General features: G+C 51.3%; 4 protein-coding genes and 1 long non-coding RNA gene across 10 annotated transcripts; 3 read left to right on the top strand and 2 right to left on the bottom strand.

The window, feature by feature from the left end:
- The first annotated feature begins 4055 nt into the window (after window positions 1-4055).
- On the top strand, window positions 4056-9427 carry NEIL2 (nei like DNA glycosylase 2). The gene is made up of 4 exons (XM_005443558.3): window positions 4056-4983; window positions 6011-6342; window positions 7571-7767; window positions 8239-9427. The coding sequence occupies exons 1-4, from the start codon at window positions 4846-4848 to the stop codon at window positions 8553-8555; spliced, it is 984 nt and encodes a 327-aa protein (XP_005443615.2). The 5' UTR covers window positions 4056-4845; the 3' UTR covers window positions 8556-9427.
- Window positions 9428-10394: 967 nt separating this feature from the next.
- FDFT1 (farnesyl-diphosphate farnesyltransferase 1) lies at window positions 10395-23948 on the top strand. Of its 2 annotated transcripts, XM_055714546.1 has the most exons (8): window positions 10395-10569; window positions 12003-12100; window positions 16979-17162; window positions 19674-19802; window positions 20277-20468; window positions 21515-21691; window positions 21962-22114; window positions 23362-23948. In XM_055714546.1, exons 1-8 carry the CDS (start codon window positions 10453-10455, stop codon window positions 23581-23583), a joined length of 1272 nt encoding a protein of 423 aa, XP_055570521.1. In that variant the 5' UTR covers window positions 10395-10452; the 3' UTR covers window positions 23584-23948. The 2 variants fall into 2 exon arrangements, with proteins under 2 accessions (XP_055570521.1, XP_014138970.1); XM_014283495.3 differs by lacking the exons at window positions 10395-10569; window positions 12003-12100 and adding an exon at window positions 12332-12678.
- A 1860-nt stretch (window positions 23949-25808) lies between these two features.
- Window positions 25809-37806, bottom strand: CTSB (cathepsin B). Of its 4 annotated transcripts, none has more exons than XM_055714554.1 (10): window positions 37708-37806; window positions 31919-32070; window positions 31283-31368; window positions 30756-30870; window positions 30385-30503; window positions 29585-29670; window positions 28735-28881; window positions 27924-28040; window positions 27249-27377; window positions 25809-27155 (listed from the first exon to the last, which is right to left on the bottom strand). In XM_055714554.1, exons 2-10 carry the CDS (start codon window positions 32042-32044, stop codon window positions 27058-27060), a joined length of 1023 nt encoding a protein of 340 aa, XP_055570529.1. In that variant the 5' UTR covers window positions 32045-32070; window positions 37708-37806; the 3' UTR covers window positions 25809-27057. The 4 variants fall into 4 exon arrangements, with proteins under 4 accessions (XP_055570529.1, XP_055570530.1, XP_055570531.1 ...); XM_055714555.1 differs by lacking the exon at window positions 37708-37806 and adding an exon at window positions 37571-37590; XM_055714556.1 differs by lacking the exon at window positions 37708-37806 and adding an exon at window positions 37336-37357.
- Window positions 37807-37857: 51 nt separating this feature from the next.
- LOC129736384 (uncharacterized) lies at window positions 37858-57525 on the top strand. 2 transcript variants are annotated; one of them, XR_008732888.1, is made up of 4 exons: window positions 37858-41418; window positions 41911-44440; window positions 45404-45788; window positions 46050-57525. It is a non-coding gene; the product is annotated as an uncharacterized LOC129736384 (long non-coding RNA). The 2 variants fall into 2 exon arrangements; XR_008732889.1 differs by having other exon boundaries at window positions 45404-57525.
- A 3053-nt stretch (window positions 57526-60578) lies between these two features.
- LOC129736383 (gallinacin-13-like) lies at window positions 60579-62143 on the bottom strand. The gene is made up of 2 exons (XM_055714560.1): window positions 61989-62143; window positions 60579-60855 (listed from the first exon to the last, which is right to left on the bottom strand). The coding sequence occupies exons 1-2, from the start codon at window positions 62047-62049 to the stop codon at window positions 60734-60736; spliced, it is 183 nt and encodes a 60-aa protein (XP_055570535.1). The 5' UTR covers window positions 62050-62143; the 3' UTR covers window positions 60579-60733.
- Window positions 62144-63116: the final 973 nt, after the last annotated feature.

Here is a 63116-nt window from a genome sequence, read left to right as displayed (position 1 = left end):
GGTCGGTCTAGGAGCATTTGCCACATTCTGGCTAACACTGATACCGAGATGGTGGGAGGCTGACCTCTGATGGAGCACCACCCTGCTAGGTGCTGTACAAACACACCGTAATAGGTGGGTCCTGTTCTACAGAGCTTGTAACAAGGGAATTACAGAGTAATTTAAATCAGAAGGGGCTAGATCAGGTTTCTCAAGGTCCAGTTCAGTCAAGTTTTGAACAACCCCAAGGGTGGAAATTCTACAGTCTGTTCTGGTGTTTAACCACCTTCATGGTGGAAATGTTTTTCCAAATAAACATTAGATTCTAATGAGTAAGAGGGAAGGGCCCAGTCCTGCAAAACACTTAAACACGTATATAAATGCCTTTGCAGGACTTGCTCCCTTAGAGGTCATCACTAATCACACACGCAAATTTTGGTGTTGAAAGGTTTGCAGCACAAGGTTTGGTTGTGCCAAACCAAACCTTCACAATGGCTCAGCGGTCAGCAGAGTGAGATGGGCGGATGAGAACTGGGGCAGGGTGCCAGAGGGGTAGAAAGGTCAGTTAACCATTTTTAAGTGTCTTTCCCCTTTGTGGAAGTGCAATATATTGAATCACTTCAGTTATTGTTTTGTAAATTGATCAGAAGAGATCCATATTTCCCTTGCAATCTTATGGGCTGGCTGGAGAGGGTGCAATCAGGAGGAGCTCATGAATATTGTAAGGGAGCTTTAAAACCAATCCACAACTGTTAAAGTAACATTGAAACTGTGACTATGTCAGGGTGGTGGTTTGTTTTGCTTCTGTTCTCCCCACCTATAAAGTTTGAAGCTTCCCAGGTTAGCTGGGAAGGTCACATGGACACAGACACTTACTTGTAAGGGGGAGAGGGAAACCAACTAACTGAACAAGCTGTAATTATTTAAAGATGTAAAAAAATATATATTATGAAGTAGTATGGCTACCAATCCACATAACTTTACACCTTTAGAAATAATGGAAATAAAACAATGATAATAAAACCAGAAGGCTGCTGCTTGACTCTTAACTACGCTCGTGGGCTTCTTGGCAGGAGCTGGGATGATCACATATGAAGTGCACCTGGAGAAGCAATGCTGCAATGGGTCCTGTCCTAGGGAGCTCATGACAACAGAATTACAGAGTAATTTAAGTCAAATGGGACTATATCAGGTTTCTTAGGGTGCTGTTCAGTCAAGTTTTGAATATCTCCAAGGATGGAAAACCTACAGCCTCTCTGGGTTCTAGTTCCAGTGTCTGACCACCTTTACAGTAGAAATGTTTTTCCAAATAAACATTAGATTTTGATGAGACAAAATCATTGGCAAATTGACTCAAAAACTGAGTCATTGCAAGAGACTGAACATTCTCAGCTCTGGAGTCACACAGAGCCCCCTCGTAGGTAGGAACTGGATGACCAACACAGGATGACAAACACCAGAAGTGACAGACCCAGCAACAGAGCAGCAATTCAAGGCCAGGCTGGATGGGGCTTGAAGCAAACTGATCTGGTGGAAGGTGTCCCTGCCCATGGCAGAGAGGGTGAAACTAAATGATGTTTAAGGTCCCTTCTAACCCAAATTGTTCTATGATTTTAATACAAAGGGGTGAAAGCACCCAATATTTTTTCTATATAGCAGGTAATCCCCCTAGTACAGAGGGGCAAGGGAAAAACTCTTTAGGACACTTAAATACCATCATGACTTACCTTTTTAGTCTGCTCACTAACATGGTTGTGTGTAATAGGCTATTGCTCAGCCTAAATTCTTTCAGCTGAACTCAGAGGCACCACCCTCAAGCCCAAATCATGTTACCAGCAAGTGCTGTACTTCTGCAGAGGGTGGAGGTGGCTGAGCACAGCTCTCCTACAAGCAGGCACCCAATCTTCCTCCTAGGGTGCTCCATTTCCCTCCCAAACCAACCAGGCCCTGGACACCAGTGCAACTGGTAGGACAAGTACAAACAAAACCCACCCCACCATCATCAGCTGAGGCGCTCCCCTGCTATTTGAGGGGGAGGGATGGGGGTGGGATAGGTCCTCCTCCCCTATAAAAGTGGGTGGGTGGTTTTGGGTGTATAAGGTTATGTTGAGGTTAGGTAGGTATGTTAGGGGGTAGGTTAAGATGCTGTGGGAGGTGGTTGGGGGCAGAGGAATGCATATGGGGGAACAGAAGGGGGGGCAACAAAGTAGGGGAGAAAGGCTGTGTGGTCTGCTCCCCTGATGCATGTACAGGGTGGGCCTGAGAAGGGCAGTGGTTTGGGGGCTGGATGCAGGAATGTGGGGCTTGGGGGGGAGTGCAGTGGGTACCCCCACTGCCCTGGGGAGACATGGGTGAGAATAGAATGAGAGCTCTGGGCTCAGTTGTCTTGGAGAGCTGCAAATTGATGCTTGGCTGAATGTGAGAAGACGGGGAGTTCTGCCCCCCACCTAATTACACATGGAGGGTCTGGGCTTTGCCTTGAAATCCCTGCAGGAGCCTTGGACAGGTGTGTGAAGCTGTGGTGGGACATCCTCCACAGCAGATGTGTGGCTGCCATCCCTGTGTGCAGGTGAGCTGGCAGCACGGGTGTGTAGGTAAAGTTGTGCTGAGGTACATGAACCTGGCAGCTTCATCCTTGTTATGCTCCAGTGTGGGTGTTTGGCTTCTGTCTGAGCACAAGGACTGGAAATGAGCCCATATGTGGGGATGACTTCTCCTGCAGTGGTACCAGCTCAGGTGGTTTGCTGGGACAGGCTCTGGGGTGTGGTGGTCGTGCTCTTTGAGAGATGGGTGTTGTGCTCTGCAAGAGAGGGCTGGGGCTTGTTCTCCTCCTTGCAGGGGGACCATTTTGGAAGAGACTGTAGTAGGTCCAGAGTAAAAAGGTGAAGTAGGGAGAACCAGAGACAGCAGATGCTGGTTCTTCTGATGCCCTGGGGTAAAGGTTAGGCTCTCCTCTAGAACAGGAGCATTACTCTGCTGTCCGGAGTGGTTACAGCAGGGGGAGTATGTGCGTTAAAACCTCACAAAGTACTCGGCACTTGTAGTCTCTCTTGACAAGCTTGTTGTGACCTGAATGAGCAGCAATCAGAGCTGTGCAGCTCTGCAGGTGACGAGCTTCCTTGGGGCCTGGGCTCTGAGCTGTGTGAGAGGTCCTGGGGCTCATTCCATGCTGCTTGACATGAAGCCAGTGCCTGGATAGTCAGGAGGAAGACCCAAAGGGCATGGACAGACCCCTTGGGTGACCTGTGTCCAGCAGCCAATGCTGCTCCCAGGGATCCAGATTGCTGCTGGTGCCTTTGGCAGCAGGAGCATCTTTAGCTGATGACCTGCAACAGGCTTTTCTGTAAAGTCTGTACAAACTAGATTTTTTTGGGTGAAACTGGAGCAGGTCTGTGACTAATTATCCTGTGTCCTAGGTGATGCAGGAATGAAGCTCAGACTTTTGCTCCTGGTAAAGCTAGTTTGTACGACCAATTGATATCTTTAGTTTCATGTCTTGGATCCAGGTAATGTTCCCTGATGTGTTTTCCTCCTGAGTCCTTCCAAAAAGGATTTGATTTGTGCTGGAGCACATGAGGGCTTTACAGCCATGCTGCCTTGTCTGCTCCTGTTGAGGGCATGTCCATACATCAATGCTGTTCACAGCCCTGTGGAGGTAGCTGCTGGCTTAGATGCCTCTTCTGGGCTAAGATCTTCAGTGCACAAGGATTTCTCCTGGATGTGGCAGGAGCATGTGGCACTGAAGGCTTTGGTTTCACAGTCTCTCTGAGCTGATGCAAGTGTGGGCTGCTGTATCTGAGCTAGGTCAGACAGTGGAGAAGCTGAGATGCTAGCATGAGGTGGGAATGCCTCTTCTGATGGGGTGTCCATGCACAAGATTGCTGTTGATTTTCACATCAAGCACTCTGAACCTTGTACTGTGTGCTGTGGAGTTTGAAGCCGAGCCTCTGGTCAGTGCTGGTCTCTGGGATTAGTCTGCAGGGAGAATTGGCACTGTGGGATGAAAGCCAAACTGTGCTTTCCTTGTCCCAGAGCCTGTTTTCTTGTACACCCAGTCCTCAGAACCGCAAGTGACATGCGGCTGGGATTTCATGCTAGAAACAACTCCTTATGTACTGGTGTGACTTCCTGGAGGGAGCTACAGGGTGCTGTAGGGATGGCGCTGCTTCATCTCCCCTTCATCCAGAGTCTTCTGATGCTAGGAGACTTCAAGGTGCTGCTAGTAGAGTGTATGAATGCTCCCGAACTGGCCCCATGCTGTTGCAGTCAGTGGGGCAAGCAGCTGGTAAAGCAAGGGGAGGGGATGAACTAACTCCAGTGCTGATCAGGGAGCAGCGCTTGTCATGGTAGCTGTATTGGGAAAAGGATGGCTCGCTGGCCTGTTGTGGTTCATTAATGTCTATGTAAGGTTGCATTTCTCCTTTGTACTGGGACGTCAAGGCTGTAACTGAGGGAATGGTTGGAGTCAGCTAAGCTTTTGTTGTCGGTGGGGACAGAGATGCTAAACAGTCTGATTTTAGGTCCTCTATGACTCCTAGTGAACCTGCAGTAAGAAAGGATTTCAGGAGATCCCCAGGCCAAATTCCTGCTTGTGGGGCAAAAACTGCCATTAGAGCAGGTTGCTCAGGGCCTTCTTTGATTGTCCTTGGGGATACCCTTAATTCAGAAATCCCCTCACCTCCCTGGGCCTGAAAGGAATCTGTATCTCTTTGTGGACTTTGCCACAGGGACTGGAGTGAGGACAGGGGTGAGGAGATTGTGATGAGCTCAGCCTCTGATTTTGTGTATTTCTGAGTTGCAACTTTCCTTCAAGTTCAAGGCACCAAGTGTGAGAAGGACCTGCTATTCCCTCAACAGTTGCAGGAGATGCCAGAGGGCCCATCAGTGAGGAAGTTCCAGCTGCTGACCTCCCCTTTTGTGGGACAAGTGGTGGCCAAGGTGGGGGGAAGCAGCCAGAAGATCAGTGTGAATGACCTGAATGCTCTGAGGCTCCAGGACTCTCAGGTGAGCTGTACTTGACAGGAAATTATTGGTCCATGACAAGTCTGAGGCAAACCACCGTTGTCCTGGATCTGGGTCACGGAAGGTGCACAACCTGCAAATGACACCAAGTTTGTGTTTGAGATGGACCATTGGCTTTGTTTATAGCTGCTAAATGGGTGCAGTGCCTGTTTTGGAGTACCATTCTGTGTTATGAAGTCTGGGATCAAGGTTACTGCAAGGAGAGGCTGTTGCAGTGATGTGGCTAGATATGGAGATACCCAAAATTATTTGCAGTTTTGAGTCAGTCATGCTAATTCTGTGCCTCTCAAGGGATGAGGAGTTGGTATTGGTGAGGGCTGTTTGTAGATGAGAGTTGATTTCTTCAGTATGCAGATGTCAGAAGCAGCAGCCTTGTTTCCCTCAGCTGTGAACCTGCATGATTACTTCCCTTATACCAGAGCAGGGTTTCACCTGGCTAGGTTGACATGTCTGTGCTGTGGGCACTTGTGAGATAGTCACACTGGGTCAGTCCTGCTGGGGGCTTCACTTGCTTGACTCCCCTCAGGTAATGACTTAAACTTGACTGACCAAGTGCTGGTGCAGCCTCAGCTCTGATTACATGATAGTCTCAGCTGGGGGCATAGATGTGAGCTGCTCAGCAGTCATTTCTGGCCAGGCTGTGACTTCAGAGCCACCCTTGAGTTAGGTCACCCTAGCCTGAGACACTTGAGGCCAGCACAAAGTGGGGAGGCAAACAGAAAGCAGTGATGACAGACTTCAGAACCCTGTGTGTCTCTCCTGGTGTGTCTCTGGCCTGACAGAAGCCTCTGGTAGAGCTTCACATTGGAGTGGCATTTGAACGCTTTGTGCTTCATGTAGACAAGGAAGGGATGCTGCAGCTCTGATGGGAATGGCTCAGATGCTAATAAATCCTGTGTTTGGGGTGGGGTGATTTGCCTTCTATCAAAAGGATGTTGTAGAAAAGTCACTTGTATGGAAACAACCAGAGGTTATATGGATCCTCAGTACATCCCACCTTTTTTCTCAGGTTCATGGGAAGAACTTGTACTTGGCATTTGTGGCAGCTGAAGGTCCCTTAGGACCAACTGCAGAAGAGACAGTGCTGCAAAGAGAGGCTGCTAGTGGGGCAAGTTGTCCTGCTCAGGAAGGGCAAGAACAGGTTTGTGCTCCGCAGACACATCCCCAGGATGAGGAGCTGCAGGAACTCCAGCCCTCAAGACCTGAAGTGCCAGATGCAGCAGAGGGTCCAGGCAACTGGCTGCGCTTCCACTTTGGCTTGTTTGGCAGCGTTCGGGCAAATGAGTTCTCAAGAGCAAAGAAAGCCAATAAGAGGGGAGACTGGAAGGACCCTGTACCCAGGTATTTAGTGGATTCCTCACAAACTATGCTTTCTCCTTGCCTCTCATTAAGGAGAGACACTCTTCTGTCTCTAAATTTTTGTAGGGATGCTTTTAGCCTTGTCTTTTCTCTCTTAATTAAGATAAGTAGGTGTGAGAGATGGCATGAGTGGGTGTGTTCAGCCAGGGAATCCACAGTGCACTTGCAGGATGCATGTTGCCTGCCAGCCTGGGGATCATAGAGATAAACTTTTAGGATGCCAGACTGAATCATGCCCACAAAATGCCAGTTTATCCCAATTACATGTCTTTTAAAAAAAGCCTTGGATAAATAGCATGCATCTAAGGCAGCTGAAGTGATGCTGTTAAAGGCAGCAGTGCATTGAAAACATGGACTACAGTCTGTATCCTAAGTCCCACTGGAAGTGTACTGAACAAGGTATAAATATTGGAAGATTGTATGGACTCTGCTTTTGTAAGCCATTTAGTCTGAGTGGTTAATAATGCACAAGGTGGGTCTGGCCCCTGTGTATGTGCTGTACTCCTTGGGGACAAACTCCATGCCCCCCCATCCTGCAATCTTTTGAAGAATTGCTTTATTTCTATACAAGTAATTTGAGATAGTTTTGTGTGCTACTTTCAGCATCTGTTTCCCTGACATATGGACCCTACCACTTGCTGGAGCCCTTGGTCATCTGGCTTGCCTGCTGAGGAGAGCCAAGGTGTTGATACCTGTCCCTGCCTGCTGCTTTCTCTCTGCTAGGGACCACAGGGCAGCAGCATGAACAATTGTCCACAAGCTGTGTGGGTTCACACCAAATTTTTTGGCTGAGATCATTACAGATGTTACTTTGAATTAAGGTGGTGGCCTGGTGTGTTGGAGTGCCTGCTGTCACCCTGTGCACACAAGTAAGTGCAGTGATAAGCTGCAGGGAAGCAGCAGCTGGACTAGGGTATGACCTTTGATTCCCACTTGAACTGTGGCAGTCCTCCTGCCTGAGGAGGCCTGGGGGACTAGTACGTCAAGATGTCTCCCTGGGTCTCATGAGAATGAGTAGCCATGTGTGAGGGCTGATGCCTCACTGCATTCTTCTCAAGTTTGTCCTGTACAGGCTTTTTTCTCACCTCCCAGTAGCTTTTCACTCCATTGCTATGCTGCGCTCTTTCTGTGCAAGTTTCTTCAGCCAAAGCAAGATTCAAATGGTTCAGGGATGTTTCTGATGAGACTTCAACTTCTCTGTTTCTCCCAGGCTGGTTCTGCACTTTGAGAGTGGAGGCTTCCTTGTTTTCTACAATTGCCGAATGCACTGGTGCTCCTCTCCGAGGGCGAATCCTGCTTCTGACATCCTGTCTGTGGAGTTCCACCGTGGCCAGGCACTGGATGCCCTCCGTGCACCCAATCCCATCTGCTACACCCTCTTAGACCAAAGATATTTTTCAGGGCTGGGTGAGTTCCAGGGCATAATGGAAGAGCAAGAAATAGAGGAAGGCGGGTGGGATGCCTCCAGACGCAGACCTGCATGTCTGAGCCTTTTTCTCCTTAGCCTTATGGCTTCTGGTTGATCCAGCTGAGGGTATGTGGTAATCTCGCTGAGTTCCAAGACTTGCAGTCTGTAGCCACTTCAGATACTTGGGTGCACCCTGTAAGCCCAATGGTGCAGTGCCCACTGAACTGTCTTAGTGTGGGTGGATCGGCTTGTACTTGTGGAAGAAAGGAAGGTCTGCTTAAGGGTAGTGGGAAGAGAACATCATCCAGTCCAGTCGCAGCTGTAAGTCTACTCTTGTATGCCACCTCTGACAGGGGCAGTGGCATTGCTAGCTGTGGTCCTTGAGGCAGAAGTCACAGACTGGAGCCATAGGTCTACATCATCTTGATAACAAATACCCTTATTGTCTCCTTATTTCTGACCGTTTCCAGGGAACATCATTAAGAATGAGATCTTGTACCTGGCCAAGATCCATCCGTTAACACAAGGCTCTCTCTTGGCGCACTCAGATCTGGAGCATCTGCTTGACTATGCCATTCAGTTTAGCTTTGACTGGCTGCACAGCAAGCTGCATGACAAAAGGCTGCATCTTCAGATCTACCAGAAGGAGCAGTGTCCCCTCGGGCATACAGTGATGAAAGGAACCCTTGGACCCTCAAATAGCTTTAAGAGACTCACATGGTGGTGTCCTCGGTGCCAGCCTGCAGTGCTGTCAGGGGACAGGGATCTTTCCCCAGTCACTGAGTGACCTGGCTTAGTGTTCCTCTTTTCCTGGAGAGTGTCTAGGTGGTCTCTGAACTATGCTCTTAGTTGTCCTGAGAAGGTTTTCATGGTTTCTTTTGAGGCTGTTGAGTTTGCTCCTTAGGGACAGTGAGTTGGCAGAGTTAAGTGCTTAGTGGAAGTCACAAGAATCACTGCAGTACTGTGCCCCTGGGTGCAAAAAGGGAAGCAGTGGTACATGTCTACTCTTTTTGTCACAATGATGCAACAGTGCAAATGGTTTGACCAGTTCTGAGGAGTCCTGGTCAGCCTGTTCAGACTACAGTAAATGGAAAGCATAGGGTGTTGAGGAGACAATTACTGTGGTCTGAAGTGAGCTTATCCCTTGACCCTGGTGTGGTAGAGTTTGTAGAAAGGAGTATATCCCTCTGCCTAAATAACTTGGTATTAGATAACCCTGCCTCTGCTTGTAGCTGAATACCTGTGTGCTGGGCTGCAATTAGGTGTGGTTAAAAGTAAGAGCTGTTCCTTCTGTCAGCTCTTACAGGAACAGCTGCTTCCTCTTGAGGGGAGAAAATAAACCTCAGTAGTGCTTGATGGAGCTCATCTCTGCCCCCACAGGTTTCAGTTCTGTGACAAACTTCCAATTCCAGATTTTGCTGTTGAACACAGTATTTTTACTTTTTTTTATGATGGAGATTGCATAAAACTCATGATCTCCAAGGTAACTTGAAAGCAGAAAGGCTTGGAAACAGAGATGATGTGGTCCCTCCTTTGTTGAGCTGTGTGTGTCTATGCAGTAGGCAGGATCTGTTGTTGTCCTCTCTCCCAGGATCTGGATTTATTTGAACAGACTGTTGACTTCTGTGAAAAATAAAAGCTGGAGTTAGAACTGCTGGTGATGTTTGTCTTTAGTTCAGTGTGTCTTTTCTGGATTTAAAAAGTGAGGTGTACAGGGGAAACTAGTGTTTGGCGCTGCCCTGTAGCGGATGGTACCTGCAGCTTTCCAAGGCCATGTAAGGGTGGCTCAGCAGGAAAACTCTGTGCAAGAGAACTGGATCTAAAGGTGATTGTAAATCAACTGGGGATGCTGGAGTTAAACACCTCGGCGGTAGGCTGCCTCCCAGGCAAGATTTGGACAGACTCTCCCCTGTGAACTGTGAGGCCCTTGAGTAGTCCCAGGTTATGAAACTGCAGAATAATCCAATTAATGGGGTTATGGTGCCAAGGAAGATGGTTAATGTCACTTCTGAGCATGTCCTGCAGAGTGTTAGCAAAGGCCTGGGAATGAAGCATGGTCTTTCCAGTGCCTTTCAAAAACAACCCACAGAGCAGCCCAAAAGCTAAACCTCACAGCTTGAGGGAATGAGATGGCAGCTGGGTGTCTGAAGGGGGGTGTGGGTGCAGGGAGCTGCTTGGAGGCCTCAGGTCCTGGCTCGAAGCAGTGGAGGGTGACCCCAGAGAAGTACCACGGGGGAGAACGATGAGACGTGACGTAAATCAAAGGAATAAATAAAAGCCCTGCCTCAGGTGGGGGGTGGCAGTGCGGGGCCGCCTCAGCGGGGCGGGGCAGGTGTTGTGTCTCCCCGCGCCGGGCCTCAGTGAGAGAGTGGGCCGGGCTCCGTGGCGGCCGGGCCGCGCGTGGGCCGCCCGGATCCTCCCGCCGCCGCCGCGTGTGGAGCCGCTGCCCAATCACCGCCGGCCGGCCGGCGTCACACCAGCTCCGCCGCCTTTCTATTGGCTGGCGCTTCCCTGGTGCGAGCGCGTCTCGGCCAATGGATGCCCCGCCGGCCCACCGAGCGATGGGACGAGCGGGTTGATTGGCGGAGGGGCGGGGCGGAGGCGGCACCACCCGGCTCTCGTTAAGCACCGGGCGGGTGGAGTGGGGGGGGCGGCGGGCGCAGGGCGGCGGCGGCGGGGGGGGGATGAACGCGGCCCCCATGGAGCTGCTGAGGAAATGGCTGGGCCACCCGGAGGACATCTACAACCTCCTGCGGTTCAAGATGGGCGGCTACCGTGCCATCATGCCGCGGATCGACCCGGTGAGCAGGATGGGATACGGGGCCGGGGGGGATGCGCTTCGCTATCTCCGCCGATGCCCAGAGCGGGGGAGGAGGGGGTTGGCATCTCGCTGCGCGGCTGCGGCGTTGCCATAGGTGAGCGTTGCAGGGCCGCGCACCGGCTGGGCTGTGTGCGCCTTGCACGGGCTCGGTGCATCCCATGCGTTGCACCGACCCGGCGGGCATTGCACCGGCTTCGAGTTTCCCGGGTGTTGCGCGGGGCCGGTACCCTGCGTGCATTGCACGGGCTTGGTGCTTTGCACTGGCCCCAGGTTTCCCACGCGTTGCACAGGACCAGTGCTTTACGCTGATGCAGTTCGCAGCGTGCATTGCACCGGCTCCGGGCGTTGCAGGATCCCGCTGTCACCGGCTCCGAGCGGTGCATCATCGTGATGCTTCCCGTGCATGGCACTGACGCAGGGTATTGCACGGCCCGGGCGTTTTGCACCGGTGTCGCGCATCCCACGTATTGCACGGCCCGGGCGCTTCGCCTGCATTGCACTCGGTTGCACGGCCTGGGTGCTTCGCACCGGCTTTATGCTTACGTCTTCATTGCACGGCCTCAAGTATCACACCAACCCGGTGCCTCGCACCGGCTTCAGGTTGTCGGTGCATCGCTTGGGGCCGGTACCCTGCGTGCATCGCACCAGCCTCGAGTGATGCAGCGGTCCGGTGCTTTGCATGCATTGCACGGCCCGGGTGCTTTGGACCGGCTTCAGGCTTTCCATGCATCGCTCAGAGCCGGTACCCTACGTGCATCGCACCGGCCCCGAGTAACTCGGGGGCCCGGTGCTTTGCTTGCATCGCAGCGGTCCCGTGCATTGCACGGCCGGGGTGCTTCGCAGCGGCTTGATGCTTCCAGTGCCTTGCACGACTCCGGACACCGCACCAGCTTCATTCAGTGCTTTGCTCTTTCCATGCATTGCTCGGGGCTGGTACCATGTGTGCATGGCAGCGGCCCCGAGCCCTGCAGGGGCGCGGTGTTTTGCATGCATCGCACCGGCTCCGTGCATTGCACGGCCCGGGTGCTTTGCACCGGCTTCAGACTGTCGGTGCATTGTTCGGAGCCGGTGCCCTGCGTGCATCGCACCGGCTCCGTGCCCGGCAGGGCCGCGGCGCTCGGCCGGGACGGGCGCCGAGTGGGTTAAGGGGGCGGGCAGGCTGGGGGGGGGGGGGGCGGAGCGGCCGCAGCCCCCCGCCGCCGCGCCCCCATGGCGGCTAGCTCCAAAGCCGTGGCCCTCCTCAAGCGGACTCTGGCCCTGTCACCGCCGCGGGGTCCCCCCCGGGCGCTGGGGCGGCTGCGGGGCGGCGGCCGGCGGGCGCAGCAGCAGCGCGGTGCCCCCGCGCCCCCCCCGGCCCCGCCGCTGCCCGCCGCCCGCCTCCAGCCGCCCCCCGGCGCCCCGCTCTGCCCGCAGGACTCGCTGGGATGTGGCCTCCGCACCTGCTACCGCTACCTCAACCAGACCAGCCGCAGCTTCGCCGCCGTCATCCAGGCCCTGGACGGAGAGTTGCGGTGAGCGGAAGGTGGGGGGTGGCTGGGAGGGGGCGGGTGCAGTGTCCCCCCCCCCCCGCTGGGGTTCCCCGGGAGGTGGTGGCTGCAAGGCCCCCCCTGACACCATGGCTCCCCGGGAGGTGGTGGGTGCAAAGCCCCCCCCGGCGCTGGGGCTCCCCGGGAAGTGGTGGGTGCAAGGCCCCCCTTGCACAGGGTCTCCCCGGCAGAGCCGTGCAGTTTCCCCCTATGCCATGTTCCTTCAGCTGAGCTGCTGGAAACGCTTCCCCTTCCACCCCTGTGCAAGCAGATCATGGGGGTCCAGGGCTGGGCTGGCCGGGAGAGCCGCCATCCAGCCCCACCCCCTGCAGCTGGACGTGGGGTTTCCCACGTCCCAGCTGGCTGTCACGCATGACTCCCCCCCCACCCCCCAGCTGGGTTCCTGGGCCCAGCAGGCCTGGGGACGGGCACCAGCAGACGGTTTAAACTCGTTGCTTGGCCGTGTGCTGTTTATGACACCCTGGGAATGTGTCCCAGCGGTGCCAAGGCTGGCGCCGGCCTTCAGGCTGACTGGAGGGACGTGGCTGTGCCAGTGGGAGGAGGTGAGCAAAAACCCTGGGGCTAACCGAGGGTCTGCACGCTGCCTGGAAGCAGCTGCCTCAAAATCTATGTGGGCACGGGGAGGGGGGGGGGTGACGGACTTGCTGCACAACTCATTTTTTTGCCATACAAATTTTGCTGACCCATGCAGGAAAGTTTCAGCTGGTCATAATTATTGCTGTTGTACCAGAGGACGCAAAGCTCAGCTGGCCTGTGGCCTCATGCATACGTGTGTATATATATATATATATATATAATGTGATTTATATAAATGCCTTATATTCACACAGTAGTAACTGATTTCAGTGTGTAGATCTCTCAAGTTAATCCCAGAATGGGTTAATCATCAAAATTATGGGTTTGTATAAATTGTACTGAATGTGTCTAATGCTGCGGTTGCAACTCCGCTGAGCAGTTGCAGGCGCCAGCCTGAACACTGGGTTATTTTTTGGGTTTCTGAGCCCTAATTTGGCATTTCGGATGGTGCCCCAGAGTTGTCCATTGATTATGAAATGGTGTCTGCAGCCTGTTTTGACAGGAAAGGCAAAGGAATTCAGGATTTTGGCTGGGGCTGAGTGGAAAGGTACAAGTGGGGCCAAGAATTAAACTTTTTTTTCCCCATGCTCGGTGTATATTACATAATGTAGAAATTAAGAAAAAAAAAAAAAAGAGCCAACCAATAAAACACCTTGAAACCTGTTAGCAGTGTCGGTATGTGGTGTGCTTGCCTTGATCATCCTGCAGTTATCTTTCTCGTCTGTCTTTTCTGTTCTTTAATTCTTGAATTGCGGCTTGCTGGGATCAGGAAGGCTCCCTCCCCTCAGGGCACAGAAGCTTCTGCGTGGCATCCTGAAAAAGCTGTTGCCAGATCTTTGCAACGTATGGCTGTGTGAGGGCTGCTGCTGAACTGCAGCTGGCTCTGTAGTGGAGCAGAAGGAACTAATTTTCAAAGTGTAGTAGCTCTGCTGAAGAGTTCAGGGACAAAAGAGGGAAATGCAAAACAGGCAGAATATAGAAACAGGCAGAGCAGCAAGCTTAACGAAGGAATTGATTTTGCTGGATTGTGTCAAAGAAGTGCTTTTGTTGATGTTATCTCCTTTAGGGGGTTAAACTGAACCTCTCTGGTTATGGACTACTTAATATTTGCCTCTGTGCTTGCTGGTTGAAGGAGCTGGTGGTAGGATTCAACACTGAAACAACCGTGTCATGCTGAGAAATGCAGCACTGCCTGGGGTCTGCTTCCAAGCATGCTGTCCTTTGCCACAGCCCAGTCCCCTGCCCTGCTGCAGCTTTGTTTGCAACTTCTGTAGAGTGAAATCTCCTTGTTTGAAGGCTGGGGAAGCGTGAAGCTCTTGCTCCGTGGTTCACATCCCTACCCTGGGGAGAGTTTCCATGCATCCCCCAAGGACTGTAGGAAAACGGAGAACTTCTGGATGAGCGCTTGGAGTAGTGCTTCCTGCACCAGGATATTTATTGGTAGTTGAGCTAAAATGTTTCATTCCTTCTTGCTTATGTTTTTTGGCCCCATAAACCGTGTGTTTTGCTGGCGAGGGCCCTGCCCAGCCCATTGCTCCATGATTAGGGTGTTTTCTTAGACGGTGGGAGGCTCAAAACTGCAGCTTCATCAGCAGCTGAGCCAACATCCTAGCTGGTGGTGGTGGAGAGGAGTGGTGAGCCAACATCCTAGCTCAGGGTGGTGGAGTGATGAGCCAACATCGTTGCTCGTGGTGGTGGAGAGGAGGAAGGGGATGCTCCTGCCTTCCCCTGCTGCCAGCCCCAGGGTCCTGCCTGTCCCTGGGACCCTTTGGGATCCATTCCTGTAGGTTCCGCTGCTTTGTGGGGCTGGCAGAGGGTGAATGGTGGCAAGGAGAAGGGAGACCTCCTCCCCTGGGAAGGGGGAGCTGTGCCTGGGACAGGGCTGGAGCTTGAGCCCTGAGATGAAACCAGGCTCGCCCTTCGGAAGTGAGTGCTTCCGTTGTATAAAGTGGAGGTACTGCCAGAGTGTCCTCTTGCCAGCTTTGCTGCATGGGTTTTCTGGTGAAGACTGGCTTTGGTTGGCCCCTGCCATCCCCATGGATCTCAAGTTGGAGCCCCGCTGGGAGCATGGTGCCTGGGAACCCTGCAGAGAAATGGGGAGCTGCAGGCAGACCACGTTCACTATGTAATTGTTTTTATTTTATGTTTCATAGAATCATAGAATGGTTTGGGTTGCAAGGGACCCTTAAAGGCCAGGCCCCCTGCAATAAGCAGGGACATCTTCAACTAGATCAGGTTTCTCAGAGCCCTGTCTAGCCTGACCATGAATGTTTCTGGGGATGGGGCATCTACCACCTCTTCGGGCAACCTGTGCCACCGTCTCGCCACCCTCACTGTAAAAAATTTCTTCCTTTGATTTGCCCGAAGCACCACAGAGCTAAGCTCAGTGTATGATGCAAACTAGGGATGCAGTTAAGGTTTGGATGCAGAAGTGGGGTTAAATAAGTATTTTAATTATGCTGGGCTCTGGACTTGTTGCTAGCTCTTCCCTTGGGACAGTGTCAATGTGAGACATGCTTCTGAGATGGCATTTCAGGTTCTGCTCCACCTTTCTTGGTTGCTGCGGGTGGAAGTTGCTGCTGAGAAGGGAGCAGGGAGTCCTGGGCACTTGCATCGTGTCAGATAAACCTTTGCAACCCAGTTGAAATGGAAAAAACTCAGTCTTGTGAAGGAACAGGAGGGCATGAAGAGAGCTGCTCATGAGCACTCAGATGTGTGGTTTGGTGGATGTGTTAAATACCCTTCAGTTAAGCTAAAAATGCAAAATTTAACAGTATTGGCCCTAAGAACCAGTCAGTTTTCCCTGGCAACTTAATCAGCGCTTGCACATTGTCATCTTGGGAGAGCAACACTTTTGCCTAGTGATTAGCATTTAAGCAGTCCAAGCTGTTCTTCATTTGTTAAACAATTAATAAATGCATCATCCTGTTGACGCATCACTGCTTATCATTGCATTATAACTGCATTATCAATGCTAATCATTTAGCACTTGGGGATTGTTTTATGTAAATCCTGGAGCTGGAGCCAGTATTTCTTGCCATCAGGGCTGTTATTGCTCCACATGCAGAAATACGGAGCCTGGGTGGCGAAGGCAGGGGCGGTAGGGCCAGGGAGTGGCTCTCCAGCAGCTTCCCACTGGGGTGCTGGGACACCTGGGCTGGCTCCAGTGTCTTGTGCACGGAGATAGAAAATACGGGGTGGTTTTGGCTCTAAGCTGTGAGTCTTAATGTTCCTGTTGCACAGTGAGGCACCCCCTTACACCCCCCTCCCACCAAATAGGATGAAAGTGTGCTGGGTGCAGAGTATGGGAAACGCTAGGAAAAGTACACCTGCGTTTTTTCCCCTTCCCTGTTTTGTATTTGCTTTTTCCGATGAACTGACCTCAGGCTCTGTCCTCTGGGTCCTGGCGAGCGCTGGCTTTGCTTGCATGGTTGAATCTTGCTTGCGGGGTTGGACCTGGCAGGGACCTGTCCTACCCGGGGAGACCTTACAGGCCTGTCCCTTCCCCAGTACGCATCTTAGCCAAAAGCCATGCCATAGTTCTCCACATGAAGGAAAAAACCTGGGTTTTCTAACCCAGCTCAGGCATGCCACAGCTTTTGCAGCAGTCAGCCCGTAGGGACTGTGTGCCAAGGCACCTCTGTTGCTCAGAGTGGAGGTTCAAGGAGATGATGAGCAATGTAGGTAGGTGGGAAGTGCTGCTCTTGGTGCTTTCCATCCCTAACCTGCTCCTGTGACCCTGGGATTCTGAGCAGCATGTTTCTAATTCATTTATGTTCCTGCACTGTGGGGGACAGCCACAGTCCCCAGGTGAGGGCTGGGGAAGCTGGCACCCTGAATCTAGTTGAAGATGTCCCAGCTCATTGCAGGGGACTTGGACAAGATGACCTTTAATGATCCCTTCCCATGCAAACCATTCTGTGATTTGATGGAGGAGGGATTATTGCATGTGGGCATCCCTTGACCAAAGCTGGTTTCCAAACTAGGAGATGCTAGGGTACAACAGTGGGAGCCGGGAAGGTGTCCACATCACTGCGTTCTTCTGCTCAATGACTGAAGTATTTTATTAGTTGAAATGTGAAAGTGAGTTGTGCTGGAAGTGCTCACATCCTCCAAAGGCACCAATGACCTGGCAGTGCCAGTGTGTGCCATGTTGAGCATGCAGTGCGTCTGCCAAAGGCTGTGCGGTTCATCTTGGCTGTTTGTCCTGCCTAATAGGCAATCCTGAGTAAGGGATTTTTGTTTTTTCTTCCTCCCCACTCCCAGACATGCCGTCTGTATATTCTACCTAGTTCTCCGTGCCCTGGACACTATAGAGGATGATATGAGCATCAGCTTAGATATAAAGGTCCCGATGCTGCATGAGTTTCACTCCTATCTTTATCAACCAGAGTGGAAATACATGGAGAGCAAGGAGAAGGACCGGCAGGTGCTGGAAGACTTCCCAACGGTAAGGCATCCATCTTCTTGCTTCAGCTGCCTTGTGTCACCTTTGTGTGCATGGTTGTCTTTCCATGTACACCTGCCTGTGCCTGCTGAGCTCGCTGAGTCCCTGGTGTGCCCATAGCTCTTTCAAAGAGCTCCATCACCTGCACGTGGGGCTGATGCAGAGCTGGGGGGAGAAACCCAGACATTGTGCAACTCTCTGTATGAGCCAGAGATGATCTGTCTGTGGAAAAGTTCCAGCTCTAAAAAGTGGCTTTTTGCCTCCGCTGTTGGAAGAGTAGGTGACAGTTGCCTTGCAGACAGCGGTTTTGGATTTGTTGTCGAACACTGTGCATTGCCTGGCTTGAGTGTCCTGTGATCCCTAACAGGGTAGGGAGAGGAGGAAAGCTTGTCTGGCCATCCGGCTTGTGGATAGGCTAGCATTTGCAGTGGTCCTGCAGGATGTGCCCTAGAGCTACAGGAGTCTCTGTGCAGATCTTTAACATGCTTATGAGATATAAAGCTCCCCTGGGTGTTGGTAACAATATTGCCCAAAGTCTTATTGCTCTAAGGATCCATCTAAAAGGAAGCCACAGAGAGTCTGCATCTCCACTAGCAAGCTGAAGCAGTATCAGAGCCTGTTCTTTGACCTGGAGGCAGATTGAGAAAGTCTGGCCATGTCCAAGCCATTACACTCTCTCAGCGTGCTGAACAGCATGGTTGCATCGGAGACTGTCCTTGGGAAGTGTTTTCTGACCCACGCGACTTCCCAAGCACTGCCTGGGGATTGCTTGGGGTCAGAAGCACATCAGGGACCATGCTGCTTGGAGGTAGCTGCAGGGGACTGAGTCCGTACTTGATATTTAAGCTACTGGTGCAGATGTAGCTGTAGGGCCTTGACTTTGTGCTGAAGGTGCTCAGGATGGCAGGCAGCAGAGCTGAAACGACGATGCTCATCCTCAGCTCCTGCCAGGTTTCAGCCCCAGCAGAAGCAGTGGGGTGGTGGAGCTTTGCTGCGCCGAGATGCAGCATCTCCCAGTGCCATGTGAACCCACAGAGTAGAAAGAGGAATCTGTCTGGCCAGTCACCCTAGAGGGGATGGACCATTAAGCCTCCAGCCCAGGGAGATGCTGTGGCTGGAAGGCAAGGCTGGGCTCTGCTGGGTGGGATACAGATGTCTGGTTTCGGTGAGGGCCAAGGACCGGCCCTCGGTGAATGCTGGAGTTTTGCTGATGCTTGTGTTGATCAGTAATAACTGGGTTTATTATAAGTTCTGTTTAAGAGAAAGTATAATAATTAGTGAGGAGCATTTCATTTCTGAGGAAGTTCTATTTTGTTCAGCTTCTTAACATTTTAAATTTTTTGTACCCTTACCAGGCTTTCCCCAGCAGCAGGAATAGGGTGATTCTTTGGAAAACTGAGATGTATTGTAAATTTTGATGCTCAGCATTGGGATAACAGTGGCTGTGCCCTACCTAGGAGGGAGATGCACTATAGGGCGTGACTGTGTCAGAGGATTTTTGATGTATAATGATAGAGAGATAGCAGGTGTGTGAATGACTTGGTACTTTAGAAGAGCTTTTGAGAAGGTGTTTATGGCACTTAGTTGTTCTCTCTTGGTTATTCACTGGGGCAATCTGAGCTCATGTTCAGGTATGGTTTTAATAATATTTGGCAGAGGTGTACTTGCAAGTCGTGCTTCTCTGGGTAGTGGATTGAAGCCATTGAGACAGAAGCAGAGTCGATATGCTTATGTTATAGACAGAGTGAGGCACAGGGCAAGGACGTGCCACCAGCCGTGGATAGAGTCAGGAGGAGAGCCTGGGTCTGCAGTGGTGCCTGAGCAGCAGTTGTTCAGACCGCTGTCCTTATCAGACGCACACCCTGGGCTGGCTGCAGTTACCCACTGGTGGAGAATAAAGCTTAGTGCAATAAAATGTGGTGCTCCACAGTTCTGGGAAGGGGAGGGATGCACTTTTAAATTTCTTTTCACTGTGACAAGGGATTGAGTCACTGCATCATGTTATTGGACATGCAGAAGAAAGATTTCACACTTTCTCTGTTGCTTGATGCCTTTCCAGTTGTGCAAAGAGTGTCCTGCAAAGCCAGAGCTGGAGAGGGCTCAGGGGATCAGGACACCAGAAGCCTCCTTGGTCTTTTCCCATGGTTGAAATAATGGAGTGCTCTCACAAATTACAAAAAAACCCAACCCAGCTCTGTGTACCAAGCATAGCTAGTTTTGTCCTGTAGCTCCCAAACGATACTAGCCCAAGGCCACAGAGCCTTCCCAAAGATACTGCTGTGTCTGATCTCTTGCCAGAGACCATACATAGTGTTAGACTGAGAACACACTGAGCCTCTCCTGTAAGGGCCTTGAAACAACTCTGGTTGTTGGAGTTGTCCTAGGTCTCCAGCCAAGGCAGCATAAGAGCCTGGTAAACAGTCTTTTTCTGATTTCTTAATAAATGTGGAGCTCTGCTGGTTTTTCCTGACTTTGTTTCCTCCCCCACCCGCTCCATGTTCATTTGTGCTGCAGATCTCCATGGAGTTCAGGAACCTGTCAAAGGTCTACCAGGATGTGATTTCAGATATTTGCCACAAGATGGGCATTGGGATGGCAGAGTTCTTGGAGAAGAAGGTGGATTCTCAGCATGAGTGGGATAAGGTAAGTCAGCCCAGACTGAACGTGAGTAGAGTCCACCTTGTCTCTGGGGAAAGAGGAGATTGAGCATCCCTGTGGGCAGAGGGTTCAGTTGGGTGAGGGAGGCTGTGTGGGATTGGGAAGGCTTTAAGAGACTGCTGGCCCTGTGGTTAACAGGAGGACAGTGCAGATTGTGGTTGTTGCCTACCAGCACGTGTTTTGGGTCACCCATCATGTCCACTGTTCCCCCGTGGGCAGTTCATTCAGCTGCTGGAGGCAGAGTGGCAGCTTGGTGGGACATCCTTGGTAAGGTGTTTGCTGGCCATGGGAAAGCTGAGACATTCTAGGGAGGGCAATGAGAACTTGCAGAAAATGCACTGTCAATTACTTCTGAGCATCATTTTTTCAGAACTTGCTGTGGGAAATAGGCAGCATTTTGTAACAACTGTTCCTTTTATCTTGGTTTTTTCTGTCCCTTCCTTTCTCGGTGCCTCACAGTATTGTCACTATGTTGCTGGGCTGGTGGGGATTGGCCTTTCCCGTCTCTTCTCTGCATCAGAGCTAGAAGATCCTATCGTTGGGCAGGACACAGAGCTGGCAAACTCCATGGGCCTTTTCCTGCAGAAAACCAACATAATCCGTGACTATCTGGAGGACCAGCTGGAGGGAAGGGAGTTCTGGCCCAGAGAGGTGAGGGAAAGCACTGCCTTGGGGTGAGTGTTTCTGCTGTCCTTCTTTGGGAAATGCGCTAGGACTGAAGGTGCTGCTGTCGCTGCTCCAATACAGTGAGTTGCATCCTCTGATTAGAAGGGTTCCTGCTGGAATTCCCTTTGAAATCCTCAAAGCCAGGTTTTTTCCCACTGTTTGTTGGTGTCCCTTGACAGTCTTTCATATTCTGTCCAAGACCTATAATGGATGGAGCCAACCATCCATGCTTCCCAGGACACCTGCCTTGGGAATGCATTAAAGGGTGCACAGCAGAAAGGGCACAGCTAAAATTGCATTATCTCTCATGTCCCTGTAGATCAAAGTTAATAGGAGAGACATGGTCGTCTGCTTTAATTTTACTGAAACCCTACAGTAAAGCTGTGCTGTGTGAGATCACTACTGTTGGCTGTACATCTTCTTGATAGTAACATTTCTTGTAGTGACAGCCGGCTGACAAGTTCCACATCTATCTACAGCTGTCTGGGTACAGATGTGGGGACAAGGTGATGTCTCCCCACACCACCAAGAATTTATTGAGCAGCTTTTCCTTTCCCCCTCTCTGTTAGGTTGTTAGGAATGAGGGAGAATAAGCCTGTGTGAGATGAGGGTACCTAGTTGGTTCCCAAAGGCAGGATTCAGCTCTGCCTGTGCCTGACAGATGTTTGTCTGCTCTTCTTCAGGCTCTCCAAGAATTTTTCTCTCCCTTTTCCACGTGGCTCACCTGTCTCAAGAGTATTTCTTGACGTGAGCCCGATGTGTGACTCACCTTTTCCTTGCTGTAGCTAGAGAAGATGGGAGATGAGTTGCATCTTTCTTCTTTACAATCCCTTTGTATATACAAAGGCCACTGTCATATCTCTGCAGCCTGCCCGCCCTTCTTTTCTTTAGCCTAGTAAGCCTCAATCCTTCAAGGCTTTTGTGGGTCTCTGGCGGTTCTTGTTGCTCTCCCAGACCTCAGACTGTTAGTGATGTCTCTCTTAAGGCATGCATGTGCCCTCCAACTTGTGAGTCGTTATCTTGATGTTTAGGTTTGGAGCAGATACGCAAAGAAGCTCTCAGATCTTGCCAAACCAGAGAACATTGATATGGCTGTCCAGTGTCTGAATGAGCTCATCACCAATGCCCTCCACCATGTCCCTGATGTCCTCACATACTTATCCCGCCTGAGAAACCAGAGTGTCTTTAACTTCTGTGCTATCCCCCAGGTGAGTTATGTTTTTAAGTGGTTCTTCATCATCTGCAGCCCAGCTGATGAGACATTGGAAGTGAAGGAGGTTATTTATCATGTTGGTATTAGCTGGTTTTACTCTTCATCTCTTCTATCTCTTCTTTCTGTCCTTGTACCTACGATTTCTGCTGCTGGTGAGATTGTGGCTCCACTCCAGAATGTCTTGCCATTGATTTCACTAGGGCCAAGGTTACTCCTTTGACAAGCTCCCCACAGTGCGGTAAGGGCTCTTCATGTTTCTCCTTAGGTGATGGCTATTGCCACGTTGGCTGCTTGCTATAACAACAAGCAGGTTTTCAGGGGTGTAGTGAAGATCCGGAAGGGACAAGCCGTCACTCTCATGATGGATGCCACAAACATACAAGCTGTCAAAGCCATCATGTACCAGTATGTGGAAGAGGTAAGTTGAACAGTTTGCTTTGAGTACTCTCTGGCTGGTCCCATCGTCGCTCCTGGCGTGGGATTGAGAAGACATGTAAATCTGTTAATCCTTTCCTAGGAATCCTAGGATTCAAGGAATGTTAGGATTCCCAGAATCCTAGTTGGTTCAGTGCTGGCACTGGTTTTGGCCTGGACCAGGCTGGGTGCTTGATGGGTTCCCTTGAACGTACCCTTGGTCTGTGCCTGTGTTGAGGGGTAGAGACTGAAGTCCTGCCATCCTTCTGGTGGAAGGACTTCAGTGGAAGGACTTCAGAAGGGAATCAGGGCTTCACCTGGGCTGGGCAGGCACAGGGGACCTTCCCCACAGCACACTTCTGAACAGGCGCCATCGTCTCCCCATGGGCAGCGCCGGCAAGCAGTCTTGTTTTCTCTGTGTCTGTAGTTGCAGCTGGCAGCATGATGTGGTGGTGGTTTCCTTGTGCTGTGTGGCCAACAGTAGTAAGAGCAGCTCTTCACAGGTGGTTAAAGCAGTGGGACTCCCAGCTTCAGGGTACAGTGGAGGTTAAGACTTCATGTGGTGGAACAACTGGTGGATGGTTTCACGGGGGGTAAAAAAACCCAACCCCAAACTCAAATCCAGTGAGGGCTGTTAAATAAAAAGACATTACTTCTGCACCAGGGAGACCCTTTAGTTATTAGAGCTCCCTTTGCGGGCTGGCCAACCCCATGGCAAGGGACAGTGACACACCTCAGCACCTTAGTCCAGAAGAGGCTCTCTGTGCACACTTCCTGAAGAACCGTGCAGACAAGTATCCCAAAAGCCATGGGGTTTGCAGACCACGAAGAGAAAAACCCAAAGACCATGGTGTTATGTGATGGAGGGTGGCAGTCACACCAGCTGCTGGTCACCACTGGGGTATCCTCACTGGTTTGAAGTGGGATGTAGCGCAGCGGCAGTGGGTGAGGGCTGGGGGCAAGAACCGCTGGTCCCAGCAGCACCACCTGTGGTTGAGGGATTGTGTCTGCGGTTGCGTGGTCCATCTGCCATCGCGGGGTGCCCTCAAGAGGCTGCTTGGCTTAGTGCAGTGCTCAAGGGAAGCAGGCCCTGGCCCCATCCAGGCATCCCTTGCAGCTGGTTCTTGCTCCATGGCAGTCCACCACTGAGGTTGCTCTTGAGGATGTGGTGGCCCTTAAGGCTTCCTCTTGCACCTGTTTGTCCCCTTAACCTTGAGCAGGAACCATAACTACTCCTTCTTCCCTCCCCAGATCTACCAGAAGATCCCAAGCACTGACCCGTCATCCAACAAGACACAGCAGGTCATCGCCTCCATCCGTGCCATGAGCTTGCCCGGCAGCCCCATGGCATCACGCCACCACTACTCCCCCATCTACCTGTCATGCGCCATGCTTCTGGCCGCCCTGAGCTGGCAGTACCTGAGCACCATCTCCAAGGCCACCGAGGAGTACGTCCAGGCGGGCGAGAACTGATGGCCAGCGGGCGGGCGGGGGGAGAGATGGTTGGCAGATGGGCAGTGGAGGCAGGAGACTCCTCGCCCCCTGCCGCTGTGGATGGCCAGGCACCCGAGGTGCCGCAGGGCCTGGGCCAGTGATGAGGATGGGATGCTGGCGATGAGGATGGGATGCTGGTGAGCTGCAGCCCCAGGGCAATGGTGTGGCATTGCCAGACTCCGCTCCTCACCACCCTTGCCATCTGCTTGGATCGTTACAAACACTAATTGGAGTCTTACTGTTTGGAGTTGATTTTTTTTTTTCCCTGTCCTGTTGGACAGTTTATGTGAATTTTTTTTTTTTTTGTTAGGATGGTTTTAAATAGAAACTCCAGTTGCCTCTTTTCTTGCTTGAGATTTGAGACACATTTCCAGCTCAGAGCTGAGCAAAACCTTCTGGGTTTTGCCTCCCTTTCTTAGGCAGCCTCTTCTTCATTGCCTCTGGTGCCTGCTCCACACTGGAAGGATTGCTGCTTCAGCCAGGAGAGGAACATGCTTCCTTATTCAGGGAAAAAGCTCTGGCCACCTTCTGGTCCTCAGCCCAGGCTGGCTGAGACATCCTGCAGCCTGGAAACAGGCAGAGGCAATCACATTTCTGTTGTGCTGAAGGAGGCTGCTAGGCTTGACACAAGCCCTTTTAATGTTCAGTTCATAGGAGGTGGGATGCTCTCTCGACTTTAATGCACCCCCTGTTGAAAGCAGCCTGTTGCAGATCCCTGCCCTCCAGCACATGGCACCCTGTACTTGCAGAGCTTCATGCTTTCAGGGCTGGGAGGTGATTAAAATGAGAAGGGCTGCCGCATGGCCCTGAGCTAATCACCCCGTACCCGACCCAGGGTCTGGGCTCTGCACCACTTCTTCAGCCCAAGGGGGTGGGTGGCCATGGCAGGGCAGCACCACTGCAGCAGCGCCAGGTGCCTCTGCAAGGCCAGGAGAGCAAGGGTTTGCACCGTGCTGTCCCTCACGTGGTGCTTCTTGGGGGGCCTTGGCGTGTTGGTCACCCTGAAAAGGCAGCAGGGTGGGCTGGGAAGGCTTGAGCCACCGAGGGGGTGGCCAGGGCAGGTTTCCCTGGCCTACTTAGCTCCAGCTTGGGATGACACTTCGGGTTAGACTGACGTGCAAGCTGGAAGAGGTTTCTACTGTGCTAGACTTAACTTCAAGAGGAAACAACGCAGTAAAGGGAAGTCCTGTTTTGTTGGGGTGGGTATTTGTTTTCAGGGTCCCCACCCGCCCCTCCTCCAATGGTGCTTTTGCCTTTGCGAAGGGAAGGTCAGCCCATCTCCTGGTACGGGACAGAGCTGTCTGCCAGGTGCAGTTTGGTGGCCTTTGCAAGGCAAAGCCCCTGCAGCCAGGCTGTTACTGGAAGAAGGACCCCTACTCCACAAGTACCAATGTAGATAGTTTTAAGCTGTTGTTCAAAAGAAACTTGCGGTAGCTCTCTTTGTGCAGCTTCCTGTCTTGTTGAAATTAAAAGTTTTCTTTGGGGGGAAAAAAAAAAGAAAAAAGTGTTTGGTATGTTTATTTTTTTGTTAGCTGTCATTTCTTTTACACCAGTAATTCCTCACTATGCCCCAAGATATGAGCCCTCAGCTCAGATGAAATGCAGATGCGTCCTTGCCGCCACTCAGGGCATCACAGTAAAGCGCTGTGTGCCAGGCCTAAAAGAATTGTAACCAGGGTGAGAAAGAGCTAAAGGTTGGTAAATAAATTTTTAATGGCCCTTGCACTGCAGGCAGCAGGAGTGGTGGCACAGCCGGGGGCTGCAGGTGCCTTGGTACATCCGTCTCACCACGCACCCTCCATGCCAGCGTGCAGAGGTGCTGGGGGCAGCCCTGGCTGCACCCTCGCCCATGTTGAAGCACGTTCCCCTGACCAGTGGGCAATGCCCAGGGGCTGCTCAGGAGGCAGCACAAGCTGCAGGCAGTGGCTGCATCCATGCTGGCACCAGTACAGCCAGAGGGCAGGGCTGGGACTGACCACGCTGGCATGACAGAAGGGTCTCGCCTGCTTTCCACAATGCAGGGAACAGGAGAATGGTTTGAGGGGGTCTAAAGTCAACCAAGGGCCAGGAGACAAAGACATCGGAGAAATCATCTGACCACGCTGGCATGACAGAAGGGTCTCGCCTGGTTTCCACAATGCAGGGAACAGGAGAATGGTTTGAGGGGGTCTAAAGTCAACCAAGGGCCAGGAGACAAAGACATTGGAGAAATCATTTATTGGCACAGTTGTTCCAATCACATACACCACAGCTCTGTCTCACTGGTGTCTGAGTAAGCAGAGGTAAGGGGCTATTTTAAAGTGCAAGGGAGAGCCTGCTTCGCACATTTCAGGCATGTAGCCTCAGCTCAGCAATATACTTTGTGCTTTAAAATAATAATAAAAAAAAGCTCTTTTGCTATATTAGTGTTAACAAATCACGATTCCTCCTACATGGCTATTACATCTGCCCCCAGTAACAAAAATAAGGGGTTTTGTTCTTAATGCCTGTGGCTGAAGAAAAAAAAAAGGTTCAATTGTGTGCAATTTAGTGAGATACCTCCAAGCATCTGCATGAGCTCCCTGCAGCAAACATGGGGAACATCCCTCATCTCTGGTCAGTGTTCAGCACCCGCAGTCCCAAAGCATCACACCAATTTTGGGTGCAGCACCCCCACTGAGGTGTGACCTGCTGCACACCAACCTGCCCAGCCATGGCTGAAGGGTGGTTTGCTCTTTTCAGTGTGCTCCTAGATGCCTGCAAGACATTGGATCCAAGGCTCATGGACCTCCAGCCAGGCCCTTCCCTAGGATCGATAACCCCAAACTACAGCAGGAAAAAAAAAAACCCTAAACAAACAGCTGACGAACAAGTGGTTTAAAAAGCAGCCAAATGGATGGAGCAGAGCAAGCTACGCACAAAGGGCTTGTTGCGGGCAGGAAGGGGCCTTAACACAGCTCCAGGCAGAGCCAGCCCCTCATCAAGTTTGTCAGTATTTTGTCATTAATAGGTCTAAATTTAGCCAATTCAAGGCACACACTAACATATCGGGCACTAACAGACCAACCCAGCCAGGGGTACGCAAATCACCCCCACTATGGTTTCCCAGCAGGGTCCATCTCCACTGCCCCACCACATCCCTAGTACCAGCAAAACTACTGCTTCCTACCCTCCCGGTAACAGACCGGTCTGGAAAGGGTGCAGGCTAACCAACCGCCATGGTGCAAGAGGCCAGCAAGCCCTCCAGCAGTCCTTTGAGCATGGAATGCCCCACAGCTGTGACTCACCAGGAGCAGAGGGCTTGCAGGGAGCAGTTTCACTTCCAGCTCCGCCATACCATTAAAAAAAATAAAACATAAAAAGCTTTAATAAAGTAACCTCAACTACAGTCTCTTAGGAGAAAGGGGCTCCGCACCCAATCTGCTATCAGTTAAAAGCATTGGGGGCTCAGGATTATTTGTGGTTTGATCAAGGTTACATCTTCTTCCAGTATTGCTCCGTGCTGGGGATGCCAGCCACAATCTCAGACTCGATGCCACAGTGGTCCTCTCCTCGAAGGATTTTGAAGAAGCCTGGAAGCACAGCAAGAACAAAAATCAACCTCCCCATCGCACCAAGGAGAATGGGGAGGGGGTTCCCTCTGGCAGCCCCCAGGGGTACCTCACCATTGTCTCCCCAGTCGGTGTTCCAGGAGTTGGCAGCCAGCCAGTATGGAGTACCATTGTCCACCCCCCAGCCCAGGATCCGGATTGCATGGCCTCCAACCTGCTCGCCAGACACGTGCTGGTAGACACCTGCAAGGCAACAAGTCAACACATCAACAGGCGCTGTGTCTCCACACTTCAGAGCGCTGACAGCTCATGAGACGTTTGATATCAAAACTCAGAGACCAGCCGAGAAGGTGGCTTTGGTTAAATGCGGACCCGAAGCTTAGCGTAGAGTCTGGAGGAAGGACTGATGCCAAGCATCAGCTCAACATGCAGGACACCTAGAGACGCTCAGCAAGGGGCCCAAATACAGCACATACCAAGCAGTTCCAAACAGGGAATTAGGGTCCACACCAGGAGAGACATCTGCCAGGAGTTTACCTACAATACCAGCTGCTGTTCTCAGCTGCAGTTCTGGGGGTTCCCCACTGGGGCTTCCTCCCTGAGCCAGTCCAGAGCAGAAACCAATGGATACAGGAGATGGTATCTACCCACGTTCTTGCAACACCAGATACTCAAGCGTGAACTTGAAGTCTCCTTTCAGACTTGAGTAGCAGGACAAGGGCCACAAAAGACAGACCTATGGATGAAGCAGGGAACGGGGCTCCCTACAGCCTCAGTGCTGATGCTCACCAGACTTGTACATCAGGAAGTCCTCGTAGACAATAAAGGCTCCTTCCACTGGGCCATTCTTGTAGATCTCAGCCATGATTTCCTTCTCACTGTGAGGGACACCATAAGATGTGATGCCTGGGGAGGAAAAAAGTCCCACCATTAATACAGCATTGTCAGGCCACATGGGTCTTGGGACTTGCAGAGACTGCTCAGCATGTCCGTGCAAGAGGCCTTCTCCACTTAAAGGTTAAATTCAAACTCTAAGGTTCCAGAGGCACCGACACAGACAGGCAGGAAAAGTGGGCTCCAACCATCCTCTTCCAGAGGAAATGATTTAACCCGAGTCCTATTCTGTACCCGCAGACCTACTTCAGACAGCTTCACTGGGTATTTTTCTCCTTACACACCCTCACTTCCAAAAAACCCCAAACTACTCAAGGCTAAGACAAATCTCCAAGAAGCAGCCAGGTTATCCTACATGTATAGGGCTGGCTACCACTAAGGAATAAGGAGGTGACTTTGACAGCGTAATCCCACAGGGCTCAGCACCATGCCCTTCAACCCAGGCACGTGCACCACGAGGACTCAAGTCAGTTCCCGTCCCTGCCCCGCCCCCCCCCCGCCCCAACTCAGCTGGGTCTCAGCAAATACAAACTGTGCATCTGCCAGGCTTATCTTTCCTCCAGGACCACCCATCCCGAGGGCACGAAAATAACCACCATAAACCAGTTTAGGATGAGGTCCAACCCTGCCAAGCCCACCAAGCTACCACTAGGAGCAGCTCTGGAGCTGCTGTGCACTGAGCGGTGTTGGAGGCCACCTCCCTTACCGTAGTGCTTGTCCTCCTTGTATGAGGGCGAGTAGCCTGGTTCGCAGTGCCGGCTGCACCTGGGGGTTTCTCCCCCCTCCCCAGTGCACGGTGGCCGGGAGCCGTTGACATGGTGCTCACAGGGTGGGATGGAGTAGGGACGGCAGCCTGTTGAGGACAGAGGCAGCATGAACCGGCTGTCCCCAAGCACCCCTGTCTATCAGCCATGCTGGAGGAAGTACCATATGCTCCAAGAATGGGCACAACCTTTCTGACCCCAAAACCCCACATATCATGGGGTGCAAGCAAGAGCAGGTCCGTCACAGCCAGATGGCCAATCCTTGCATTGGCAATGAGTTTCCTTCTGGACCTGCTTCCCGCCATCTCCCCTCTTGACAAGGTGATGGAAAAGATGAAAACATGAACCAACTTATGGCCACACTAGGAGGAAGCAGAGGTTTCCAGTCTAGAAGTTGCTTTTTGACGGGGAAACACGCCAGGAAGACTCCTGCCCTCATCCAAAGTGTATTGAACTGGTCCAAAACCACCACCACCAAAATATTCACAGCCTGATTCATTCCTGCTACGGAAGCAGGTGCCTTGTGGGGTTGTTAAGTCAGGCTACTGTGCTCCCTTCCTGGATGGGTCTCCTGACTCTAGGTGGTCTTCAGGGGCCCTTGTCCTAAAGGGGTGACCAAAAGGAGCCATGGGGACAGGAGCAGCCAGCTGGGATAGCAGAAGTGTTTGAGCAGAGATCTGAAGGAAGGAGCAGCCACAAGGATGCAGACCAGAAGAGAAGCACCCTGAAGGACATGAAGCTGTAACAGAGATGCTCCTCTTTGCTTTCATAAGGGTACTGACCAGGACTTACCCACATGGGAATCATAGAGACCCCCAGACACGAGGCCCCTCTCTGTCCAGTACCTCCATGCGCCAGAGGGGTAACCACCATTGCACCTGAAGAAAGAAGCAGCAGTTCCAGCTCCAGCCTTCCCCCCTTTTGGGAGAAGAGGGGAAACGGAGCCATCATGGGATGGCTGAAGGGAAGCGTTCAGCATGTTGAACCTTTTTAAGCCTGTCCCTGCCTTCCCCAGGATTTCTAGGCCTCGAGACATCAAAGCCTCAGGGCAAGAAGGAGCTAAGAGCATCCATGCCTCCAAATCCCAAAGCAGTGGTGCTTCACCAGGTCCCTGGTCAGCCTCTGCCACCAGAGGCAGCAAAAGCCACACAACTTGGAGACACACACACCCCTACGCCCCCACCCCCCACCCCCATCCCCCACACCCATCCGCTCTCAACAACTGCAAAAGCCACAGGCAAAATTTGGCTTGTGCCTGAAAACCAAGGCATTGGGGCTATTAAAAGATCCTTCCTTTGGCTTAGGCTGCCGGCGACTCTGCATGGGAAAGCATCGTTATCTGCTTGCCCTCCATCCACCAGCCATCATCATCCACTGCTGCTGGGGCAAGACGTGGCCCTCAGGGACTTTCAGTCCACGCAGACAACTTTCTGTTCCCACCTAACCCCAGCAACTACAGCATAAACCACTGGTGGGGCTTCCTGTTCATTAGGGAGACTAGGAAAATGGGGCTGAAATGGTCAGCATCTTCAGGTTGTGGCCCCACTCCTCCCACCCACCTTTTAAGCGCACGAGAACCCAGAGCAGCTCACCCCATGCCGCACTCGAAGCCGCAGCATGACAGCAAGTCCTCCGCTGAGACCTCCACGCTCACCTTGGCGTTTGTGTGAACGCAGATTCTGTCTGAAATTGCTTCGACGGCACCAAAAGCCTGCAGGCAGCCCCAAAAACCCAAGGGAAGACCATTAGAGCCAGCCACGGGAGAGAAACCAGGCAAACTTCTGGCAATGAGTGCAGCAAGCACAAGCCTGGCTGGGAGAAGCCCACCCAGAAGAAGCTCAGACACTGCAGGACTTCCCGTGCCCCACCACCCCATTTATGTAATTCAGTCGCAAACTCAACAGCATGTTTTTGGTCCAGCAAACTCTGCATTGGCAGGACCTTAAGCCACCCATGCTCTTACCCAGCAAGAACCACAAGAGCCTTGGTCTCTTATCTCGTTGATGGTAGGACAGTTAGGCCACTGCGTCCGGGAGTCAAAGTTATCAGGCAGCTCCATATCTGCAGCAAAATCTACCCTGCAAGCGAGAACATAGAAGTCCTGTTATAGGAACACCAGAGTAACAGGACTGGGTGCACAAGACTCTCCAGCCTCCTCTGAAGGTGATCTGGAGGATAAGGGCTCTTGTTTGCTTACTGAAGTAGAATAAATACTTCAAGTCCTCAAACCAGGTAGGCAGCTCTACCAACGTTTTAAGTTTCAAGGAGTACAAATTACGTTATTGGTCAAGTATCTGGCATGACAGAGGATGGATGTTCCCCCCACACATGCATCTGTGCTTAATTCCATGCAAGATGTCCAACAAGCTGCACCCAGGGGAACCCTGCTCACATCTCCTCTGCCAGGTGAGATCCTCACCCACTCCAGACACACCAGAGGCATCCACACAAACTTTTACAGGGCCTTCATCTCCTTCTCCTGGCACTCACCTCTCAGGGAGCTTGGGCCCGCCCAGGAAGGTGCCGCAGAGCTTCTTCACGTAGCTCATGTCAGTGTTGCGGAAGTTGTGCCCTGCCTGGGAAGAGACACAGAGAAATAGGACATGACTCTTCACAGCCACCAAGTGCACTGCTGGGACCAGCTCCAGATCTCCCTCAAACCCAACCAGTGCCTGACCCTTGCTATAAAACCCAGGGGCCAAAGACCAAGCTACCTACAGACACAGAACACCTCCCTTTCCAGGATCAGTGCATCATGACCCATAATCTATGGTCCAGCTCTAGGCTTTGGTCACAGCAGCCTGGCCAAGGAGGGTTTGGCCAGTCACCAATACAGCTTGACACGTGCTGCTTGTTTCCAGCCTTCCACAGAGTCTTCTCCTCTTAGCATTGCTCCTACTCTTCAAATTCATCAGTGCTCTGCTCCAAAGAGGAGAAGCTCCACAGGTACTGCCACCACAAGAATCCCTGACAGCACCAACTCACCTAGGACAAGGCTGGTTTGAATGCAACCACCGTGGTGAGACTCCCAAATCTTGGCTCTTGAGTCCCACAGAGAGACTGTTGAGCGATGCATCCCAGAAAAAAAAAAAACCAAAAACCACCACAAAAAAACCCGGGACTTACCTTCCAAGTGGTATTGAGCTTGTTTATGTGGTTGACCAGGTCGTTGGAGAGAGGAGGGTAGTAAGGAATGCTGCGAGCATTGGCGAAGGCCACCAGGGCACACAGGATGGACACGGATGGCCACATTTTGGCTACAGAACAGGACACTCCACCTGCAGCCAGATATGGGCATCATTGGAAACCTTCCCAAGGCAGGCTCAGACTGCGAGCAAGGGCTTGGCAGAAGGACCGTCACAGTAACACGTGGGATGACAAACCACGTGGCTGCACGCAGTCTCTCCCAATCCCGATTTACTCCAAAGGTCAGGAGAGACACAGTACAGGACTCATAAACCCCCTCCTCCAGCTCAGAAGAAATCAGACAAGGCAACCCTGTTTCTTTACCACTGCAGGATTAGTAGCTGCAGGAAAATACCTTTTGAAGCAGATCCAAGGGATTTGGAGGGTATTAAAAGCTATGTTTACTTCCACAAAAACGGAGAATAAGGACTAGGACAAAGAATAAGTGACACCCCGCCTCCATGGCAAATGGCCGGCAGGACTGCAGGCCCGGGGACCAGCTAGCCCCTGCCCTAGTGCAGTCCTCTTCCCTTTGAAGGGATCATTCTAAACCACATTTTTGGACTTTATGGCCTCATTTTGGCTAGCCCGTTGCCCTGGGGACCTGACTGGGGTCACAGCCCTGGGGCAGGGACCCCCCCTGCCCATGCTGAGTGGGGTCTGCATGCACCGGGAGCTGCCCACAGCTGCTGCCTGCGCTCCCCTCCCACGGGGGCTTTTCATGGCAGAGGCTCTGAAGCCACATCCCTTCGCACAGGGCACCAGGAAAGTCCCATTCTGTGGAACAGAAACACAGGGGAAATCCAGGAGCACCTCAAGGGTGGGCCACAGCCTCTGGAATGCATCATCCAGCCCAGAGATCCTTGAATTTAACCCCCAATGCCAGCAGCCGCTGCTTCCTCCTCGCTGCTTCCTCCTCATCCCCACGCCTGACTCAGATGCACAGCAAGGCCACCAGCTGCTTGATCTCTGCAAACACACCAGGGCACCCTTCTCCTCCTGAAAAGCCCCCCAGCTCCCCTTCCACCACTGCCACGTCCATCCTGATGAGCTCCAAGCCTGGTGAGCGACCCAAGACCTCAGATACTCCACTACAGCCTGGACAGCAGAGATATTCAGGCTTTAATTCCTACTCATCTGAGCGAGCTGAATGTGTCATCGCCTTTGCAAGCCTGGGCTTAAACCCTTCTGGGCAAATACGCCCCAGCAGCCGGGCAGGCAGCTCTTGCCAGCAGCTCCTCATCCCTGTGGCACCAGAGCTTACCGAGCTGCCGCAGGGGATGGGGAGACACACACGCATCTCCATGCAGCCTGCCTCCACCCACTCGCAGCCAAGTTTAGCCTTTACAGAGAAGAAAACCCAGCAGGAGTGTCCTACTTTCTGCCAGCGACAAGCCCAGGCAGCTGCAGCTAACTGTATAAAGGGGCTTGGGTTTTTTCCTTTCCCCCTCCTCCTTCCACCATTTATTTATTTCTCCCCCCACTCTGCGCTTTCAGCAGGATGCTCAGCCCAAAAGCCAGTTGAGTTTCAGCAGCACATGGGTCCTCCTACCCCTAAATCTCACCTCTTCAAAAGGGTTTCATATGTATTTGCATACTTGGAAGCTTCTCGTGGATAAGGGACTCGCTAGCATTGCTGGTGTCCCCACCATGCTCCACTGCTTATGCAGCAGGAAGCAGGTTACACTCAGAAAAACAAATATATATTTCTAAGGCTACTGTGATTTTTTACCTTGTGCCCCTTCAACATGGCCACAGAAGCCTGCAGGTGGCCAGCCTGTGCTGAAGCACCTTGTCTAATGAAAAAATCTTAGAAAAACCCGAAACACCAACAAAACAAAAATCACAAACAAACAAACAAAAAACCTGAAAAACTTCTGTACTCCCTGCAGGCAATTTCCTACTTTCTGTAGCACAGAAGGGAGGCATTTCTGAGGCCTGAAGCCACCTGATACACTTTTGTTTTCAGCAGGATGCTTGTCAATTCGCTGACATGCTGAACCCCATGCTGCAAAGCCTCCTGCATCACACTGCTGCTTGTGCCAAGCTCTTGATGGACAGACACAGGAGATCTCACAGCTTCAGGTTACCAGGACCACACCAGCTGCAGACTGCAAGCTCTGGGCAACCCGAGACCAACATGAAAAAAGATATGAGGAGGTTTCCCCTCCAACGGGTGCTCGCCTTTTAAGCTCTGCACGCCATGGCTGGCTGCCAGCAGACCCAGCAGAAACAGAGAGACCTCACCCAGCACAACTCAAAACACCCGGGGAGCCAGTCGGGTTTTCCAGCTAACGAGCCTCTTGCCAAGTCTCCTACAGGCACGAAGCCTCCCCACGGGCCACGGGAGAGCTGGGGTGGTTCAGCCTGGAGAACAGAAGGCTCTGGGGTGACCTTACTGCAGCCTTTCGTTACCTAAAGGGGGCTTGTAAAAAAAACGGGGATGGATTTTTTAGTAGGGCCTGTAGTGATTGGACAAGGCGGAATGGTTTTCAACTGGAAGAGGGGCGATACAGACTAGATATAAGGAAGAAATTCCTGATGATGAGGGTGGTGAGACACTGGCAGAGGTTGCCCAGAGAGGCGGTAGATGCCCCTTCCCTGGGACCACTCAAGGCCAAGTTGGACGGGGCTGAGCAATCTCATCTACTTGAAGATGTCCCTGCAGGGGGGTTGGACTAGACTGGCCTTTAACCTCCCATCCCAAACCTTTCTGTGATTCTATGAAGTCTCCTGTGGCCACAGCGTCTCAGCGGGGAGCTGATGCTCTCAGCTGGATGGCACAGAGCTTCCCAAGATCTGGGTGGAGAAGGAAGGGGAAATCCTTCATCTCATATGATTTCTTCCTCCCTACCCACCCACACCCCCAGCTTGAGCAAGCCCCCAGTGTACTGTAAATCTATCTGTAGAGAACGTAGGCATGGGACTCACAGGCCAACGTCCACCGACAGCAAGTCACATGCAGCCAGAGACAAAGCAGCCCCAGAGGCAATGCAGCAAGTTAAGAAAAAGCTGCTGGTTTCCACCATCACCCCCTTTTCCCCACAGATACTAGCAGCAAGACACTTCCTATGTCAGTGTTATCACGTGTGTTTCCCCCACCACCGCTATCTCCTCCACACACACCTTCCCCTCCCCACACCCACAGCTGTTTTAAATGTCACCAAAAGAGCAGCACCAAAACCAAACTTGTGTAACACCTGCTGCATCCAACAGAGATCTGCTCTTCTTTCCGCACAGTGAACAGGCCAGGGGAGTTTCTCCAGCACCCCCAGGAGAACCCTTCCCTTTGCACCCCCCATGCCTCTGGAGGTCCCTTGCAGCTTCAGCATGACCCTGGCAAAGGCTGTTGTCATGGGTCACATCCCACTACAGCTTAGTAGCTTGGAAACAGAAGCAAAGCATGGCTGTCGGACTTAAAGACACTGCAGCTTTGCCCCAGTGAATTCTCCAGATGGCAGGAGGATGCTTGAGGCTTGCAAAGAGCCCGCCCAAGCTGCTGCACCTCCTACAGGGCTGCAGACCTGGGAGCTGAAAACAAGTTCCCTGCCCCCTGCTTTGGGATGCAAAGTAGCTGGGGTAATGCAATTTCTTGAAGGATGAGCAAGAAGGAACTGCAGAAAGCTGCTATCTATCCATCAGTACAGCTGACCCTGGGCAAGACTGGCAATTCAGCCGGCTTGGTTGCTTAAAAAGAGGGCATTTGGGCCACTTGAGTGCAGCCCTTGAGCCCCCCCCCCCCTCCAGCCAGTGAAGAGGAAGCACTGAGACTGCAGACCCTCCAACACGAGCTGCTCAGAGCAGCTGCAGCGTGCAAGAGAGAGGAGCACCTGAAGCGAGATGGCCATGGCTGGTGCTGCACCACCCACCCGCACTCCCTCTTCACTGCAGCTCTGCCTGCAGGGACACAGGGAGGAGGGAAGGTGACATCACCCAGATGCCTTCTCCATCCCTCCCGACGAAGAGATCTTGGACTCAGCTGCAGTTCCCTGCCTGCTTTCCCAGGGATGGAGCTCCAACTATTTGGACCACATTATGCCGGGGATCAGCAGGGTCCCACAGCCTCCTCCCAGCCAGCACCCAAGGGAGATGCAGAGTGCCGGCAACACCAAAGCCCTCTGTGGTTCACCGCTGCGGAGTCCCACCACGAAGACTTTCTTCACATCACCCAGAAATCAAAGCTCACAACACCCATTTAGCTGGGCATTTCTTTGCACAGTCAAAACCAGCCAACCCAAACCCCAAACAGGCTAGTCAAAGCCCAGCTCAAATGACTCAGTTCAGGCAGGTCAGGCCATGAGATAAGTCACAGCCCTGAAGCACCTCAGCTCCTCCAGTGTCTGGGCCAAACCCCTCCAGGCACAGAGGCACCCCCACACCCTTTTCCAAGGCTTTAAGGATGATCACGGCTGTCCCCACCCCCACAGCTACAACACCCCCACCCCTGCAGGGTCAGAGGTACTCAGCAAAGCTCAAGTCATGTGTCCTCCTTCAGCAAGCAGCCCTTTACCGAAACCCAGCTTTGTCCTTTGTTCTGGCTGCCAGTATTTGTGTGTGACTCTAAGCCACAATAAAGCAAGCCTACAAACAACACCATCCAGCTCAGCTGGCTGCGCTGCCAGGTTAGCTTGGGCACACCAAACTCATGGCCTGGTGACTTCATTACAGCTATTGCTGCATTATCAAAGCTTGATTTTTTTGTCTTAAAAGAAGAAAAAGCATGAGTCACTCTGCCCCATACCCATTCCTTTCCAGGAAAGCCGAATCGCTAGCAGATTAGGTATCTGACAAAATAAATACATCCTGAGGCAAGTTGTGGTGCTCGCATCTACAGCTTATGTTCACAGAAAGCGCAAGATTCCTCCCAAATGGAGCTGCACTTAAATTTTTTTTCTTCCTCTCTCTCTCTCTCCTCCTTACAGGCCCATCCATAAACCTGAGTCTTGCACAAGCCCTCAGCTGCTGTAGCAGACACCCCGCAACCCCAACTTTGCAGCCTGGGGGTAAACACAAGAAGGAGGCGATCTTTGCTGCATCCTGCCTGCAGCGCAGCCTGGGCCGATCCACGGTGTGCCAGATGGGTGCAAGGCAGCACCCACCTAGAGCCGTCTCCAAGCTGTGGTCCTGGTGCCAGACCCAAGCTCGGCCGCACATCACGGGATGTTCCCAGAAGCACTTCAGTGGGTGCCAAACCGGCCTCCTTTGCGTCAGGGCTGGGACTGAGGTTTGGTTGGGGGTTTTTTCCCTATCTTCATTACAAAAACAAGAGTCCCTCCCTCCTCCCGACATTTTTACAAGGTTTGCTGGTTTTGAGGCGCACTGAGGGTTAATGGCATTTTCCCTGCAACAAACCTCACCCCTGAGCTGCAGAGCATCCCTCCTGGATCCGCCACGGCCAAAAATACCCTGAAACGCCGCTGGGAAACTGGGGAGACGCTGCTGCCCCCCCAAGGGCCGCTCCGCAACATCCCCCGGGCGCGGGGCTCGCCCCGCTCCGCTGCTCCCCGCCCCACGGAGGCAGTGGATGGGGATACCCCATCCCTGCCCCCCCCCCGCCTGTCCCCCGCGCGGCGCGGCATCCCTACCCCTTACCTGCCCCCGCCGCAGCGCCCGCACCCCCGCCCCGCCGCGCGCCTTATGCCCGGCCCGGCTCGGCCCCCGCCGGGTCCCCCCGCCCCCCCCGGGCCCCCCCCCCCGCCGGGTCCCCCCGCGCCCCCGCCGGGTCTCACCGCCCCGCACGGCGCCGCGCTCCCTCGGCGGCCGCGGAAGGGGCAGCTCCCGGCGGCTGAGTCACCCCGGCCCGCCCCCAGCGTGACTGCATCCTGCCCGCAGCCTGCCCGCCCCCCGCCGCCCGCTCCCCGCCCCCAGCCTGCCCCCAGCCTGCCTCCAGCACGGCCGGTTCTCCTCCTCCGACCAGCCAGCCCGCCGCCTTGCCCGACACCGCGTGCATCCCATCCGCCTCCCCCTGCCATCCCACCTCCATCCCGCCTGCATCCCCTCCTCAAGCCCACCTGCGTGCCTCCGCAATCATGGACTCACAGAATGGGTTGGGTGGGAAGGGACCTTAAAGACCATCCAGTTCCCACCCCCCTGCCACGGGCAGGGCCCCCTCCCCCCACCCAGGCTGCCCCCAGCCCCGTCCAGCCTGGCCTTGAGCACTGCCAGGGATGGGGCACCCACAGCTGCTCTGGGCAGCCTGGGCCAGCGCCTCGCCGCCCTCCCAGGGAAGAATTTCTGCCTCATCTCTCATCTCCATCTCCCCTCTCTCTTGTAAAGCCATTCCCCCATGTCCTGTCACTATAAGTCCTGCTAAAAAGTCTGTCCTTATCTTTTTTATAAGCCCCCTTTAACTACTGGAAGGTGCAACAACATCTCCCCGGAGCCTTCTCTTTTCCAGGCTGAACCACCCCAACTCTCTCAGCCTGACCCCGCAGGAGAGATGCTCCATCCTGTGCACACCCTGCCTGCTTCTCTCCAGCAACCTGTCTCCTCTGTCCCCTGCCCACCCCGCCAGCCTCCTTTGAAGTTTTTCTCTGGAAGTTCAGCAATTTTTTGCTGTGTTACTGCATTAACTAACTTTTTTTCCCCCTCATTTTGGCTGATTTTCACAGGCAGTATGTACAGCACATAAAGGTCATCTTAAGAGCCAGTTTCAATCCCTGCTCTAAACCACAACTATGCTAAAGCTTCCCTTTAATGAGAAAGACCATCTGTTTTTGTTTGGGTTTTTTTTAGCCCCTTCCCCTTCCTCAGCCCTCTCTGGGAGAAGGTGGGGATAAAATATATTCCTCATCACTCTCAGGAATGGACAGACCGTTTGGCCTGGAGTAGAAAATAATTAAGCAGTGATCAAAAGTCTACTGACATCCGGCAACCAGGGGAAAATCAAAGCTTGGCAAAGGGAGTCACCTGGGATTGAAATGACATTTCAATTTGAAAAGGGAATGCTGAGGCCTCCTCTGCAGTAGCTGAGGGCAGTAGGGATGGTCTGTGGCGCTCGGTGCTGCACAGAGGGAGCAGAAGGGCTTGGTCTGCAGGGGCTGAAGGGATGCAGTGCTGCTGACCGGCTTCTCTAGACTTTCAGAAGTTTTAGATGCCTTACAGGAGCGCAGGCTTTGTGGCAGGACACAAGCAGATGCCGAACAGGATGCAGTAAAAGCAGATGATTAATCCATGTTTCTTCCCAGCTTTCCAGCTTTGCTTGTGGTGCCTGGGCAAGGCTGCCTCAGACTCTCCAGCCACCTGAGAGCATTTCTGCAAGGTAACAAATGCCTCCCTTGGCAGCTGGTGACATCCCTCTCTCTTGGTTTTTTTATGAGCATTATGCTTCATACTTATTTTTACATAAGAATTTGCATTCTACTTTTTGGAAGGTTTGTTACATATTTTTTCTAGAAGATCAGTGAGTATACTTTTTCCTCCCCTGCTGCCATTTATATCCAATCATTTTTTGGTCACATTCACATTTTAAAGATTGATTTTGTGTTGGAAGGCTTCCTAGTGAGGTGCTGAAAAAAAATCAAAGGAATATTATTTAATACACTTGAATGTGTGTCCCAGTATTTATGCAGTAAAACTGGAGATGATCTTGCTGTGGTTAAGTGTATTTATGCTTCGATATGCTGTATGCAAAGGCCCTTAGACCATTGCCTGCCTTTACATATAATTTTTAACCAGCAAAGAGTAAAGTCCCTCACTATGCTTTATTTATGCTTTGGCAATTAAAATAACAATAAAAAAGTAAATTAATTACTTGTAACTTGCCTAACCTCCCTCTGACTCACACAGGATTTCCTCACTACACTCACTGCCGTTTGATTTTGCAGTTTTCCCTTGCCTATGAGGTTTTGTTGACATTAAACACAGGCAACAGAACCCGATTTTTGCCCTGCTCTCTGTGTGACCCGGCTCTGACGTCCTCAGTCTGCCAGCCATGTGGGCACAGCATGCGATGCTGGGGGGCTGGAGTCAGGACATGGCTAATGTTTATTTTTCTCAGTAACTTGCTGTGGTTGCTTCCTCATTCCCAATACCTCCTTATTTCCAACTAGGTTTTTGCCTAGAAGTTGGATATTAGCAATTTTAAGCCTGTGCAGGCCTATAAGATGTGTTTTAGTCTGCCTTGTTACGCGGCATTCCAGAGCCCATCCTTTGGGCTATGCCAATGTCCTCCACTGTTTGCCCGGGGCAGGGAGCAGCAAACTGTTTTTCTACATATATTTTTCAAGAGCCAAAAGCCTGAAACTTCGCACAGACCGCTGGCCTTTCTTCCCACTTTGTGTTGAAGTTGCCATCCCTTTGTCAGTCAGTTTGGGCTGAAAATGCGCTAATCTTTGAGATACATTGTGTTTATATATGAAGCTGAATGCAACCAGGAAAGTTTCCCCATTGGAGATGCTCTCCAAGGAACCTGTAAATCCTTTGTGTGCCCAAACCAGGTATGAAACAACCCCCTTTTTTGCTTTTGAGGGATTTTTTTTTTTTTTGTAAGTGTATCAGAGAAGTAAATGACATTTGCTCAGGCCATAGCAAGCTTCAGACTTTGAAGCAAAATCCGCCACTATGAGAATGAGATAAGAAAAATAGCCAGGAGACTTTGGGCGACATCCTCTTATTGCTTGTTAAATCGCTGCTGAGTGACTCATGGTGTCCCTGCTTCAACATCAAGCAGCAAACAGTTCCTAAAGAAGCTGCTGCAGGACCCATACTTCTAAGTTTAAGACAGAAAGTTTCTACGCGTATTGATCTTCCACCAAAAATATAAATAAAGAAGCCCTAAATAATGCAAGTATGTTTTTATCATCTCCAGGGTTTAAAATCTCTATTGCTTACGACAAAGGTGTGAAATGCAGATTTATTTAATAAGCACATAGTTTGGCTTAGGATAGGCGTGAAGCTCTTCTCAATGCCAGTTTTCCTCTTGGCATCCCTCTTGTCATGGGGCATTGAATCACCTAATCCACAAAATATTGCAGGTGACCTATCATGGGACATTTGTGCAATAAATGAAATAAATGGAATGAAAAGATTGAATGAAATGGGAATGCATTTCTGGCCCAAGAGACATTACTTCAAGGGTGCACCTCAGCATTTATTATGTTAAATTGAGAAGTAACCAGCCTAGATTGGTCTCCCTTGTCATTTTAGCTAACATAGCTAGGTTTTTCATCTATGAAACAGAAAAGCAACCTCTCAGTGATTTTAAAAGGTGCATCAGATATACACCTTGTACCCCGATTTGCAAACTAATTTATTTGAGTGTGAGTTATATCTGCATCTCTAACAGCAAGCTATTGTTTCTGTGGATTTTGCAGCTGACTTGCACACCCTCACAGCAGCAGAACATCTCCTGTGACTCATCAGTTAGGTTTTGATGGGGATAATAATGGTTATTACAGCTGGATCAGCTGCCCAAGAAAATAACTTGCCCAAGGCAACAGGTAAGCAGGATTTTTAGAAAGCCATAACCCTGTCTGATAAATCCTTGCTGGCAGGGTTAGACACCAACATAATTCTCACCTCTCCATGGGAGCTGGGACAGCTGGAGTTCAAATCCTTGCTCTCCAAGCTTTCAACAGATGCCAGAGCTATTGCTGGAGCATGTGGCTTTAGAAAACTCACTGAAACATGCCTTGGACCTCCTGTTGGCTAATTCTAGTGGATTTAGGCTTGTCCAGTGGCATATGGGGGTTTGTTGACCAGATTTTTCAGCCCAGACAGAAAATGAGCTTTGCTGCCTGCGTTGAGCAAGAGGCTGGCTGGGCTTCCCTGTTGCTGGCTGGGTCAGGAGCTGTGTGCTCCTGTCGTGGATGCCAGTAAGTAAAGCTCTCCAATGCCACAGGGGATGGCTCCTCAGCCATGGGGGAGACATGGGAAGGGTTTCTCTGAGGGCTGAGCCTGGTTTTGCAGCTCTGCTTCTTCCCCTTTTGCAGGTTTGGTCCGTATCTAACCCAAAAACAGCTGAGCAAGAGGCAGCAGCGCTTGGCTGAGCCATAAAGGCATCAGCAGAACTAAACCCCACACCAAGCCTGGATTTCCATCCATTCAGCAAGGCAGGTGGAAAGTGTGTGTGTGGGTGGTGGTGTCTTGGTGTGCTCCATCCCCTGTGCACCCCTTTTGCCTTATGTTGCTGATGCTCTGGGGGATCCTGTGGCACTCTTGCCCCCAGTTCCTGCAAATCCTTGCAAATGTTGTGGTCTGGTTATGCAAGCTGCAGCACCTGGTGACTCAGCCAAACTCATGAGGAAGCAGGTGACTTTGCTGGGAGCTGACTCAGGAATGGGTGACATAAGCAAAAAGCTTCTTCCCACCATTACTGGGACAAGTTGAATCCAGGTCTGGGTGAGCAGAGAGATGGCAAGGGCAGAGCCTGCTGGCCCCAGCTTGGTGTGGAAAGGCAATGTCAGGGCCACCATTTGCTTCTGCAAAGCTTAGGTCTCTTTGCACAGCAAAAAAATTGTTCCTTGGCTCTAACACAAGGCAAAATCCTTGCCTAATTTAAACACTAATAGCATTTTCCGTATTTTCTGTTGAAAAGCTCTCCTTGCTTCCCTTGCTTCATCCATCTTGTCTTCCTGGGGTGTCTCCTTGACTTCAAGCAAATGATCACCTGTACTAAGTCTATGCTGTACCCAAGGAGGTGGCAAATGGCTCTCATCCAAAGGCAGAAATGTCTGTCTACATGCCTGGCACATAAGAGAGGCTGAGAGCAAAGCTCATCCTATGTTTGGTTTGAGACAGACCTTTGCAGCATCCTGGTGTGAACATTGCTGTTCTGCTGTTTGGTGTGGCCAGACCTCTGTTGCCAGCTCTCCCAGCAATTTTTGGCTGTGGTACTCTTGGGGTCACAGGTAGACTTGTGTGACAATCTTTCCTCCATGACTCTGGCAGATTTTTGAAGATATGGGAAATTTTTCCATCTACTCTGTCCCTCACCAAGAGGTCTTCTTCCTTAGCTCTTTGGGCTGAGCCAACTCCCCAGTGCTGTCTCCCCATCAGTGTGGAGCTGGCTGGGGCAGCTGCTACGGTCCCAGGTAGACCAAGATGTTCCTCTTGGGGAAAGACCTTACCTCTAGGGCACCTTTCCCACCTGCTTTCCATATGACATGTCAGGCAGCTTCAGACACTTTGGGCCAGATGCTGTGGCTTCACTTGTGGTACGTGCCTGACTTTGGCCTTGCTTCTATCATACCCCAGCCTCCAGGAAATTCAAGAGCAGCAGCAAGAGCTCCGATCTCAGCGGCTCTCCCCAGGCACCTGACCTGCTCTTTCCACCACTTGCTGAGCTTGTGCTTTCGAGCTGCCTGGCTGCAATATCCATCTGCCCGTCCTGGATTGTGACAGAAAGCAGGAACTGACTTTGCCTCCGTGGCCCTCTGCGGTCACCCCCTGCTCAGATGACAGATTTGTGTAAGAAAAGCCAAGGATGGGAACAGCTCTTGTGCTTCAAAAAGAAACCTCCAGCTGACCTCAGAGGAGGAAGCCTACTGGAAAGAAGAAGTGAGAGAAGCCTGGGCACTGACAAACATCACAAAAATTTACATCCAGAGAATTTTTTTCTGTGAGTGCTGGGCAGAGGGACAGATAAAGCAAACATACACCCCCACACACCCCCTTTTTGTGTCCTTTGCTCTTCTGCAGGAGCAGTGTGCCTTCTGTGGAGAGCAACTTTGACATCATGACCTTACAGGGAGAGCTCTGGGCACAGCCTGTTCTGGGGGGGGTGTTCAACAGTTTTGCCTTTCTCTGCAGGCTCTGAGGTTGGCCGTGGCCCAGGCAAGAGCCCGAGCAAAGTGCGCATCTGGGCTTTTGGCTGATGGGGCTTGTTCCTACACTCACGTGAGTCTTGCCTCCTGATTCAGGGTTGGGGAAGATGCTTTCCCAGAGTGGCTGGCCAAGGAATGGGGCTGTACTTGCCCTTGTCTATTCGAAGAGACACCCAAGCTCTTATCTGTGTCACTGGATTTATCTCCATCTCTTGATCTCTCCTGCTCATAGCATGAAACACACATTGAGGGTGGTGGGGTAGGGTAGGTCAAGATATTCTGTATTGTGTTGGGGGTTGAAAGGTGATATAGGGATGGAGGCTGTCTTGTACATGCAGAATTCAGCTTCAGGGGGATAAAGTTTCTCTGTAGAGCCATTATTAGTGTCTGCTTTGCAGAAGGGAAACTGAGGCATAAAGGCTCCATTCCATAGTGAGCCCAGATGGAGAAAGCAGAAGTCCTGGCCCATGGGGAGCCCTGCTGCAACCACTTGGCCATGCTGCCTGCACTCTTTGCTTGCCTGCAAGACTAGAAGCGTTGCTGGCTCCTGGCAGGAAGAGAAACCTCCCAAGATCCTCCAGAAATGAGTGGATTTTGGTGCTCCAATGAAAGGTTATCTCATCAGGCACCATGCCAGGCACTCAGTGACGTGTGAGGGTCCATTGCACGCCAGCCACCCGGGACCCATTTTCTCCTGGTAACCCTGTTTTTCCCTGTTCTTTGCTTTGTTTATACATGAGCCTCAGGGGGGAAATGGAAATAGGAGGAGGACTGGTGGGACTGGAAATCAGGGTCATTTGTAAGGAGCTGGGGCAGGAAGGGCAAAGTGCTGGGAGGGTTTTCTGAGGGTCAGCGGCAAGGGACTACGGGCTGGGTGAGACTGGTACCTAAAAGCTAGCTTGGACCTATTTTGGATATGGGGAAAACTGGAAGAACTTTTAACTTCATTGTAATTTATTTAGAAAAAATATGCAGGACAAGGAAGCCAATGGGGAGTTTCCCACAGGCAGAAAGGAGGTGCCTGCAAGGAGGGACGCACTGTGCCATCCATCCCAGCAGGCTCCCACCGGGGACCTCTGGGTTTGCTGGATGAGGCCAGACCAGAGGGGAAACCAGTCTGATTCAGGTTGCACTGGTTTTTGATGCCATCTCGTGGTCCGGGAAGTCTTTACAAAGGGATGTGTGGAGCATATTTTCTTGGCTAGGCAGACAACTGCAGAGTAAAGTAGCTCCTGCTGCCGTTTCCCAGGGCATTGTGAAATCTGGCCCTAGCCCCACTGCTTTTGAGCAGGACTCATCCCTGGAGGGTGATTTCCACCACCTCTTCCCCCATCTGTTTGGGAATTGCTGTCCTGAATACCTCTAGGGAGCGGGGCTATCTCATCCCATCTCATTTCAAGCTCTGATGGGGGAATGTCCCTCCCCCCAGTATCCCCCCCGAGGGAGTGGGGAGAGGTGAGCAGGGAGGGTTCACCTCACCTTCGGCCCTAACCCTCTCCAGATGTGGTCATTGCCCTCTGTCCTTGCAGAATGGGCTCAGTGGGTCCCCTCCTCTTTATGCCCCTTCCTAAATGAAACAAAGGCAGATCCACTTCAGAAGCGAGGAGAGTCGGGAGGTGATGAGGTACTGGAGCTGCAGCATCCTTATCTGTGTCTACAGGAGAGATTGAATCAAGTCCCAGCCCAATGACACCGCTGGCAGCTGCTCAAGCTGGGAACAGCCTCGTTGCACAGTATTTAGCAAGTATTGACCCTCACAGAAACTGATGGGAGCATTCAAAGTGCCTGCTGGCAGCTCAACAAAGTGACTGCAGAGCCCTGCTTCATCGCAGCACAGAAAGAAAAAAACACATCAGAAACCGAAACGCAAGGGGTGTGTGCATCAGGAGTGAACAGGAAGCTGAACACCATAAAATCTCTACTGCAAAGAGGATTGAAACTCTGTTGCTGCAAACCCAGTTGCCCAACAAGAGCCCATGTGCTTGTGGCGCATGGCAGAAGTCACATGCGAAGCTTGCTCAACATCTGCAGCTGCAGAGATTTGAGTGAGTACCTCCTGACTGGCACGGGCAGGGCTTCCAGCTAGGAAGATCTTAAAAAGGGTTGCAAAAAAGTGAGGATTAAAAGGCAACTGCATATTGTCCTTTCTCACCGTGGCGGTTTTGGAAAGGTTTTGTGTGTTATTTTCCTCTGGTGTCTCTGCCACAGGATAGCGTGGAGGTGTCCAAACTTTTTTAGGTACTTACAATGCACCAATCTCACTTTCATCAGTAAGAATTCCCATTTTAGGTTGACTATCCCTGTAGATTCAGACGGACAGGACTGATGGACAAGGGGAGGACAAATTGCTTCGCATGATCTCCTGGGCAGAAGAAAAGTGGCACCGGCTCATCCTGGAAATCTCCAGCTGGAGATGAGGATTAAGAAGGTTTGGGAGGCAAGCAGGTCTCCAGCACAAGGACAACGAGCCCAGCTGGCCATGCACAAGGGCACTAAAGACATTAAAATTATCTGCGGAGCATGAGCAGTTCAACAAATGGTGAGCAGCCTCCCAGCTTTACACTGGAATTACCCCGAGGGAGAGGTGAGAGCATCTTGCAACAGCCACATCAGGACAGAGGCGGCTGCAGGTTTTCTCCCATGGCTGATTTCCAAGGTCGCTCCACCCCTGCTCTGCCTCCCCAGGCACTTTCCAACCAGCTAAATCATTCAGATAAATATAGCAGGAGGAAGGCAGCAGGTTTGGCTTGGGAAGAACGGATGGAGCTGGCTCTGAGACAGCGAGCGTGCTTTGTACTCATTGCGACAGAGTCACATGCATGTATTGAAACTGAGACCTAAGTGTAAAATTATGCTGTTCTGGGACTTTGGACAAGTCTTGAGTTTTTGGAGGGGAAGCTGGCAGCTGGGTTTCTTCCCCAGCTGATGAGGTAGCGAGTCAGCTAGATTGAATTGGGTCATCTTTAGCTATGAGGTGGTCTTCTTCACCTCAGGTAAGGGAAGCCGATGTCCCAACACACAGCCCTTTGCACAGTCCCATTGGTGTCTCCAGCTGCACCTGTGCAGCAGGGGCCTGGATATCTCCCAAGTCTTTGTTGCTGTTCCCCACCCCAGAGCACCACTTGGCTGCAGGAGGTTTCTGGGACAAAGAGCCTCTGGGATGGGGAAATAGGTGGTGGTGACTTCTGGCTGCAGCCTCCACCGTGCTGAGGCACCTGGTCACCTGCTGAGGGATGGACCTCAGCATCTGAGGGCTGACAAAACACCATGGGGTCTTCCCAGAGGGGCCTGGCTGCCTGCTCTGAGCTCAGGGAGCATCTGCAGCCTCTCTGACGACTGGTAGCCATCAAATACTGTGTGCTGGCATTTGCAAGAGCCATGGGCTCTTGAGACTGGCCCACTAAGGTTTATGGTGGACACCACCTATGGTACTCCTCGCAAGGCAGGCAGCTGTCCCACAGGTTGGGCTATGTCACTTGTGGCCCCATGTGTGCCCCAAGTGCCTGTAGGTCCCACCTGAGGGGCAAGGGACAGCCCTGAATCTTTCCAGCATCTGGCACAGTGAGGTCCTAACCTTGAATTGGCACCCACCCAAGGCAACAAACACCAAAAAAAGAAGGCAACTTCTCCTGGGAACTGCTGTGTCAGGGCTTGGCCCTCCTAACATTGTCTCCCCATGGCTTTGAGCATCTTCCTTGCTGACGCAGTGCTGAGCTGCACGTCCCAAGGTGAGAAGAGGCTGAATAAACAATTGCCCCCACCCCAAAAAGGATGCTGGCGCCTGCTGGGAAAGCCCAGACTGGTGTTTATGCCAGAAGACACACAAACATCTCAGGCAAACAGCCCTGACCTCCTCCTCCTCCCCCCCCAAAATGAGGCTTTTTCTGCTTATCTCTGCATCCCTGGGGTAACCCTTTGTGGAGATATTCTGGGATCCCAGTGCCGTTGCCGTTTCCTTCCAGCACCATTTCCTTCCAGCACCGTTTCCTTTGGCATGGGGTCAGCACCACCATCCTCTCCCGATGGGGCCCTGCGGGATGCCCGTGGTCCCCCAGGATGCCTGGGGCTATCACTGGGAGCACATTAGCTAGAGAAGTAGGAAGCACTTCAACAGGAGCCAATGGTCCAGGAGCCAGGGAGGCTGGAGGGTGCTAGGCAAGGAAGAAAAACAGGAAGGTGATGGCAGATAAGCAAAAGACCCTGGAAGAGGAATATAGAGGAATAATGGAGGGTAGGAGGGAAGTGAAGATCATGGCTTCTCCTACAGCAGACATAGTACTGTGAGAGGAAGCTGCTGAAAGAAAAGCAGCCCAGAAAAATCCTTTTCATCATGTTAGGTCTCACCTCACAGCAAGGCGGGAGCTGGGGATGCTCTAGCAGGTCTGTGTGTGAGGGAGCTGTCACACACCCATGAGGGCTTATACCTGGCTGAGAAACTCCAAACACAGCCCTGTGGGAAACTTAATTAGCATGTGGTGAAGCCCTGCTAATTAACCTGTTAGTGGCACGCTTCCCATCGAGAGGAGACCATCACTGCCTTGTGCATAGACAGCCCTAGAGCGGGAGTGTCCTGGGGACAGGACTTGATGTGAACCCAACACCTTGCTGTCCTGCTGGGATGAAACATATCAGAGACAGGGGCTTGTGTCCATGTCCCAGGTCTGCCCTGCCTCAGGGTTTCCTTTGCACGTGTCCTGGTGTTTAATTTTACTGTGCCAGAACATAACAACCCGTGTTTTCCGACTGATTTCTGCAGACACCACTACTGTCCTGCTGATCTCTCAGGCTTATGCTCTTGGTATGACCCTTGAGCAAATCTTGCTCACGGCACATGCAAATCTTGTCCTTTTGCATAGTTTCTCCAACACACAGCCTGTCTTCAACACCTGCATGGATAAAACCCCAATCCAGGTGCTTACCATCTTCCATCCTGATCATGGCTGTAACCATGATCTTTGGTGTAACCCTCCGCAAAGCACAGATGGGTGCAATGGAAGGATGCTTAACCAGGTGGCCCTTCAGAAACACTTCTCTACCCACGGGGTCCTGGCAGTATACCAGGTCTGAGACCTCTTCACTGCAGGAGAGCTTGTTGGGAATGTACTGATGGCCAAACTGTGCCCAGGGTTTGTTGAGCTCAGTGCTCCCTGGTCAGTGTTAAAAGCAAGGACCTAGTAATTTAAAAGTGTAGACAAAGGCACTTATTTAATTCCCTCCTTGATAGGGGGGATTATCTGTGTCCTGCCAAGGTAACCTGGCAACAGTGGGGGTCTGGTAGATGATAACCCCAGAAAGGAAGAGGTCAATCCTTAATCCTTCAGATACACCAGAGGTTGAAGAGACCTACAGAGTGATTGTGTTCCCCGTGATGATACGGGAGCCAGCACACCAGCCTCCACTGCTGGACAAGGGATGTGGGCAGATGAGCCCAAGCAGAATCATCTGAGTAACCTGATCCAGGAGCCACCACTGATGGTACTGGGAATGGAAACTAAAATCCCAGCCTAGAGTGACAACCACAAGCGCATAGGGAACTGGTGGACTTGGCCAGGACATGGCTGGTGTCCACCAAAGGCAGAACCAGTTCCTCTAACACCTGGGAAGTGGGACATGGGCCAAAAGGTAAGAGGTGCAGTATCTGTGGCCTGAGTCCCTTCATCTGTGCCACAAGGTCATCTTCTATTCCTCTCTTCATGTTTCCCCTGGGCTCCCCATCTCTATGGTTAAGGGTGGGACATCATGTTAGATGATGAAGAGCTGGGTAATGGTAGCCAAACTACCCTGACACTTCCAGGCATGGCTTGGGCAGCCTTGAGAAGAGGGGACAAAGGAAGAGCTTGGCCATAAGCTTTCTCTAGAGACAGTCCATCTCAATCCACCACTAACATTAGTGATATGCTGAAGCAGAGCCTGTGCTTATGGTACCCTGACAGTCTCCAGCTGGCATCAGTGGGGCAAGGCTGGACCACAGACAATTGGTGAAGCCCAGCCAGGTCACATGGAGAAAATAATGAGGGAAGCCCAGGGGCTGTGTGATCCGTCCCTCAGCATCCTACTGCTGACCTAGGTGTCTCCAAGTATGCACTAGAGATGGGTACCATGCATCCTTGTCAGATGGGTCTAAGGTAGACATGTGATCACATCGTGGCCATGATGTGGAGTGTGGGATGTGAGAAGGTGGTGCCTGAGATGGGCCATGACAAGAGAAGACCATGATACTAGATTGCATCTAGTTAGTGAAAGAAAGGTGGGCTGAGTTGTTCATGTGTGGGCTGCGTGAAGGAGGAGCCCTTCTTTTCTTTCCAACATAAAAAGGAGAGAGCGAGTGACATACAACGCCCTGTCACACTAGCATTGTGGTCTTTGGCCAAGGAGACCAGACCAGTTTCTGTGGGCCTGATGAGAAAGCCTTTGGAGGGAAGGACAAGCTCCCTCATGGCTTGTTAGGTGGTAAGATGCCAACAATACAAAAGTCTGGGTAAGTCTGCACATGAAAGTGCAATGTCCAAAGCTGGGTCAGCTCCAGGACTGCTGTCCAGGAATTGCTGAGCCCAGGACTATGCTTGTCTCCTTTGCTGAGCCACCCAAAGGGCAGCATCACTGGAAGAGTTAAGGAAACAAGTGAGAGCAGAAGCCAGCCCCCAAAGCATGGTCTACTTGCAGCGGCTTCACTTCCTCCATACATATGCAAAACATAACCAGACTCCATCGACAGCACTATTATGAACAGCACTGGGTTTGGGAGAGCACTTGGTAACCCACCAGCCTCCAGCTCTGCCACCAGCAGGCTGTGCGACCTTGGTCACATCACGACATGCCCTCTCCCTGGCCTGCAAGTCTGGAGATGAAGAGGGTCACACTAGGTATTGGTGGCTGGGTGGTCCTCCCCAAAGGGGTGGGGAGGACGTTTTTCTGAATGGAAATTCGTTGCTGGATCCCTGGCTGGGTTGCTTATCTCTGATGCTATTTCAGTCAGCAAGAAACCGCCAAGCATGTGCCAGACGTGGTGGTGGTAGTGTCAGGAGGAGAGCGGGGGGATGGGAGAGGGGAGACGGGGCAGCTCCTGTGCTGTCAGACAGCCATGAGCCCCCATCAAGGTCTCAGCCAGTGCCAGAGATAGTGGGGGTCCCCTGGTGTTGGGGCCGACCCCATGGTGGGCGCATGGTGGCTGAGCTAAGTGGGATCAGTGGCAGGGTGCACATGAATGCCGATAAGAACTGGGAAGCGGTAGCCAAACTCCCACAGTCTCTTCAGGCATGGCTGGGTACCCTGGGACTGGCAGAGGGGGAGGCAGCCTGGGGGCTCCCCAGGAAGACCCTGTGAACAGCTTAGAGCTGCCCTGCTCATGGGGTCTGCATGACCACCAGTCAACCCATCTTCTCCAGGTGGTGAGGGAAACAGAGGGAGATGGGTTCACCCCCTCCACCACCCCCAAGAAGGGAAGTGTTGGAAGAAGGGTTCGCCGGAGTCAAGAAGACGCTCAATATGAGTTATGCATCTTGCTCAACTTTATTAGTTTCTAACACTACTTATATAGAACCCATACACATGCATATTCGTAAAGCAGAAATATAATTGTTTAGTAGTCTCTAAACGCGTGCGGTTCTCACACCCCTAATTATCATGACTAAAATAAGCGTTCTATCCATGTAGCTAATTGTGTTGCTGTGCTTCAGCCTTGTAGTTTGTTACTCCCTATTTTCCAGTACCGGTCCCTATCTTTCTTGGCCCTGCACCTGCTTTCCCAGCAGCTGTAGCTTGTTACAGCCACGGCCTGTTGGCACAACATAATTACTTGGTCTCAGGATTCAAGAATAGCTCAAGGCTACCTTTCTTGTTAACTTCAGCACAGCAACTTCAGTACAATTCTGATTACAGGCCTACTCTAATACCAGGCCTGGATTGTGCAGATCTTCAGAGATTCTAAAGCCATGCTTCTGCAGGGAAATTTCATTGTAAGAAGTAAAAATCGCTTTTTAAGACTTTTTTTTTTGGTTGTGGGTTGTTTTTTGGTTGTTTTTGGGTTTGGGGTTTTTTTTTGACAGTCTATGGAGGAATTTTCTTGCTGAATGCTTTTGCTTTTCAATTTGTGCAAGTTATAAAAAAACACACAGGGTCACAGGATGTTTCTGTGGGAGGTTTAATTCTGCCAGAAATCACTTTCTTCAGCATAGCTGTCTCTGACAGCTTGTCCCAAGATAGCCTTTACTATTTTAAGTTATTATAAAGATAATATTCTAAGATATTTTTTAAAAATCTAATAAATGCTTTTTGACACCTTGGGACCACTCCTTCAGCTTTCTCCAAAAGCAGCTGATCTAGGCTGCCCTGGCTGGAGCAGGGCGTGGATCAGAGATCTCCTGAGGTCCCCCTCAGTCTCAGTTACTCCGTGTTTTCATAAGCTGTTCTGCAGCAATTCCCTTTGGGAGGGGAGAGAGAGAGTTACCTTTGCCCCCACCCTACAGATGGGTAAACTGAGGCAGTAAACCTTGCAAAGCTGTTCAGAGGCAGGAGTGGAGACCAGCACTCCACGTGCCCAGTCACATACTGTAGGAAAAACTCTATCCTGAAGCTGAATGAGAGCCAAGCCTTAAATAGGGTTGTTTCCCACAGCAAGGCTTTGCTGACCTCCCGTTTGCTGGGATGCTGGCTCAAGCAGGCTCAGCCCAGAAAAAACCCACTGATTTTTGGGGGTTTCAGCATTTCTGTCAGTGTCTGGGAGGAGCATCTGGAACAAGAGACATTTCTGGACCACTGCACGCACTCATCCAGACAGGCAACACCTCCTTCAAAGTAGACGTTGTTGTAGCTGTTTTGCTCTGTGTGTCTATTGGCAGTGGGGCTAAATGAGTCAGAGATCTGGTTTAGTCCTGGGATTTTTCAAGGAGGACAAATCACCAGGGAAGCTTCTTCTCTGTTCCCCCTGTGGCTCGTGCAAATGATTTCACTAGCTAATCAGTACACGGTTGAATGTTAATTTGGGAGCTGTAACATGTCGCTGGGGTCAGCCAGTGATGCCCTATGTGATTTTGGCAAATGGATGACACAGGCACTCCCAACTTTCTGTATCACCACTGCTTATGGAGGGAAGAGGGAACCCTGGTTGTGCTCGTGCTCATTTTGCACACTGGGGAGTTGGGTCTGCAGCCTCATAAGCTCTTGCTGGCTGGTTGCCCGATCCAAGCCAGGACGGGCCCACAAGGATGGGTTCCCAAAAGGCTTTGTGGTACATGGGTGCCTTGGCTTTACCATCTGTTACATGGGGTTTTGCCAGCTAATGGAGGACCTTCCCACATCCCTCAAAACAAGCATATCTGTGTACTCACTGCCCTGTGGGGAAAAGGAAAGAAAAATGTAAAATGTCTGCTAAGCACCCAGTCCATCACTTTTGGTGCCCTACAGACATCCACTGATACCTCTTGAGTTCACAGAACAGTCCCAGACACAGGGAGCAGAGCTGCCAGCTCAGGTAATGTGACCCTTGGGGACAGTTCACATAGACATGTGAGTGTGGCAGGTTGAAATATAGAATCTTTGCAAGGGAATGGGGTTGCTCTTTTGCTATACATGAGAGCCGGCTTCTTCCTGTTCCTGATGGCATGTGGTGACTTGTCCTCTGGCACTTGGCCAATATATTCCTGTCTGGTTCCTACCTACTTGGGCTGTTGTGTCTTGGTCCATGCAAGTTGGCTCATGCCTCACCTGTGTTATCTGGCCTATGACCCCAGCAGTGGGTCCTTCATCTCCATTACCATTAGCTCACCTTCCTTCCCTGTTGCAGATACCACTTCTTCAGAGCAGGTTCTCCTCACTGTGGTGACCTACAAGCTGTGAAGACAGAACAGCAAAGAGGTGGACAAGGAACACCTGGGCAAGGAAACAACTGGAGTTCTCTCTGTTGTCTGCCAGGCCGCCAGCCCTGTGGTCCAGGCTGGACTACTGATCTGCTGAATGGCCAGGTTTGGAAGACCTTCTGGGTGTCAAGGGAAACTCTTCACCCCTTCAGTTGCCTGGATGGTGAAAGGGCAATCTGACAATTCTGTTCTCAAGAGCAGCACAGCATTGATATGGATGCATTGTGCTCATGTACAGATAAGAGAGAATTAAAAAAAATCCCAGTCCAAGGCACCTTCTCCTTTCCCACCCTACTAGGAGATATTTGTTTGCCTTATAACACTTTCCTTCACAAACCTCATTTATTGGTCTAAGGATGACCACTGACCTCATGAAAGTGTAACTGCTGCAGCCATCCATGAGAAACCCACTGGTCTCTGTCCTATGCTCAAGTCACAGAAGGTCTCCACATGTATTTTGGCATTCAGTTTCACCTCAGGATGATCCATCTGGTGGCTTGGGGGCTGGCAATGGCTGGTGGGATGATTCTGCCTGTCTCTGAAGAGAGAGCTTTTTCAGAGCTTTCACCATGTGACGCTGGTGAGTGACAGAGCTGTTGTGGGGGCTGATAACTGGGTTAGCTCCAGTGGAAAATGCTTCTGCCTATGCTCAGCAGGACCTTGGGTCATCCCCCACTGTGTCAGCTCACAAAACACTAAAGACCCTCTTCCAGCCTGTGCTTCACCTACCACAGTCAGCCACCCTCCCGGGGGATTCTGCTAACGAACTGTGCTTGAAGACTATCATCTCCCAGCAGATAGCAGCTCCCCAAGGAACAGGCAGCCTGGCAGTAACGATGCTGAAGGTGAAACCTCCCATTAATCACAGAAGCACAGCTGCCACCTCCCCACACAAGCAACCAGAAGTAACCACATCACTGAACAGACAAAACATGCACATTTTTCCCCTGTCATGTGCTCCAGGGTGTTTTCTCTCCCCTGTGCTCAGTGTCAGGAGATGTCTGGTGCTCAGATAGGGCTGCCCCCGGACTGTGGACCATACATTAAAAGATTGTGTTGTCAGCCAGTCCCATCCTTGGAAACACAAGCCTGGGAGACTCCATAATGTGCTTAACAGTCAAATCCACAACTGCCCTCCTTGGGAAGATAAATCTATTCACATGCCAGCAAGGGGGACCTCAGCTTCACCTCTGCCTTCAGAGGTGGCTCCTTTGGGCATTTACCTCCCTGTCGTGCTGAGATAGCATTACCAAACTTCTCTCCATGAAGCAAAACCAGGACAGTGTTGGCTTGGGCTTTGCTTCCAAGCAACAGCTTGGCAGGAGGGGTTATTTAATTTTTTTTTTCTCATCCCAGGAACCATGTTTTATTTGAGGTGGCTACTTTAAAGAGCTGCTGGGGCCAAGCAGAAATCCAACACTTGGGAGGAAAGAGGCTAATGGCAAACTTGGGGTATGCTTGACTTCCCCACCTTGGAATAAATCTAGTGACTTCCAGAGGAAATGTACAGACCCCTTGAAATTACACCTGTATCCTCAATTCCTTGTCCTGCAGACCTCACTGAGATATGTTGCCATTGCAAGTGCTGCCAACTCCAGACCTGTATCAGAAGGCTCACCAAGTCTTGTAAATCTCTAAAGCCTTCCTGTCGTCCAGCTGCAGGTTTGGTTTTGTCCCCACAGCTCCTGTAGCTCCACAAACCTTGCTGTTCCTGGTGCCCCAGGACCGTGGCATCAGGTCCTCCAGGCTGGGGATGGATTGCCAGGCTTGAAGAACCATGCCCTACTTCTTCTCCCTCTGTCTTCTCCAGATGAAGACTGAGAAAGCCAGGTTTCAGGTTCTGCTCAACAAAACAGGGCTGTGGGCCAAGACCCTGCCTTCTCAGGGCTTTGTAAAAGTGACCGCTGCAAAAACCCAGTGAGATGCAATGCGTAGTTCACAACTGCAGCCACAGAGATGGGGCCCCAGTTGCCCTGTCCGTGTCTGATACAGCTGAGCTTTTTGCTGTATTAATACATTTCCTGCTGGCTGGAGCTTCCACCAGTCCTGGGAAGGATCAGTCTGACACCAGGAAGGGGTCATACGCCTTGGGGTCTGGCTAGCCCAGCCAACGTCCTTGCAGAAGGTCTCTCCATATGTACACCCATATGAATTGAGATGTGTTTTCAGGAAGAGTGTTTTCGGATCTTACCCAAGGAATTTAATTAGGAGTGTCTCTACTGGGCCAGGAGGCTGTAGGTCTGACACAACTGCTTTGCCAACATGTTCCTCCAAAACCCCATTTTTCTTTTCCTTTCATAGATGTGGGGAGCATGGGGTGGGTGAAAGATGGTGTATGTGGGTGTTCATGCCCGTGCACCTCCCCTCCTTCCCCTGTCCTCTTCATCACCCTCCCCAGCCCCTTCCCCTCTTCTCAGCAATGATAAGCTCGAGGATGGAAAAAATGTTGTCACACATATCTCATTTCCAGTGTGTGGGAGTGACTGACAGCGGCATGAAGATCTGGACAATAAAACCTCCTGACAGCTTTTGTGTCCATCCCAGGCATGGGGACATGGTCCTGGAGGAAGGGCCGAGTGCTTGTGGGGCTTGGGGAAGGGTGCTGCAAGTGGTGGCCCTGGGGAGGAGGATGGAGAGGGGAAAGGGCTTGTTCAGCCCTCCTCATCTGGGGTGCAAAGTCCTTCCCCAAATTCAGCATTGTCTCTCATCCCAAACGAAGAGCCACAAGCTTTTGGCTGCAGGTGGCTTTGCAGGCGTGATGGGGGCAGCCTGACAGCTGCTAGCCACAGTGTTTGTTTTGGAGCATCCCCACCGGCCAGCGCTCCCTCCCTGGGGCTGGGGGGGCTGCACTGCTCCAGCACTGCTGTTCTTCCCTGTAGGGCTGCCAAAAAAGCCCAGAGCACCTCGCCAGAAGGGTGAAGTCATTTATTTATGCCTGGAAAAAAAAAAAAAAGAAAGTACTTTATTACACAGCCTCTGAGATGCTAGGGCTGACCTACTGCCAGGCTTTCACTCTAATGTGGACAGCTGAGGTCAGCACAGGGCAGTCCCAGTGGCTGAGTCTTTTCTTAGTCCCCTTGTAGGGGCATACAAACAGGACATCAATTTACTTATGGTAAAAAAAAATAAAAGAAAAAGTGCCAAGATTTTGCTGCCAGAGGTTCGTTTGACTGACAGAAGTGTGTCCGTGGTGGCAGCTCACCCTGGGCTCCCTTTGCCATCCGCAGAGATAAGAAAACCCTTGTAAGACATAATTTCTTGCCTTTCCTCTGGCTCTCAAGGGAGATGTGGAGGCCAAGGAGACAGAAGCCTTTGCTTCGTAGATGTTCAGATTGCTTACCCGATGCAAGGGCTTGGCTCTGCCTGAGATGAGAGGGGCTCTTCTGAAACAGGGCTTGGGTCTGAGAGTCCCTGACAGTGACTCTGATTTTATAGCACTCCGAGTTTTTCAGCATCTATTTTCTCACCGTAATTACAAGTGAGAAGGATTTTTACAGAAAATCTGGTTTATTCTAAGCAAAAAAACCACAACCCAAAACATTTTATAAATTTTCCAACTGGAAAGAGAACCATTCATTGTTTACATTTCTGCCCCATGCCTTGGGGGCTGTCATTCCTCTCCCTAAAGTCTCCATATTCCTCTAGAGCACTGCTCTCCTAAGTGGGGTATGAGCAAGATGATCCATTGAAGTGGTGGAAAAAATATTCTTTGTAACATTAATAAATAATATAAAATAAAATATATTAAAAGACCACTGCTGTAGGGAACCATCTCTCTCCTTGGGCTGCAGCATCCATGTCCCACAAGGCTTTTCCCTCCCAAGGGCTGTGTTGTAGCAGATAGGAAGCACAGTTTGTTTTGGGTTTAGCCAAAAATATTTCATACTTTTCTGGTCAAACCACACTTCTGGGGGAGAGAAGAAAAGAGGGGGTTATTGCTGTTTTATGGAGAATTAAGGTTTTCCATTCCAAATTAGGAAAAAATTGCCAAAAACATTTAGAAGAGGACCTGATGCTCCATCTCCAAACTATTTCCATGGTAAATTTGTACCCAGCCCTGCCAGAGATCACTGTTGACTGCAAGCTTTGGGTATGGGGCAGCTGGATCACCTCCCTCTCTTTGCCCTGGCCTCCTCCTTTGCTGGCAAGGGGCAGCTTTTAAACACTTTCCAGACAGTCACGCAGGATTTTCCAGGTTGGCTGCCTGGGATATGAGAGGTTAAACTCTCCCAGGCCTTAGTAGGAGCTGAGCTGGGTGAAGGCATCGCCCTTGGCTTGGCTGGGCTTTGGCACAGAGGCATTTTCTTGTCTGTGGCAGCTGATAGCTGGCTCCATCCTGCTGGGAGCAATTTCCCTCTGCAGCTCCTGCCAGTGAGCACACACACACACACACACACACACACACACAATCCCTGCGCACACCCAGGCAGGCGTGCTTCTTACGAGGCTTGCATACAGGGGCTCCCCACCTCCTTTCCCTTGTAACCCCGGCAGCCTGTCCCCGAGATGTCATCCTGCCCCTGATAAGGTGCAGAGGCGGCTGTGAAAGGAAGGTTCCCAGTTGCTCCTGGCGCCAGGCGGGGTAGAAGCAGACATGTCTAACCCTGCCTTCCCCAGCAGCGCCTGCTTCTCTGCAGGGCCAAAAACAGATGACATCAGCCCCTCGTGGTGCCCCCTCCCAGAATCTCGATCAGCCCCACCGAGAGGCGTGTGCATGGAGGAGTGAGGAGGAAGAGGGAAGGTGGCAGGGAGGAGGTCCCGGAAAAGGAGGGAAGATGAAGGCTAGAGCTGGAAGTTGGTTACTTTGGCAAAAAGACAAAGTTCTGCGAAACTTCACCGGCTAGACTTCAAAAAGGTGGAAAAACTGGAGGCTCATTTCTGGCAGGTCTTGTTATCAAGGAGAGCCTTATCTGCTCGATGGGACTGATGGCTCATGCGAGCCAGAGTGGCTGCTGACCTCTGGCTGAGCTTTCCAAGGCCTCCAAGGAGCCGAACTGTCACTCAGTGGAGAGGAGAAACATCCAGGAGAGGGGACTGTGTGAAGGCTTGCCACTGTGTTTGCAGCCTGCAGAGCGAGAGGAGCAAGGACAGGGGTGTTTGCAGCCCTGGAGCACACGGAGCCCAGTCCCTTGCTGGTTTAATCCATGGTGGTAGGAGCAGCAGGGGAATCACTCCATGCTCAGAACCCAGACAGACATGGGACGGATGATGTCCACTAGGTGTCAACCGGCATAGTTGAGTCACTGGTTTTACTGGTTTCCCTCTGTTTTCTCCAGGACAAGACTGGTCCCTCTGAGATAGATAGCGGAGTGGGTTTAGGTTAAAGCCAGGTGTGTAGCTGATGGTTTCAAAATTCAAGGAAGCTTTTGGGTGGGAATTTTGGCCACCTCGTTGCTTGCATGTCCCAGATATCACACTATGTGTTTCCAGAGATGAACCTTCCAGCTTTTCTCACAAGAAGACTTTCATATACCTTCATGCCCCCTCTCTCCTTGCACCTCCAAGACATCTCTGTTTTTGCTCACCCTACACCACCTCCTCTCCTAGGTGAGGACCTGCTCCTGGGATCCTACTCCAGAGTACATCATGGTGAGCAGTTCCTCTTCCTGCTTAGTACTGCAGCCAACATCTACTCGCTGGCGAAAAGCTGCTGTAAATGAACTTGGCCTTGGCCCATTCCCACTTGTAATGCCACTCAACAGATCAGCATATGGAGGAAAAGAGGCAGTGGTGCCCCTCACATAATATTGTGATATGGTTTGAAATACGAGAGTTTATTTTCTTTCACTTCCTGAAACACTGCATGGATGAGGCATGGGTGAAAGTGCCCCAAAGGTTTTGGTCTGTGCCGGCTAGTCCAGATGACCATGGCATGGCTCAGGGAACAGCAGAGGCCAGATGGTCTTCCTACCATGCAGGCATCGACTAATAGGGGTGGAAAGCTGAGCTTTCCTTTAATTTCCTTGCCTTGCCTTCTCTTGCTTCCCTTGCCTCACCTTCCCTTCCTTTGACGTGTGTCCCAAGCCTTTCTTTTGGTTGGGTGCCCAGGGTAGCAGGGTTTGCAGAGATGCTCCCCAGCCAGGGTGGTGGTTTGCTGGATCTGGTATCTCGTCCTTCTTCACACCCGTGTTCGTCATTTCTTCTCTGGTGAAAATTTTCTTCCTTTTTTCCCCACTAAGCAAACCGCATTTTTTTCAGCTATTTTACACACACCCCAAAAGCACGTGCTTTGTATGTGTCACTGTTCAGGGCCTGTCCAAAGTCAGGTTGGATGCTTCAGTCCTTTACTGTCCCCAGACCCACAACGACCCTCAGCCTAGGTTATCCCTCACCAGCAAATAGCAGTGAGGCTAGAAAAGCTCATTTTGCCTTTATCATCAGCCTTATGAGCAGTTTCTCTTTTCATTTAAACCTTGCACTATGCAAGTAAGATTTCACATGAGAATCACTCCATGCAGAAGCAGGGCAGATACAGAACCCACCATACTCGTGGTGCAACTGCCAGGTGAATTGTTTTGCCCCTGGGAGTGGGATTTCTCCATCTCACCCATCTTTACCTTGTGTTAGAGGTGAATAACCTGAGCCATCCGCCCAGGTTTGCCTTGTTATGGGGGAGGAAGAGGTACTTCTGGAGGCTAAATCATACCTCTGTCTTGGATCCATCTCCCTGAAGAGGATGGATCCTGCTGTGGTCTCTTCTGTAGACAGAGCAAGAGGTAAATGTTGATAAAGGGTGTAACAGAGACAGAGATAGAGGTATGGGTGAAGAGAGGTTTCAAAACTGCTAGGACAAGCCCAGAAGATCCCTCTCTTACTGTCACACTGGAAGGGCACAGGTGTCCCCTTGGTCAAGTGCCATATCTGCCAGCCTTGCGCAAATGTTCCTGATACCCCAGCGCATCTCAAGCAGCATCAGACCCCAAGCATTAGGCAGGATGGTCCATCTCAGAGGGAAACACAGCTGCACTTTGGACCCAGAAGGACATACAAACCCAACAGGTTTATTGGTGATGCACAAACCAAGGTACTGGTGTAGGCGCGCAGGTGTCTGAGAGCAGATCTATGTACAGTTGTGGTTGCAGGGTCACTGGGCTGGTCCCCCTGGGGTGCCAGGGTCCATCGCAGCGCAGCCACTCTCATCGGCAGCAGCGCAGACGGCCATTGCTGCAGGTCCCTTCCCAGCGCTCCATGTGGAAGCAAAGCCTCCGGCAGTGGCCATGGTTACTTCTGCATTGCTGGCTATCTGAAAGGCCTCTTGCTGCAGGGGGAAAGGGGACAGAAGACCTGCTTAGGGGACCTGCAAACCCACTTGGAGCCCTGCTGGTGTTGGTGGCTGAGCAATGAGATGCTTGCAGTTGGCAACAGGGAAATTCAGCTGGCTTCATGGTGAAGGTTGGATGTGCTTGGGAGGAGCACCTCCCTCCAGCAAGCATTGGGAGTCTCTTAATGACTAGCCTAGGTGAGATGGCTAGCTCTGGGTTGGCTAAGCTGGGTTAGATGAGTTAGGTGAAGCAGATCCCTCAGGTAATATCAAAAGTCAGAGAAGTGTCTTTTTGGAAGAGGTGTTTTACCTATTGGTTTGTTTGGAGATTCTTGTGATTGTTGGTTTCTTGGTGTTTTGCGTTGGTTTGGTTGTTTCAAATCTGCCTGTTTTGATAAAAAGGGTATGTGCTGCTTCTCTTTACACACAGCAGGAACACCAAGTTTGGGGTTTCTGGAGGCAGTGGTGGACATCCACCATCAGTGGAGTGGGCAAACCCTTCTCTCTCCCTTCTTTATCCCTAGGACTTCAGTTAGCTAAACAAGAACATAAACAGGCTGAGCAAGTAAATATCTTCTTGGTTATCAGGTTTGTTTTCTGTGAAAGTTATACCACCATAGTCCTAGTAACATCATCGTGACCTCACAGCTGAATGAAACCTGAATTCCTAACATATATATACAAGCAACCAGTGAAAAAGCCAAGCCAAGGAAGATTTTTCTATTAAAACAGAATCGCAGAAGAAAACATGAACAAAAAAATAAACCAGCAGTCTTTCCCCCTGCTTCTTTTCCCCTGAAAGATGCTTTTGATTTCATGGTGTTCTCTTTGCTTTGTGGAGGATGAGGCTTGTATCCTGGTCAGGAGCAGAGCTCAAGCTCCTGGCTTAGGCTTAGCATTTCTGGGTGGGTTTGAGGGGTGGAAAGGAGGGGATGTACAGTCTATGAACCTGGAACACCTGCATCCAGGAACTTCATGGAGACCATTTCAGAAGAAAATTGGAAGCAAGAGTCAGGTCAGCCTTGGTTTGACTTGAGGGCCCCGTCTTGTCCTTTTCTACCTCAGGGTAGGAACCTGTCTGTTCTCTCTCCACAGTCCTGCAGAATCCCCTGGGAGTATTTTGTCCTTACCGGGAATGTCCTGGAGGAGGAGAATGACAATGACTGCAAAGAACAGCTGGAGGATCTTCATGGCTGAATGTGGGTGGAGGTTCCACCACGAGGAGGAGTGAAGGGCTGTGAAGAGATGGAGAAGAGGGAAGTCCTGGATTTATATTGCCCGAGGGGTTGTGTAATGCTCCTGGAGCAGAGGGAACTTTGTCAATCTCAGATGCATTTCAACATGACAGCAAACAGTTGCACTGGGATGTGCCCATTCTTGAACAGACCATGTTACAGGAAAAAAAAAAGAAAAAAAAAAAAAGAAAAAAAAAAAGAAAGAGGTTTTTTTCAACAAATTGCACCGAGCACTGGGGAGTCTGCTACTGCTTGCTCCTGGAGACAGGATGTTGGGGCTGACCCAGTCTTGTGTTTGTGGGCTCGAGCATTTGATGTTAAAATCCCATCCAAGTGTTTGCAGTATCAAAGTGGTTGTTTTTTTTTCTTCCATTTCCAGCTCCCAGTCTCTGTGTTTAGCACTGACACAGTCAAGCATGAAAAAATCCAGTTTCCTCTTCAGCACTCCCTGACACACAAAGTTAGCTTGAAAATCATGTGATCCTTAAAAAATCAAAGGTCTGTTTGCGTTTCCCAATTTCTAGGCTGCAGAGACTGTTTGCCAAGGTTTTGTTTACAACTGTCAAGAAAAAAGGCAATTTAGCATCTTATTGATTTATATATTTATTAAATGAGAAAGCTGGGATACCTCTCCATAATTATCAGGAGAAGGAGCGTTAGGAAAGGTTGTGTATTGCACCTCTCCCAAGAAAGCTGGCAGGCTTTCTGGTCTGTACTAGTTCTCCAGGTCAGTTCCAGGAAATCAGTAGAGGTGGGACCTGACTTTCAGCTTTGGAAAATAACACACAGCAAATAACAAGCAGAAATCTCCCCTAACAATAACAAATAGAGGAAGAGGAAATAAAAACTTTATAAAGGTTTCTTTTTACAGCAATGACACAGCAGAGGGCATCACTAAGTCTTCCATTTTTCCTTAATAAGTCACCTTGATGGCTTTTTATTTGGAGGCTGGATGCCAGGTAAACCCAACGGCCTTCAGGCTGCTTGAACAGAACAAGGATCACCTTCATCAAACAGTGCAGA

The sequence above is a fragment of the Falco cherrug genome, chromosome 6 (genome assembly GCF_023634085.1).
Source record: "Falco cherrug isolate bFalChe1 chromosome 6, bFalChe1.pri, whole genome shotgun sequence".
NCBI classification, from domain to species: Eukaryota; Metazoa; Chordata; class Aves; order Falconiformes; family Falconidae; genus Falco; species Falco cherrug.
The sequence above is the reverse complement of the archived record's forward strand: the minus strand, read 5'-3'. Positions and strand labels throughout refer to the sequence as shown.

Excerpts from the sequence above, each read along its gene's own strand:
- NEIL2 (XM_005443558.3), top strand. The coding sequence starts at position 4,846 with ATGCCAGAGGGCCCATCAGTGAGGAAGTTCCAGCTGCTGACCTCCCCT. Across the intron at positions 6,343-7,570 it reads TGGAAGGACCCTGTACCCAG|GCTGGTTCTGCACTTTGAGA; the intron begins GTATTTAGTGGA and ends TGTTTCTCCCAG. Across the intron at positions 7,768-8,238 it reads AAGATATTTTTCAGGGCTGG|GGAACATCATTAAGAATGAG; the intron begins GTGAGTTCCAGG and ends GACCGTTTCCAG.
- FDFT1 (XM_055714546.1), top strand. The coding sequence starts at position 10,453 with ATGAACGCGGCCCCCATGGAGCTGCTGAGGAAATGGCTGGGCCACCCG. Across the intron at positions 19,803-20,276 it reads CTCAGCATGAGTGGGATAAG|TATTGTCACTATGTTGCTGG; the intron begins GTAAGTCAGCCC and ends GGTGCCTCACAG. Across the intron at positions 20,469-21,514 it reads GGGAGTTCTGGCCCAGAGAG|GTTTGGAGCAGATACGCAAA; the intron begins GTGAGGGAAAGC and ends CTTGATGTTTAG.
- CTSB (XM_055714554.1), bottom strand. The coding sequence starts at position 32,044 with ATGTGGCCATCCGTGTCCATCCTGTGTGCCCTGGTGGCCTTCGCCAAT. Across the intron at positions 30,871-31,282 it reads GGGCCCAAGCTCCCTGAGAG|GGTAGATTTTGCTGCAGATA; the intron begins GTGAGTGCCAGG and ends TCTCGCTTGCAG. Across the intron at positions 28,041-28,734 it reads CAAGGAGGACAAGCACTACG|GCATCACATCTTATGGTGTC; the intron begins GTAAGGGAGGTG and ends TTTCCTCCCCAG.
- LOC129736383 (XM_055714560.1), bottom strand. The coding sequence starts at position 62,049 with ATGAAGATCCTCCAGCTGTTCTTTGCAGTCATTGTCATTCTCCTCCTC. Across the intron at positions 60,856-61,988 it reads CCTCCTCCAGGACATTCCCG|CAAGAGGCCTTTCAGATAGC; the intron begins GTAAGGACAAAA and ends TTCCCCCTGCAG.